Raw genomic sequence first — 69,084 nt, 5'->3', positions numbered from 1 at the left:
AAGGGTATCTTGTTGTTCAAGTACGCTCATTCACCAGTGGTAACGCACCACTCCCTTGATCCTTACGTGAGATCAAATTGAGCAAAGTGAACGAGCCGCATCACAAGAATACATGTGTGGAACATTTCTAAATTCGCTAAGGCAATACTGCAGAGATAACCTGATAAAAGAAATCACTACTCGTAGCATCACCAACAACAGGGTGCTGCCAAGTCAGAGGGGGGCGAACAGACCACTAGTCAACACAGTTTTTAAAAGGAAAGAAAGCCGCAGGAACGTGCACACGTTAAAAGCAGGAGCACTGAAAAGAAAACGAGCTCCGAAAACTATGACGGCATGAGAAAGGCTTGAGATGCAAAATCATACATCCAGCTACTAGTATACTTTAGAGCTGATGCCTGGGCATGTGCCCTGAGTGAAGAAACTTTAAAATGTTTCGAAGACCTGTACTCAAAGCATCCCCCAATTGGAGCCTAAACAAGAAATATGGCTTTCTCGATAGACACAGCAGTAGCGCAAGACAGATACTGGAAAAGCTCCCTACTAAAACGTTTTTTGGTCCGCATTGGACGGCAATGAGTCTTTTAAAGTTATATGCTGGATAGAGATTTCGTGATGTACGTTCAATTTTCATGTTCAGTATGCACCTGCAAGATAGGATCAAGTTTTCTCCATTGGCAGTTTGACGTACACGTATGAGGGAAGGAGACTGCCGAAAGGATTATGGTACGGGCAGCGCTAAATTGCTTGATTCGACAAGACTAGTTTGAGAATGTGCCCGGGAAGGGAGATGTTGTTTACATCCGTCCACTAAGCTGTGACTGTGGCGAGGTGCTGGACATCACCAGCCAAGTCAACATGGTAGCTGCACCGGCAACTGTCCCAGGAACTCACCGGGATGCCTTGGTGCCCCATATGCGGCTGAACACGCCGATGTACTGGCTCATCGTGTGCGCGCGCGTGTACAGGACGCCGTCGGTGTGCCCCTGGGGCGGGTCCCGGTGCATCTCGGCCACGTTGCTGTGGTCCATGATCTGCAGGAGCATCTGCTTGAGTAGTCCCCAGCACTGCGTGGCTACACAGGACGGCATGTATTCAACCTGGTACAGTACACACACAGCATAAGGTACAGTACACACACACAGCATAGGTAACATGCACGCGCACATGAAAGCACGCACACACCATAGGTTCTGCTGACGAGGCTCATGTTTACTGGACTTATAAAACACGATAACACCCTGCCCAGCAGCAGCAGCAGCAGCAGCAGCACAACCAATGGTTGCATGACGCCAAGTAGTAAGGCAAGAAGTGGTAACGAGCAAATATACACCAGTGCAGTGTACATGTAGTTGGGACACCGAATGCAGGCTAACAAGGAAAACAAAACAAGTACACGCCACTCTCCTTTGGCCTACACTATAGTACTCAAAATTCCGCCGGCACAGACGAGACTAAACTAAACCTACACACAGCTGCTGCTGCTGCAGTTCCAATAAAATTGCCGGAGGGCACTGTACGTGGTCATGGAACTGCACATCCGATGTGTACTGTAAGCGTTGGTCCATCAGCAATGTAGTCCTGTAGTGCCGAGACAATTAACAATACACACCGACAAAAACCCGGAGCAGGGGCATACCTCAAGGATATTGCTGTGTGCGCTAGGTCCCATCGACACCACGCCCGGTTTGATGAGGAAGTCGCCCAGCTGGTACCGCGGGCCTTTAGCCTGTAGCACAGCAGTGACACAAACAAGGCACGTCGTAAATATTGCATGAGTGCAATTCAACAATGAATAATATGTTCATAGGGTGCCGCTGTGTGTGTGTCTCCCACGACTGCAGAATATAAATTGTCTATAAAAAAATTAAATAAAAGTAAATTATCGTATCCGTTCCCGAAGGGAACTCACGACGGCCGCTAACACCCGATAAACCCTAGCGGCAAATAAATAAATAAATAAATAAATTGTCTATAGTCTTCTACGAAAACACAGAAACACACACCATTTGACCATTTGACGCTCATCGCCGGAGGCGATGATAGCGATGCTACAGCTTGTGCTGGGATTGCACCATTCAACAGCTTGCAAGAATTGAAACACACACATGCACACAAATACACTTTTTACTATTGGTACTTGTACTTGCTCACTGCCTAACCTGGCCACGCATGCATACACACACACACACACACACACACACACACCACACAGACACACACACACACACACACGCACACACACACACACACATACACACACACACACCACACACACACACCACACACACCACACACACACACACATACACACACACACACGCACACACACACACACACACACACACACAATTATATAATTATATACAGTAAAACCTGGTTTAAGCGACCACCCCACGGTGCAAGCAAAAGCGGTCGTTAAAGCCAGGTGGTCTTTAAAACCAGGTCCCACAGTGTCTGTGTAGAACTGCCGGTGCATGGAAAAACGGTCGCTAAACCCAGAGGTTGCTTACACCAGGTTCTACTGTATACACACACACACACACTCTCACGCACAATCTCTCTCTCTCCCACACACACACACACACACCAAGTGACAAGGGAAAGGCATCCATCTCCTGGTCGCTCCTACCTCTATCGTGATGGACAGCCGTTTCGTGTAGAACGTCTTGAGCTGTGCAATAATCAGGCTCAGGTCTCTGTCGCCAGACAGACACACGCCACTGCCCGTTATCGCGTACGAACTGCTCTCGTCCTCGCTACTCAGCAGTACATGCAGCGGGTAGTTCACATGTACGGTAGCTGCAGAAGCGGAAAGGCACAGCAAACAGCAGTGCACGTCACCCTGCAAGCAAGAGACTCAAAAACTTCTCATGATGATAAGTCAACAAAATTTAATATTCGGCACAGTCATAATTATTTATTTTCATGAAAAACCTTACACACACCATCTTCAAATCAAGTGGTCTCTTCGCTGCAATTATTTACAATAATTATCGCAATCAAATTTTTCGGCCAGGAGCAACCATCAGGTATATATTTTCGCCCATTTTTGGGCTGGGCATTTTGGTCGAAAACTTTGCTGCAGCCGTATTTTGTTTCGCAAGGTTCAGTGTGACAGTGTGTACAGGCAGCAGCAGTACAGGTTGAAATATACAAAAATGCGGCCAAAATGGGTTTTAGCCATGGGAAGCCGGAATTTAAACGCGCCAGAAATTGTAGACTTACAATACACGTTAGGTATATTGGTGCCGCACCAGCGTGTTGCATTGGTAGTGTCTTTGAATAGTATGCATATGATCAAGTGTTTGTTCACCTATATTTTTCCCTTTTTCGTTTTTGGTTTTGCTTTCTTTCTCTTTTTTCTCCCCTTCTCTTCTGGTATCATGTCTAACATTGGGTGTGGCCCAAGCGAAGGCTAGGCTAACGCCGATGCCAACGCGAAAGTGCTGATGATGATGATGATGATATAGGAAGAAATGGGAGCAACACAGAAACACTACGATCGTAATGCTGTGATCCTACTTCTGGCTTGAAGCTCCATGCTCTGATTCCGGACTGGTGTCTTCAATATGACAATCATATTGAAAATGCCACCCAGCGATCAGAGCACATAGCTTTGTATTATCAAGAGTACGTAACCCCCGTAGAGTGCAAATGTGCGTAAGGCTGTTACATTGAGATGTGTTTTGAGGGTTGCAGCCAAGTCCAATCGTGCAACAGCGATCTGGTATTGAAACATTGCAGGTTGGACGATTTCACAGGCAACTGCGATTGCCTTGCACCTCAGTCTACCGGGTACCCTGGCCTGTGGGTGGGGTTAAGTGGAGATAATAGAGAGGTTAAGATGCACGTTATTTCCGACGTGACGCGCAATTTCACGTCCAATTTGGCGTAAAACTCCAAATTTCGACGTGAGCTGCAAGTCACTCGCGTTGTTTTTTCAACGCGCGAGAAAATAACGTGAGCTGAACTTTCACGTCACGTCAGAAATAACGTGCATCTTAACCTCTCTATTATGGCTGTTTCGCCGTTTTTGGTGGAAATAGTGATGCGACGTGACGTGATGGGCATAGGGCAAACCAGCTTTCACTCACTGAGCAGAGAAGTAGAGTGGTAGGTTGTGCAGTGCACCGACCACAGGCCAACCTTCTTAGCGCCCAGCGTTATGATGCGCTGCTCCAGGTCAGCCAGCTGCTGGTGAGTGGTGCTGCGGCCGGGGCCAGTCGGTATCGGTAACAACCTGGATGCAGAGCAGACAACACGCAAACACACACACACACACAGTCATATATGGCATAAAGTCCTTGAGAGCAAACTGTGTACTGGTAGTTGTACATTTGTCAGGTTGTTGCCGGTGGTGGTGGTGGTGGTGATGTTGTTGTTGTTGCGCTGCTGGTTGTGTGTGTGTGTGTGCGTGTGTGTGTGTGTGCGTGTGTGTGTGTCTGTGTGTGTGTGTCTGTGCGCGGGTGTGTGCATATGTGTGTGAGTGTGTGTCTGTGAGTGTGTCTGTGCGTGTGTGCAGTGAACCATCTCCACAATGTATAGTGTATGTACATGTACCAGTACGGCCACCATCATGCGTATCTGTATTGACTACAGCCTCTGCTGCGTACTTCGGACAGTATTCCGACATGCCAGCAACAGTTGTCCTGACTGAAATGGTGGGCAGTCATTCTCAGAGGGTACAAGCACGAGATTGTGCATATCAGTGGCACCGCCAACATCATGGCTGACTGCGCATCCCAACCCCACCGAAGTTGTCCGAGCAGCACGTATCAGCAGTCATGAACGCCGCCGACTTTGAGCACACCTGTGATACCGTACCATACATCCATGTCCTGTAAGCTGTTATCTGTTGCTGTTACTGCTACTGCTGCTTTGCTCTGCATATCCTACTATTCTGTAGAACTTCTGTGCAAAACGATTGTGCAGAAATGCATACTGCATGCCAGCGACCGTTCACCCGTACCCTAGCTATGTTACCTATTGCTTCTAGCCGTTCTGGAGTAGAGCCGTAACAAACGCTCCACTTGCCCTGTAGTTCTCTTTGAAAAATATCTTCTCGGATGTAATAGCCGCCTTGTGCCCAACATTGTATGTACAGTCACGGCATGACGCACGGACGCACCACAAATGTTACACTTTCGAAACAGTCTTCAACCTTTCTCAGACATGAGAGACTATTAGAAGTTTGGCTTCGTGACGCATGTACTATTGCACCATAATATGATGTCCATGCGTAATGCTTTGTACTCTGCGTTCGTCTAAATAATATTGTTGTTTTATTAATGTATAGCTACAAAAAAATCTTTGTGCTAGCAAGCAGATATGCAACTCAAATGTTCAAGCACCACCAGCAATTCTCCAACACAAACCGATCTATGCGTGCGCCCATATTCGTACGCATCTCTCCCAAGTAAAAATGTAACTGAAAAATATACATGGACGCATTTCCTCAACCCTAATATGTATTCAGGCATTGTCAATGTTGTTGTCATTCCAAGCTTGAATAAGGAGGTTTGAAGGAAATGAATTCGGAAAGTGAACCAGAAAAGTACACATTCATTGCACTGAGGTTCATCTTTCGACTTACGTGCTAACACCCATCCTTCCTCACGGCTCACAGCTACCCCGAAGTCCTTGTAACACACTGGCACATATTTCGTTGCTGCAAAATCAAGTGAATCAACAAGGATCTACCCAGCTACATTGTAGGTCAGGATCCGAAGATATTCAAAACTGACCCTACTTCTTTTGAAGCAGCCACTTCCTGTACTGCTGTAGTTCCTACCTACAGATCATCCACTTGCACGAAGCTTGCACGAAGGGGTATTCCCTTCAAACAAAAGTCAAGATTTCAAACTCCAAACTCAAACAAGCCACGTGCACATCAGACATGCCGCCCTGCCTTGTACTTGTACTTGTACTCAGCCTGTTGTAGGTAGATAGCGCTATGCAGCGATGACCATCATGGCTTGTCATCGATATCGCGGCTGCAGCGCTGGTGGACGAGAACAACATTTTTTGTCACTCCACTGACACTTTTGTTACTTTTTCTGATGAATTGGAAGTATAACGTTAGTTGCACAACCAGCCGTCTTGAAAGTACTTACAGAAGTGCAGCTTCTCTCTTGCACTACAGTGTTGTAGCTTCAATTCGTTTGCCATGGCCTCAGCAAGAGTCGGTGGCCTGCCTTTGAAGGCCGTGGTCTCCGGCGCAACAGGTGCAACAGGACAATGTCTTGTCCCCCAGCTCCTCAAGTCATCTGACTTCAGCGAAGTTGTTGTGATCGGTCGCAGGCGTTTGCAGATTAACTCTGACTTTGGGGTGGACCAGGTGGAGGAAGAGTCGAAGGGGCGGCTTCAGCAGCATGTTGTCTCCTCATTTGACGACTTGACGGCTGAGAAAGGCAAAGAGTACTTCGAAGGAGCACACGTATACTTCTGTTGTTTGGGCACGACTAAGAGTAAGGCAGGATCCGCGGAAAATTTCAGGAAGATTGACTATCATCTGGTTGTTAAGCTGGCAGAGATTGCCAAGGCCACAGGTGTACGTCACACATCTATTGTGTCTTCCACCATGGCGTCGGCAAGTAGTATGTTCCTGTATCTACGGACAAAGGGCGAGGCGGACGATGCCGTCGTCAAGATGGACTTCACGCGCACGTCGATCTTCCGTCCTGGCGCGCTAGTGCGCTACGGGGCTGGCAGCTTGACGCGCATCGCTTCCCGCATGTTCATGGGGTTGCCGACGGAGACGCTCGCTCAGGCATTGGTCCAAGATGCTATTCTGCAGGCTGCGGGCGACGGTGAAGGTAAGGATAGCAAACAGCCAGCACTGTATCTAGTCAACGCTGACATTTACCGTCTGGCACGCGAATTGACCGGTGACACTTCAGAAGCAGCAGCAGCCGGTGATGCCACCGCATCTTCAAGCACAGAGACCCAACCCAATGATCAAGCGAACAGTGGAGAGGTCCAGGAGCAAGAAACAGCGGAACCTGCTAAGGAGGTCGTCACGGAGGCGGCGGCTGCACCATCCGAGCCATCAGCACAGCCGGAAGAGCCTGCTGCAGCCAGTGAGTCAGCAGAGGCAGCGGCTGAAGCCAGCCCAGCTGCCGCATCTCCACCAGAAGGGTCTACTAGTCAGCCAGCCGAGGAGGCCACACAGGAGGAAAAGGCAGAGGAACCTGCAGATGTTCCTGGTGCTGCTGAGGTGGAAGAACAGACGGAAACAGAGCCCGAACCCAAGGCCGAGGAATCCAGCGAAGCCCCACAGGCAGCAGAGGAGAGTCAGCCAGCAGAGACAACCAAATCAAGTGAGCCAGCTACCTAGGTGGAAAGCAGCGCAACTCACGAGGAGCAGTTGCACTACTGCTCATGCTGTGACAGCACGCCATAGCTTGTCCTTGTCTCTAGCATCGTTGTGAAGCAGGCACTAGCTTACATTTGCTCATCTGCTGGCCCTGCTGCACTCTTTATAACCCCACGATCAGCAGCGGCGGCAGTCAGCATTGGATCCATGCAATTCAGTAATGGTTTACAAAACCCAGTGCAGTGGTGGTTGAATGATTTCTAAACACCGAGCTGTTGTGCTCCATTCTCACTTGCAACAGCTGCTGCTGGTAATAACTACGCATTGTTTGGCATGCTGTTTATATCACACAGCTTATTACAACGGCCTTAATCCAGCGATGGACCGTCCTGCAACCCGCGTCGACATGTTCTATGTTCTAGACAGTCCATTCCAGTCCCCTCTCTCCATCAAGTCTCTCTCTCCCTCTCTCTCTATCTATCTATCTCTCTGTCTCTCCTGTTCTTTCTCGTGCTCGCTCTTTTCTTTCCATAACTCATACTTTCGCAATTCCGTTCTCCAGTGCGGTACATACAGCTGGCACCGGATCCATCCTCACTGTGATGGTGGGGACTGGCCACATCCACCTACAGATCAAGTATGCGTTCTCGCTACTGCTGCACCGCAGCTTATCTTTTGCTTAGGAATGCTTTAGTCAGTTACCGTTATATCTGCGCGCGCGCACACACACATAACTATAGATGACACACATACACACATAGGCGCCAACTAAGTTACTTTCCCAATCGCTTGGGACCTTACTTTCTAACAGTCTTCAATTCCAACTAGCCACGCTCACTATGCTGTGATTTGTAGAGAGTTGTGTTGCCGTTTCTTATAACCAGTGGTGTTTTCTTCCGCTTGCTGTTAGGAACTTGTTACCATTCATTTTCATGTTGAATACCCAGCGCCCTGCTCTTTGCTTGTTCTGGTTGCTTCCATGGCGTAGGGTGTAGGCTCTTTGCTTGTTCTGGTTGCTTCCATGGTGTAGGCTGTACAAGTAGGCTCTTTGTGTAGCTACTCGGTACGGGCTACTTATAGTATATGCCTGCTGGCGCAGCGCAGCACAGTTTTCAGTTGTCCGGATGTCCGTGTTCACCAAACCTGACCTTTCAAGCCCATTCACTATCCATTGGCTGCATGAGACATGGGGCTTGGTTCTCCTGGAGTTGTGCGGAGTTCCAATACAGCGGCAAGTGCCCACCTATGATAGGCGGGGTGTTAGCTGGTGTCCTAACGTACAGTGTGGTGTAGTTATAATTTATAAACTTATAATGGATGAAGTGCTTTTCACGACTACCTGCATCTGCTTTCGTTTCACTCACAACCAGGGAGTCGTAAAATTTTACGACTCCCTGCTCACAACAAGACCAGTCAAGAGCACTGTACTGTAGTCTGTAGTCTTGTACTTTGTAGTTGTAGACTAGTCTGTAGTCGAGTGTAGATCTACATAAAAAACATGACTACTCTTGCTCACAAGCACCCTGGTGTCCATGACAATGATAAGGCATGGTATCCATGGTCACTAACGTGGGCAAGTCACGAGCATCAAGTACAAAGACTCATTGTATCATCATCACTTCTTTACACAAAATGCAGGAGGTGGGCGGACAGGATCACATGTCATTCACAGAGCTAGAGACAGGCTGGGATACTACACTGTACAAGTAGCTGGGGAGGCTCGACTTGGCTTGCTGGAAGTCTCTTTCAGGTAATTATCAAAGATTTGGAGCCGTCCTCAGGAAGGAAGAAGCCAGGGCACAGAAGCTCTGTGCGGTGGCTAGGCATCTTGTTGTGGACTCCGAGCAACAGCAGTTTCCACTACCAGTTCCGCCGAGTTTGTATCGGGTACAGGCGATCATCGGTGTCGCGGGCGTCGGAGTCGTATCGGTAATAGTGAAGGTGCGCTGCTCGACAACTACTTCGCGGAGACTCGTTTGTGTGCTCCTGGTTAATTCAGTAGTTAGATACCGTGGCTATCGAAGGCTTGACCGACCTTTCTGACGGCTCAAGCCTGGAGCTACTCAGTGGTCACGACTCGCCTCACTGGTGAGCGCGATTGCTGATAGATTGGTCCATCTACGAGGTAGAAAGCCGGCTCGGTAGTGCCAGTGTACGGCAGCAGGGATCTCCAGCTGCACGGTCTCGCTAACCTCGATCCAGCTTGATAATGGACTTCACTAGGAAGGATGCAGGCTGGACGGTACCGAAACGCTACAACACTGATGTCCTCCTGGGCAACTGGTATGAGAACCGTATGGAGGTGAGTGCGCTGGCTGCATCATTACGCTATGCCTATGGTACATCATCCATGTGCATTGTGCGTGACATGTATACATTGTACTGGCGTACCTGGTGTACAGTGAACTGGATCACTCATTGCTACCGCACGCAAGCACACAGACGCGCGCGTGCGGGCGTGCACACACACACACACACACACACACACACACACCATCACCACCACCACGCCACACACAGTGACACACATGCGCGCTTGCACACACAGACATGCAAGCACACGTGCGCGCGTACACACACACACACACACATACAGTGGTGCTCAATGAAATCCAGTCGCGGCACTCAAGTGTGCGCCTTGCACCATTTCGCAGCCCAGTGTTCGCAGGTCTAGGTATGTGCAAGCGATGCCCAGCACGTACTTGAATGGCTCGACTGGATTTCATTGAGCAGCAATGTACTGTCATGGACATGGAAATCAAGTCGGATAACCGGGGCCGGCACCCTCACCGCGTACTAGGGTCCGGCGGATTCTGCCGGCAGAAAAATCAAAAAAGGGCAGAATTCGGTACTTTTTCTGGTGAGTCCCATGCATGTTTGGCATGTGGATAAAGAAATGGAGCAGAATCCGAGGAATTGACCGCCATAAGGTCTGTGTGGTTCTGCCAATCTCACTGCTTTTCGAGCAGAATCTGCCACCTTTTCGAGCAGAATCCGCCCATCCCTGGCGCGTACAGAATGTAACCATTGTTGTATGCAGTGCACATGTTGATCCGATGCGCATAAATGCCTGTACATGTGTGTACCGCTTACCCACAGCTGCATGGCCAGCGCCCTGGGGCCGCTAGACATGTGGCCGGATTTCCATGTCCACGACAGTACATACACACACGTGCACACACACACACACACACACACACATCACAATCATGACATCATCGGATAAGTGTTACCATGAGTATGTACACTTGTTATAATGTATGTATTTAACTTAACCCTCAAGAGTGTGCAACAGCATTTTTAATACTGGCATATGTAGTCTCCGGCAGAAGATCTTCCAATCTGGCAATGTGATAAATCCATCCAGCACTGCCTTTTGTTGAAGTCTATTTGAATTTGTTTGGCTGTATTGTGTTGCAGTTCACTCGGGGCGCCCACTCGGACGTCAACTCGTCCTATCGTACCGTCTTTCTCCCAAGTAGCAGTATGGGGGAGGATGTGCAAGCAGCCAGGGAGAAGCGTCTTGGGGGCCTCCTTCGCAATGATGTAAGGCTGCTGCGGCTATGTGTGTGTGTGTGTGTGTGTGTGTGTGTGTGTGTGTGTGTGTGTGTGTGTGTGTGTGTGTGTGTGTGTGTACATGTACGTGTACATGTGTGGGTGTGTATGTGTGTGGTGTGTGTGTGAGCGTCACATACCGCCACAGTACTTCAAATTAATGGATGATTAGAGAGGTTCCGGGGTACGATTTTCCGTGCCAAAATCCGTATGGGCGCTACGGATTTTTCGAGGCGTGCTTCATACGATTTTTCGTTGACTGGCTTTCATACGAACCAGGTTTCGTATGGAGATTTTGCGTCATTGAGTGCAGAAAGATTTTTCGCGTACAAATTTGGCACGAGAAACATCAATTTTCCGCAAAAGTTTTAATTTCGATTCAAAATAAAAAGGCATAGCACGGGGAAATGACGTGTTTGTGATCGTAACCTAGGCAATGACGGCAAACGCCTAAATTCCGTACTCCGCAACATTTCAGTGCTCAAAAACGATGTATAAAATATCCGTAACGCCTCTACGGATTTTGGCACGAAAAATCGTACTCCGGAACCTCTCTATTGATAGTTTGCCAAACTGATGTTTTAGGATACAGTCATATTGATTGTGCAGACATGTGCTTGTTGTGCAAACCGGAACACTACGAAGGCATGCATGGACCGTTTGCAGAAGGCCGCCTGTGGGGACAATGAAAAATTGAAATGTTGCAGGGGGGCAATGGTCAAGCAGGCCTGCCCCCCCCCCCCCCCCCCCCCCCGCCTCACTCCAGGACCCGGCCAAGCTGAGGATGTACTAAGTTACCCAGCATGTCGATGACCAACCGTTGCTGAGCTTGAGGTTAGTGCAGAAGCTTTTGCGATGGTCCCTAACGTTTCTTTCTCTCATTCTCCTATGAGGAACGGTGCCGGGATCATCCTTGTCTTTGGCATATACTTGATTGTCCCTACTGAGAATATACACCAGAGTATACACCAATGTCGGACTCGAATGCGGACCAACTGCATATGCTCTGCTTGATTTTTGATCATGCAGGGCATACCGGCGAAAAACTTGACACACCACCATGGTGAGAAGTTTGTGGACGGTCTCGCCGTGACCTCGTACGACCAGGACTTTGCGCGCAGTGCTGGCACAGCTCAGACCCGCTCCTGGGACAAGTGGCATTCTGAGTGGAGGCCGGAACGGTCAGATCTACTGAACGCAGGTGATTCCCTTGCCCCCCCCCCCCCCCGTCCATGACCCGTGTCAGTACTGAATGGATACAATTTTCGTGGATGGGGTAACTGTACACATACCGTAATGTCGCGTATTAAAGCCGGGCTTATTCCTGTAGAAGCCGATGTAAGGGCTAGGCTTCTATTCACATCAGGCTTCTATCATCAGTCAAACCAGGTATTTCTATGTGTGTCAACACTAAAACCAGGCTTATGTGCCGACAGTGTATCTTGGAAATCAGGCTTGTATTCAAATATTCACTGGTTTGAGGGAAAGACACCAACGGGAAAAGCCTGAAGAAAAAATTGACTGTCACTACCAGGACTCGAACCAGGGACCCTCGCTTGTAGCCAGCCATGCCCACTGAGCTATGGTGTAGTGGTGTAGTCGTCATCCCAGCAGAGACCGTTCAACATTTTCTTCAACATTTTCTTCAGACTTCTCAGCACATAGGCTACTTTTCGAGAAAGGCTTTGCTACAAGACACTACAGTACATGTACTTGGTGGCCAAGAATGCATCTCCACCAAATATGCCGGTCCATATCTGTCGCTTTTTCTGTGATGCATGCCCGCAATCTTCACACTCTCTCTCTCTCTCTTTCTCTCTCTCTCTTTCTCTCTCTCTCTTTCTCTATCTATCTATCTATCTATATATCTCTATCTATCTCTATCTATCTATATATCTCTCTCTATCTCTCTCTCTATCTATCTATCTATCTCTCTCTCTATCTCTCTCTCTCTCTCTCTATTTTCTCCACATGCCGTGCACTGCATGCATATGGTATTTCCCACCTAACCCTGACTCAGCATTCTATACCTTCACCCATTGAGTCATTGACATTGTACTTCATTTCCAAGAACAACCTGGAGTCAGCTTCTTTCTCTCATAAGGAGTGGTGGGTGCCAGGGGATCTTTGTTGTCTTTGACATACAAGTACGCCTGATTTTCCCCTCCTGCAGGCAATTAGCAGACTGGGAGTATGCATGTCAAGTTTTTGTGTGTTGCTACTGTGTCGTGTTGGTGTAGGGACGCCAACACAAACCGGTGCTTTCGACAAGATGAAGGTCAGTTACTATCTACAGCCGGGTGCATACAATGCAGCTTACTAATACTTTCTAACACAACAATACTACAGTAAAACCTGTGACTAACGACCACCCCTTGGGGCCAGAGAAAGCGGTCTTTAGAGTGACTGGTGGTCCTTAGTTAGAGGTTTGCACCGCACAACCATAATATATTAATGTGAGACCGTCCGTGCTTGGCGAAATGGTCTGTAGTACCAGGCTGGTAGTGAGTCACAGTGGTCTTTAGTTACAGGTTTTGCGGTAGTATCTGTAGACTAACATTGTGCTGGAATACCACACCAGTGATGCATGACAGTCGTTACAAGTCATGATGAGATAATGGCACGTATTCATCTAAAATGGCGGACGCCCACGCTGCATACATGGTATGGGCGCACGTGAGCCACGCTGTGGGGACACTTGTTCGATTCCGCATACAAATGTATACAAATGCGTGGAGAAGAAGTTTCTCTAATCGCTGGAACTTGTGAGTTTCTTTCGATATAGACTACTGGTCTTCAAGGTATACAATAGTAGTGACCCAACGAAGTGGAATTTGCGGAATACAACGTTCGAGACGGCTCAACAAGGCAAGAGTAAAGTGCGAATTTACTATGTACGCAAATGAGAAAACCTACTTGTTTCCCCGCAGCGCTAGTCACGTGCGCCTTCAGTGAATACGTGCCATTGCCTCGCCGAGTGATATGCAAGTATTACAGGGGCCGTCCGTAAATACATGTATTTACTTAGAGACGTCTGAGAGGCGTTTCTTTCTTGACCTACCCACCCAAAAAATGCAGATAATACCACTCATAATAAACACTACGACATCGGTGTTTATTCTATACATATACAGTACAGACGGCTCCACTTATAACGAACTCGCATATAGCGAATTTCATGATTCAGTCAGACCTCGCCTATCCGGTCCTTGTTTATTCGGATCCCTCGCCATCCGGAAGAAAATCGTTGGTTACCGATTTACAGCATATGCCATGCACACATACAGTATGTGTGTTCGATTATCCGGTTCCCTCGCCTATCCGTATTTTTTTCTGGAAAACGGATGTGTGCGGTTATGCGAGGTCTGACAGTATAGTAAACCCCTGTCCATGTCCCTGTTTGAATCCATACAACAATTGACCCTTTATGGCGAACAGTCTCCCTGTCTCCCTGGCCACTCTGCCGCGACTCGTGCAGTGCAGCGTAGTGCGTCTCAACGCCTACCTGTACTACTACTACTAGCTGTAGCAGTGCTACATCGTGTAGATCTACATACACCGTGCGGTATGGTATGCATGCACTCCAAAATGTATTTTTTAGAAACGCCTTGCAGGCGAACCCACCCACCAGAAACGCCTGTTAGACGTCTCTGAGAAGATACATGTAATTACGGACGGTCCCTAAGGCGTGCAAAGTTTGGGTGGGAGAAATTTTGGAGTACCGTGCAAAGTGGATCCCAATTCCGCTGGGGTAAATGCCATTATGAGCTTTTCACCATAACAGCTTTCCCATTCTGCCCGCTAAATTTCCCTTCAGTCTGAATTTGAATGCTTTCTTACAGCGGACTGGATTGCGAAAAGAAGATGCTTAGCTTGTCAGTCAGAGTATTGGGTGAAGTATGCTTGGGCGTCACTGACGAAAAGCAGTGAGATGGTGCATGGACATAAATCATTTTGGTATTATGGGGTGTGAGGATTGCTGCATGTGTGCAGGGATACCAGTATGCTGCTTGCACGGCCCATGCGTTGAGCATGTTCTCTGTCCGCATGGCTGTGTGCGACTGTCATTGGGTTTTGCCAGGCAAAGTGGAAGAAGCAGGCGCTGGAGGAAGGCAGGACCGACTACTGTACAACCAAGCAGCTCAGCTACACGTCCCCGGATGCAAGTGCGTTCACCAGCAAGCGCTACGCCACGCCGCGGATGTGGTCGACTCACCTGCACCCCCACGTCCAGAACAATGATCTCAATCTCCGAGGCCAGGCGAACGGCGTGATCGTAGAAAGGTTTCAACTGGCCGACTCCACTGGTGCAAACATCGCCGTAGCACCCGTGGATTAATGGCCACAACTCCTCTGGATGTAATTGTTACATGGTTGCTGCATGCGGACAGTATGGGAACAATCATGAATGACTGTGATGTTCCTATACTGCCGAGTGCTGGGTACCGGCTCAAGCGACTCTGTGCAAAATGGATGCGCACACGCTGCTTTGTCTATTGACTTTGAACTGACTTGCGAGAACTGAAATGCCCAAAGTTCGTCAGGACCCCATGAAGACAGATAACAGAGATATACAGTCATGTCTTGAAGAAAGATGGTCTGAGTACATAACAAGCATGTGTGCATGGACATAATGCAAGTATGTCTTGGCGATTTCAAGTACATGTAGGTACCTGTACTTGTGTACGTGTAACGGTGTTGTAGTCTCCCTTACAGATGTTCCTCTGTTTTCTGCTGAGTGGCGTTTGGTGCAAGGAATTGACCACAGTTTTAAGGACCTTTATTAAAATTCAAGTGGTCAAGTCTGACCCTTAGGGGCTGTCCGAGGTTACCAATAATATTTTCAAAACGAAATGTTTTCGTTTGTGGGTGGGTGGGTTTGATGGTGTTTCGTTTTGAAAATAATTATTGAATGCTGATTGAGAATGCCCAGTTACTTCTGGATGTCGAAAATTGACATCAATATTTTATTGGAATTCGTTTTACCTGCAGAAAAGGTGGGTGGGTGGGTGGGGGCTGAAAAATACTAAAACTTTTCGTTTTGTAAAAACAATCGATAACCCCGGACGGCCCCTTATACGCGACATCACGGTACATCACACATACTAGTGTATACCATGTCGTGTGTAAGGGCCGGGCTTATTTCTGTAAAAGCCAATGTCAGTGTTAGGGTTCTATTCACATCAGGTATTTCAATGTATGCCAATACTAAAACCAGGCACATGTGCTGACGGTGCATCTTGAAAATCAGGCTTGTACTTGTAGTACAAACAGGCTTCTATACGAGAGAGGCTTTATACAAGACAGTACGGTACAACTCCATGCTAGTGTGCTGTAGTCAAGAACAAACTGACTGCAGAGGCTCAACAGATTCCGAGATGTCACAATGTAAACATTGTGGAAATGCGCCCCTCTTTCTCTCCCATCCATGTGGCAGGGCAAGGCCAACAAGTGAACTCCAAACACAAATACATGTCCTAAGGGGCCGTCCATAATTATCGATCTTTTACACGAAAAGAAAAAGTTTCGTTTATGGGTGGGTGGGTCAAGGGGAGTTTCGTTTTGAAAAATATTGATATGGGAGACCTCAAGGCATTCTTGCTGTCAAGTCAATCTATTTTTCGTCCAGGGTTGGTGGGTGGGGGAGGGTACTAACTAAACTTTTTTCGTTTCGTGAAAATTATCGATAATGCCGGATAGCCCCTAAGGTAGTGTACCGTATTTTCTGGAGTATTAGCCGTACCTATTTTTTTTTTGTCACAAAATACAGACATCTACCGGTACTCTGAATGTGAGAGTTCAATTGGCCATCGTAGTAAAGTCATCCCTCTCTAATCCGGCACCTTTTGCAACGGCATTTTCTGCTGGATAAACAAGGGTGCTGGATTATCAATTCCTGCCCTTCAACCCGGCCCACCTGTTAACATACATGTTTGTGAACTTCGTGTCGTATGTCAAAACGTAGGGATTTTCTGTGTCAACCCAAGTACTTTGTGGCATGCATGTCTTTGACATACACATACTCACTGAAAATTGCCGCACATAATATTATTCACCGCATATTTACCGCAAATTATGCCATATTATGCCGCGTTTTTTTGCGATTTTTTCCGCAATTTTCCCCGGGGACAGAATATCCTATGCACTGGCATATTCCCAAGTGTATGTTACATGTGTTGTGTATGTTACAATGCTCCCTGACAGTATGCGATGTACAACTGCTGGATTAGAAAATCGAAGTATGTACAGTTTGAGTGATTTGTTGCGGAAAATCGCTGCTGGAGGCGGAATTCAAATGCCGGATTAAAGCGTAGAAAATGAACTGAAAAAATCCGTTTTGCCAGAATGTGTGCTGGTTTGCAAGGGTGCTGGATAAACAAGTGCCGGATTAGAGAGGGACGACTGTATAAGCCACACGGACATTTTGGTGTGAATTACGAGTGTCAAAAGTGCAGTTTATACTCCGAGAAATACGGTACATGTACCTGTATATTACGTCAAAGCATGTAAACACTGGTTCAACATACAACCCGACCCTGGTTCGCCGACCATTCTAAGGGAGCTGTTTTGAAGGTGTGTTCTGTGCTTTCCGGTAGCCAGATAAGGGTGGGTTGAGTGCATAAGAAGGAATGGAGAGGGCTATTCAACTTGCAGGACTGTGAGTACGTTGTGCTGCGGAAGTAGCCGCCACCGGATACAATGTACAGTGTTCGGTGGTTGGAACTGACATATCAGTCAGTTTCGGAACTCAGCCAAGCGTCCACTTGGTCGTCAACCGCCTTCTCTAACTGGTGGACAATCAATCAGTTGGGCAACAAACAAACCTGGTTACTGATTTCATTAGACACGCCGGGCACAGTGGGAAGCATGTGCTGCTCCCAACGCAAGGCGAAATCCCAAAAAATCTTGCCAGAGTATCGATCAAAACGATTCTTGCAATTTCCCCAGCCCAAACGGTAGAAATGCACGCGCCAACAGCATCAGCTGATATCCTAGTATAGTTGTCGCCAAAAAATCCAGCCAATGCTATGCTAGCTACCGGTAGCTGTACGGTGCATGGGCCGCATGCACTGCTACTGCTGGTACATGTACTAGCCACTGCACATGCCCTGCTGCCAGGCCTGCATGGGTGCATACACTCAGTGCAGTGCTCGACCCGACTGGAGCGCAAACTGTTCAGTGCAGTGCTGGTACTGATTGTAAATGCATGCATGCCACCACGCCACCATGAACGATGAAGTACAGCCGGTGAACGCGTACCATACCACTGCATCCATGGCGTTGGCCGGCTGTTTTAGCGACGACTGTACATGTACAGTCAACTCCTGATATAACGAACACGAACGCGCAGAATTAGTTCTATATAAAAAAAAAGTGCCCTCACAACACGCTGTGCCTGCCATGCGGCCAGCGACTGCATAACTGCACTCAGTTTACATGTTCCCCTGCAAGTTTATAGTTCGTTACAAACGAGACCAGCTCGCTACAAAGGAACAATTCTGTATGGATTCAAACTGGGACATAGACAATGGTCCTTACGCACATTGCACAGATGTACGAAGCTCTGTACTAGGGCCGTAGGTCTGTACATACCCGGTTGGGTGTTCCTTGTGTGACTGTTATACATGCGCATTTGACCAATTTAGCCTCATTAGGAATAACAAACAATCGCTTTCCCAGCTAGATAGATTGTCAGAAAAAAAGTTTTCGCATGAAATGCCTTCAGGGACCATTTCTTGGTGGAAATAGCAGTAAACACAATAGGGTCGTGCACATTCAACACCCAACCGGGTCTACGGGATTCTACGAGATGTTGTGCATCTGTACAACGTGCATAAGGCCTATGGTTTGCTACATCACGGATTTCGTTAGATGCGATTTCATTATAAGAGGAGAAGACTGTATGTCACCGCATTGACATCGGATCTTTGTTCAAAAGAACGTGTTTCAAGGAGAAACATATCAAGTTCAATGGATTGCATACACTTTGAACATAAAAAAAGTTTTTTCAAGGCCTGACGTAATGCAGTACTGTACATGATTGAGCATTTCATCAATGCACAAGGCTTACAGAAGTAAAGGTAGAAATATGCAATCAAAATGAAGCAGGTGGTGAGTGAATATTAGTTAGAATGGCAAGACAGGAGATGGCAGGAAGAAGAAAACCCCGGATGTTATGCTTGTGTTTCATGAAGCATTAGCAAAGTAGCAGCTCGTAAAGTCAGACGACAAATAATCTATGTACAAAACGAAAACACAATTCTAAAAATTTCATGGTAAATCATCAACTCACGTTCATCAGCAAAGTAATATTGTCACCCTTCAGTAGGATTTTTCCAATCTTTCTCCGCGTCTCTGCCTTAAGATGTACTTCCTCGGCGTTGTCCATGACCAGGTTCATGTACTCGTCAAATCCAATAATTTGTCCCTCAATTCTGAAGTACTTCTGATCATACAGCCAAACTTGAACGCGCGACCGATTCTGCAGGAAGCGGAAGATGAGGTTGATGGGCTGAACCATCACCTTCTGAACTTTGGGGGCTTTGGACGCCATGACTGTCCCGATCTAACTCACGAAAGCCGAAATACTATTCTGAGTAAGAATTCAGCAATTTTCAATGGTGTTGATTATTTTCTCAACGTCTTCAAACATCAACGACTTTCGCCTATCATTTTCCTCACTGAGTCCATAGTGATAATATATGGGCATGCGCAATACAGTCGAAGTGCGAGTGGCGCGCACCAGGGAGTCGTAAAATACCGGTATTTTACGACTCCCTGGCGCCCACTTACTTGAAGTAACTGAAGTCGTAGATCTACGACGATCGTCGATAGGATATCTCGGACTCGTCGAGCGACCAAGAACACGGCCCTAGGCCCTAGCCTAGGAAGTGCGCTAGCGCTACATCTCGATCCGTAGATCTACAGCAGGGAGTCGTAAAATACCGGTATTTTACGACTCCCTGATCTACAGTAATAATAATCGTACTACATGTACCAGGGAGTCGTCAAATACTTGACGACTCCCTGCGTAGATCTACTACAAAAAGTAGTACTACTACTACAAAGTCATTTTTATTTTTTTCTCTATAAAGTCTACAGTCTTTTCACCCTGAAGATGGGCCATGCCCGAAAATTTGGTGCATTCCATTTATATCTAATAATATATTTTTTGGAAGTGAAGTGAACCTATGCAGCGAAGAGACCGTTCTTGGAGAGTTTGAAGTTATTATTATTATTTTATTTATTTTACTTAAGTGAGGTACCCTGTAAAGTCTAGTAGTCTAAAATATAATAAGTATTTGCTATTCAATAGTTTGCGGGTCGTTTTGCCTCACACATTGGCGCATGCGCTTGAGTTGCTAGTGTGCCGGTACCATGCATAATTACGCACATAGCTATGTGAATATGGTGTTTTTGTGGTGTCTGTTTGTCGCGGAATGGACTGCATTTAGGTTCACTTACAAGTCCATGCGCTTATTTGTGAGGGTGCGCTTATGCCCGGGTATAGGCACATGCTCTTATATGCGCGTCACTACGGTAGTCGTGAAGTAACTTTTTCATCCTAGGCGGCCGGCCTACATGTATATATCCTGTTGCGGCGGTAAGAAAGATGATCTCGAACCAGGGAGTAGTACTCGTACAATACTCCCTGTCTCGAACCACGCAAACAGGTGACTGCCCATCGCATACCGTATGTCGCGTATAAAAGCAGGCGCCTGCGGCTGCCAGGGTTCAAAGTTCAAACCATGAGACAGAGAAGAGGTCCATGGATCTTGCGGCTGAAAAGGGTGCATCGTCGCCTGTTGACCACTCAAGCATCATGGGTTCTCGCTACACAAGGGCGCGTTTCGAGATGCTGTCTGCCTCCGCTACGGGTGGACTCCGCCCCACCTCCCCCAGAGCTGTGCCTGTGGAGCTGCCTTCACTGTCCCGCACGCCTCTCTTGCCCAGTAGGTGGCTATCCGTCTCTGCGGCACAACGAGCTGCGGGACTTGACCGCTACTATGCTCACATCAGCAGCTCATGATATCAGCATTGAGTGGCAGCCACGCCTCTAGCCGTTATCTGGCGAGAATTTCATCACCGGACGGCTATCCGTGAGGATGGTGCCAGGCTGGATGTTGCTGCCAGCAGGGTATGGGGTGGCCGGTTTGAGCGAGCTTTCTTTGATATTCGGGTGTTCAACCCTCATGCTGGCTCGAACTCGGTCCACTTCATCCCCGCCGCATACGCAAAACATGAGCGTGAGAAGCATCGGCATTATGAGGAGCGTGTTCGCGAGGTGGAGCATGCCACCTTCGTTCCCCTCGTATTCAGTGCCACCGGAGGCCAAGGCAAGGCGGCAACTGCCCTTTACAAGCGGCTCGGACTGATCATCAGCGAGAAGAAGAATGAGCCTTAGTCCATCACAATGGCATGGATCAGATGCAGCGGGTTGGGGTTCGCCCTTCTTCGCTCGGCCATCATGTCCCAATCCGTTTTGTGACCAAAATAGTTTCTTTGAGCTGCGATGCAATTTACTCACCGTGTGACGAAAACGACATCGACACGGACTCATTCCCAAGGCCATGACTTGGCAAAGCTATCCGTGTGACTTCGACGACATTTTGAGAAAAACAGACGCTTGTGAACGCTGATAGAAGACGGCGTTGACTGCTAAATTCAAATAAATTGGCGATCTTGAAATACTAAAAATAAATCTCAAAAAGCTACAGCGCGATGACTTCCATATTCACTCACACCATTGCAGTGTTGTGGGTGTGTTCACATGGCGTGAGCCAGTCAAGTGTCAGTCAGTTCGGCAGGAAGCGCGACCTCCAACAACAAGTCGTTTGGTGCAGCCATCTTCTTTGTCTTGTACCAGCTTGATCACCAAAACAATGAAAAAAAGTTTGACTTGAGGATAGGTTGGGATTTGAACTCACAACTAATTCATGGTCAGCAGACAGCATTCATAACCACAAGGCCAAAAAGGAAAGGATAAATCGTGGGTTTTGATAAAAAAATCGATACTGGCTTCCTGGGCAAATTGTAAACCATGGGAAAAGGCCGGAAACCTGGCCGAAATTCTAACTCCTTAACGGTTGGTCCAATTGTTCCGAAACCTTCACAGAACAATTATTTGCCGTGTCCTAACAAGCCATTCTATGTACTTTGTTGTCCAAATTTCCCTTATCTTCATACTTTTTAAGACCCAAACCTGATTGTAAATCTTTTTGAAACAGACTATAATTGTGTAGCCTGTATTGTAGGGCTCCCTGGTCAGTACTGCACAGAGTGGACAAATATTTTGACGACTCCCGGCCGGGGATCCCTGCACTGCACAGCTGAGCGGGTAGTTCAGCACATGCTGTGGTCTAGTGTGGACCTGGTCGGTCGTGTGGATATCCCTTGCGGTGCACTGAGTTATGATCTACTGTGAATAATCCTGTATGATGTCTACTGTACAACCAGATTTGAGTACGATCCAGTGATCGTCGACGTCCTCGACCTCTTGAAAAATCATCGAAGTAACGTTAGTTGCATTGTCTTTATGTACGAATGTATGCTCGCGCTCGTCCATGACGTGAGTTTCACTCTCACGTACGAGGCAACTCCAATTCTTGGCTTTGTGTCTTGCTGTAATGCCCTCTAAGTATTGCTATCTCGCTGCTTGTTTACGGCGAGGTCGCAGGTGGAGTCAAATCAGCGGAGTTGTTGAATGATATGGCAAGCCGTCATATACCAGATCCTCTTGGTTTTGGAACTGGTTCGAAACAAGAGCTTGGATCGCCTGTTCCTTCCAAAAATTCTTCTGTGAACGGTGTGCAGCTGAAGAGAACAAGGTTGGGCATGTATAGGGATAACGTCGATGAAATGCCTGAGGATGAGAGCAGCAATGGCCAGCAGTTTGGACTCAATTCGTCCTCCTTGCTTTTTGGCACCAGTGAGAAGGATTTCAATTCTATGTATACCCAAAGCCAGGCTGCAACATCAGGATACTATGGCCTTGGTGGTGCATATAATAGCAATGGATCCCTCAGTAGTGCATCAGCACACAATACAGTGTCGGCTACAAACACTGGCAGTATGGGTAGTCGTGGTGCCCAGTTCGCCGGCACGAGCAGCCGTAGTTCCACCCAGGCACACACATCCAATAGTGGTTCCATGCCCACCAATCCACTGAGCACACAGAGTTCTGTACCAAGTATGACAGGCAATGGCATGTCTAGCCGCAGCATCCTGTCTCCCTCTGCGAATGGGATGGGGCCACAAAGCCAGTTCACTTTCAACGCAACGGGAACTTCTGCGAGTTTGCCCATGAATAATCAGCCTAAGTTGTCGCGGAGTATGTCTGTAACAGCAACAAGCCAGTCAACCAGTAACGCAGGGTTTTCTGGCCAGATCCGTTTGCAGCAAAACGCCACGTCCACAGGGTTTGAGAACCGGCCGTTCGTCACGCAACAGTCACAGCCATCTAGTTTGGAATCTCAATCTCTGGACCCGTCGGAATTTCCTGTGGTGGGACGTTCGAATGGCCGCCGGCCCCAGAGCCAGGCATCGGCAACGTCCGGGTTAGCGTCGGGAACAGCACCCATACCACCCAGGAACTATGGCATCGCGTCTAAGCCGCGACAAGAACAGGAATTCACCATGGTCAGTGAGGATTTCCCGGCACTGCCCAGCTCCGGCAACTTCAAGCCAGGCATGTCAGAAACGGGAGACAATGGCAAGCTGTCGCAGAGCATGTTCCCGATGAATATGTCGTCTTCCTCTGCTTTTGGCGGCATGAATCTGAGCAGTAGTGTTGGCGGCGACAGTTTTCGGATCACGGGCAGTATACCGATTGATTCAAATCACCAGGACGCACACCCCAGATCGTCGAACGTAGGTGTAATAGGTCAGCGACCTGCGAAAGGAACGTATCACAGTTCTGAGCTGCCTGCTCAGCAGGCTCCGTCTGGATTGCAGTCACGTATGGGTCCGGGCATACAGACGACATCAGACGGCGTGATCACGAACGTGCCGCAGGGCATGGTAAAGGACCAGTTTGGCCTGATAGGGCTGCTCACGTTCATACGCGTAGCGGAAAACGAGCCGAACTTGGTGTCGCTGGCGCTGGGCAGCGACCTAACCACGCTGGGCTTGAATCTCACATCCCCCGACACCTTATGTAGCTCATTTACATCACCGTTCTCCGATGGCCCTACACGCCCGCAGGATATCGACTTTGGCGTGCCAGAGGAATACAACACCAACAACTTGATTCGGGATAAACTGGCGCCTATCAAGCTCCATCGTTACGGTGAAGATCTGCTATTCTACTTGTACTATCACAGGTGAGATTGCAGACGTGCCGTTGATTTTATGACTGTGTTGAGATCCGCTGGGGAGGATCTCTGATTGTGCATGTACCGTAAAGTACCGTTGACCCCCCCACGCCATGTCGCTTCCCAGCTGGATTTTCGGCAGGGGGCAGGAATTAGATCAAGGCTGTCAAGTGCAGTACGATGTACAACAACGTAGAGGATCAGACTGAATGTGCTGGATTGTGCATATTTTCATCCTGGATTGGCACATATTGTGTACAGCAGTGCAGGCGTCGGTTCAACATCGTATTTCGTTGTATACGCCGAAGTCGCCTCACAGGTAGAAAATCGACAGGGGGCGGGAATTAGAGAGGGGGTGGATCAACGGTACTTTACGGTATGTGTGTGTGTGTGGGGGGGGGGGGGTGCATGTGGGTGTACATGTTCACATGCTTGCGTGCTTGTATGCTGCCTCCCGGCTTGCATGCATACCCGGTATGTGCGTGCGGCGCTAGATACGCGTGTGTGTCTGTGAGGGGGGGGGGGGGGGGGTAGGTGATATCGGCATATACTGTAAATTTTCGGTGGTGTTTTATTTTCGGTAACTTCTGTGCCGACAATTTTACCTAAAATAAAACGCACTAAAAATGTCGGTACATCTACTACCAAGAGTGCATAACCCCTCAGAGTGTGCAACTCCACTATGCTGTCCCGACAGAATTTCAAGTTGACATCATTTTGATGATGCAATGCGCACTGACACGGATTATCAGACGAATCCGGAACCTGTGGTTGACCGAAGCCGATCGATCCTGTACAAATTATTGCAAAGAAAAACGTGGTAAATCACTGGAGCAAGGAGCATTGCGTCATAAATAATGACGTCAACTTGAAATTCTGTCGGGACAGCAGGGTATGTGGGAGTTGCATACTCTGGAGGGGGGGGGGGGGGGGGGGTATGTACTCTTGGTACTACTCAGCAGTACACTTACCTGGGAAACGGGCTTTCCCGAAAATTTCCCTCCACTGAACCTCGGATTTTGGAGAATACCGAAAATATTACACCCGACAATTTCTGCTTTTACAGTACCCTGATCCTTGCTGGGCTGTGGAGTTTAGTGCCAGACATTTTTAGCAGGTTCTTTTATGCGGTTTTTGGGCAGAACCGTATCCGTGTACTTCCCCCCCCCCCCCCCCCCAACCTGTCAATTTGGGTGAATCCTCAGCAGTATCTCTTTCATGGGTGTTTCATGGAGATTTGACGCTGTGCAAGTTTATGTTTGCCAGCACCAATGGCAGTGCAGTGGATGTACTTATTGCACCCGTGTTGCAAAGTGGCAGTGTAGCTTGCTAATGTCCCATTGCATACCTCTGAGATTTGTTCCTTTGTAGCACTGGGGCAATAGGGCTTGAGGGCAGCGCCCTCCTGTGGTCCAGTGTGGAAATGTGGCGCCCCCTACTCACTTCTCGATGTTGGCGTTTTTATGCTATTCATCGAAAATGCAGTCGATAGTCGGAAATAGAGGGGTCATAAAATAAAGGCGCTTGTCTGGGGTGAAGTTGGGGGTTCGACCCCTTACGTTGCATTTTTCATGGCAGGATATTTGTGGAAAAATGGAAAAATATGGGTTACAGGGCAGCTGTTTCCCTTGCCCTCCCCCCCTCCCCCCCCCCCCCCCCCCCACTATTTTGAGCTCGCTAGAACCCTGCATATAAATATTATTTATGTTGTGTATGCATACGGTGATACCAGAAAACAAATTCACGCTGTTCAAACATATCTGTTTCCACCGTGGTTGTTTGTGTTCAGCTCTGGAGACCTTCTTCAACTTGCGGCGGCTGCCGAGCTCTATCAGAGAGACTGGAGATATCACAAAGAGCAGAAAGTGTGGTTGACACGAGCGACGGGCATGGATACACCGCTGACAGTGAAGAACACGCTCTACGAGACTGGACGCTACTACGTGTTTGATGTGACGACGTGGCGCAAGGCGGTTCACGACATGCACATAGAGTACGACCAGCTGGAAGAGACTCCGCACCTGCCCAAGTCGTACCAGGGCGGTGGTGGTGGCTCACATCATTCGACCTCCCTGACGCAGCTGATGTAAGTGGGTGGGTGGTTGTGATGCACGTCGCTGGCGACATGCGGATGGCAAAACTGCATCTTTTTGCCTTTTTTCTGCACCCTGTACAGTACAGCACATAGTTCTCTGGTCTTTTGCCAGTGTGTGTACTTCGAAGTACACATCATATGCTATGCCATGTCTCCGGGCCGTGGCCTCCGAGGCTCTCCTCTTCCCTCCCCTGATCGGTCTTTTTGTTTTTAAGCGCCTCTCCTTCTTCTGTCCGCCTCTGTACATGCTTGTGTGCCGGTGCATGGGTGTTCCTATGTTTTAGTCAGTGTGTGCGTGCGTGTGTGTGTTTGCGTACATGGTGTATGTGTATGTATGAATATGTGTGGTTTGAATGGTGCATTGCTGGTCAATGTGCTGGGTCTTGTTTTGGGGACGCTGTGCTTGACATCAGTTCACTGTTGAGATCCTCGTATTCATCATCCTTACTGATCATGTCCTTACTACCTCGTATCGCTTTCTCTTTCCCCCTTCACTTGGCTGCTGCCCCCGCCACTTCGGCAAACTACAACACACCAATATGTACACTTTTAAAACTCTTCTCTCTGTCTCTGTAGCTTTTAAACCATGCAATGGCCTGCCACTTCACCCGCGTCCAGTGGCACTCCAGTCATCAAACCTCATCCTCATCATCCTCTTCATCTTTGCGTCGTCGTAGTTGTGTTGTAGCTGGCTACACCCCGTCCCTCCGTCTCTTTTCTGGTCGTGGGCCGTGTATATACTAATAGTGTCTTTGCCTGTGTATATCTGCTGTCGGTGTATTCAGCTTATAGGTGGTTTAGATACCTGCTCTTGGATGCAGTTCACATTTCCCAAGTTTTAGCTTTTTCTACTTTTTTGGTCAGTTTGATCCTTGCGTTCCCTTCACTAGTCTAGTTGGTTTTTCCCCATCGTTCTTGACCGCCTCTGAGCCATACGTCTAGTGACAACTTGACCTCAGCGTTCACAGCTGGCATTTTGAGTGCTTGCTGCTGATGTTTATGTCTTGCAAAGCCAATAGGCGTGAAGATGAACAGTGAACAAACTGCTCCTTTACCACGTGCCCGTGATTGTCATGTGTGCCGTTTTAGTGCGTGTGTGTGTTTGAGGGGGGGGGACTCAATGGGATGGTCGTCCAGTTCTGCTGACATGTGCTCCTTGTCAGTATGCATGTACTGTATACTGTAGTGTCGTGTTGATGTGTTCCGCGACAAAGTGCAGTGGATCCACCCTTTGAGTTCGAGGCGGGCTGGATCACTGGAGAGAAGCCACCCACCTTGCGAGAGCAGTAGCGAGTGCGTGTGCAGTTCCTCGTATGCATTGTAGAGTAGCGTTAGAGCATGCACACATGTGAGCTGCATGGCACCCTTCACCATGTTCACGCCTCCCTTCAGCTCCTTCTCCGCCATGATCAAGTAAGTAAGTTGCTACATACCTTGCAAGGATTCCATACACCACTGGCATAGGTTATACACGCCGGGATCCCCGCGCGCAGGATCGATCGGGGAGTACGCGTATAATTAAAGGGGAAGTATACCCTAAAATCAAATTTTCACCAGTTGTAGTCTTCGGGGTGCTGAGTCGAATGGTCTTGGTCCGAGGAAGCTGAGGCGCTCCCTTCCTACTTGAATCCCAATCGAACTCGCGCACTTCCACCGAAACTGGGTGACTGCGCCCTACTAGATGGGGATTTGTATGCAAAATGTCACTAAAAGCGCCATTTCGTTCTTATAAAAGCACGGATGACCGCGATTGGCCCATATGTTGTAGTCTTTTGGACGCTGAGTCGACTGGTTTTGGTCCGAAAAGGCTACGATGCAGCGCTCCTCCTTTATTCCCAATCGAACATGGTTGAAGAAGCGGTCACGTGCTCCTGCGTACACCAGTCACCTGGTCACCGTGCCTGCAGGGTACAACTTACTAGCCTGTTTGACCTTTTTTGGGTGCAGTCCTGTCACTCGAGTTGAACTCGAGTTGAACCTTGGTGTGAAAGTTGTCGCCTGCTGGCGCGGTGACCAGGTGATTTGGGCACCCAGGAGCACGTGACCGCTTCTTCAACCATGTTCGATTGGGAATAAAGGAGGAACGCTGCATCGCAGCCTTTTCGGACCAAAACCAGTCGACTCAGCGTCCAAAAGACTACAACATATGGGCCAATCGCGGTCATCCGTGCTTTTATAAGAACGAAATGGCGCTTTTAGTGACATTTTGCATACAAATCCCCATCTAGTAGGGCGCAGTCACCCAGTTTCGGTGGAAGTGCGCGAGTTCGATTGGGATTCAAGTAGGAAGGGAGCGTCGCAGCTTCCTCGGACCAAGACCATTCGACTCAGCACCCAGAAGACTACAACTGGTGAAAATTTGATTTTAGGGTATACTTCCCCTTTAAGTGGGTCGAAATGTGTTTTTTTGCCGGGAAAGTGCCCCTTCTTTCGCAAATAATTTACGAGCATATTAAATTATTATTATTATAATTTTTAAAAAAGATTTCGTTTCTCGCTGTATTCTGTTCTACAATACTCAATAGCAATGTTTTCCGTGTAGATACGAGGTTGGAAAATAACTATGGCACAGCCATGGAGATCATCATGGGCTGTAGGCTGCAGGTGCCTCCAACGAGCGCCGTTCTCCGGCCCGGTGAGGCAGCAAGTACGCTCAGCTTACATCAAGCCCAAGGAAAAGAAAAGTATGTCCAGGCAGGCAACGTTTGCTACCCTTGGATTGGCAACAGGGATGGGAATCGGTGGTATTATGTTTATGGGTGAGTAACAGCTATTGCGCAGTGATTTCCAGGCAGAGTAAATAACGTTGCTCCTGAAGAATGAAGAGGAATGCATCTGAGTATACCTTTGGCAGACCTTTGAATTGATTGCCGTTATATTGTTAGCCTGCAACACTGCCATTGGATGTACTGGTTCATCCCAAAGTCACACACACACACACATACACACACACACAAACACACACACACACGTGCACACGCAACACAATATCAAATATTTTCATATTTTTCACCTGCCACGCCACCGGGAAATGCAAGCGTCTAGGGAGACAACAGGGGCAGGGGTGGGTGGAACATACAATGACATGGGTTTCACTCCTGTGCCACTCTCGTTTCAGTCTCTCTTGGGCAGGGCTGATGCATGCACGCCAGGCAGGGTGAGCAGGTGTCAGCGTCAGTTGCGAGCGCGTGTTGACTGTAGACCACGAAGAACTAATATACTTCAGAGTCTGGGGTCAAAGATGCGACTCATTTTGGGCGCTATGGTTTCAGGTATCCCCAGATGCGAGCAGTATTTTTTATGGAATAGCATCACATGTACTGGTCTGTCACTCCATACGCATCATTAATTTTACGATGGTGTCATTCCATACAAGCCCGTACGATGATGTCATTCGCAAAACCCCTGGTCACCATGGTGACGTGAAATAAAATCGGGATGTTCCGGTGTAGAGTTCTGCGCTCAGTGCATTCAGCCTGAGGCTGAGGTGAGGACTGTAGATTTATTTTATGATGGGATTTCCCTGTCGAACATGCACACATGCTTCTGTTTTTTGTTTGTTGCCGTTTAAACATGTATTTTATTCATGAGCTCGTATTTCTCTGGCCAGCACTGTACTTTCGTGTACCCGTGCACCACTTTGGTAGCACTCGAGCCGAATCACCATTGTGTCATCCAGTCCTTAGGCCTCGTTTACACGACAACAATTGAAAAACGTTTTCAAAAGAATACGCTTCCACAGATTTTAATAAGAGCGTTTCCACGACGACGCTGAAAAACGTTTCAAACGAAAAACGGCCTTCAAATTGTTTTTCAATCGTTTTCGTTCCGCTTTGTTCTCCTGTAAACGGCACAAACGTTTTACTTGTACTACTACGTGCCTTGTACTCAAAACATGCCTGCACCAGCCGCCAGGCCAACTCATTGCACGTGATCATTGCGCGCCGAAAAACGCGTTGCAGTGTACACGCTTATCGTTTTCGTGTAAACAGCAAAAACGTTTCGAAAACGATTGAAAAACGTTTTTCAATCGTTGTCGTGTAAATGAAGCCTTAGTTGCCAGTTGCCGTCACGCTCTGCTTTCCCCAGTTGATTCAGGCATGGTCCTACCTTTAGTCCTTAACCCAGCAATATAGTCCCGTTGAATGTCATGCCTCCGTTGACAATAGGGAGGTTTCGCTCTACGTAATTACGTATGAAAATCCGTATGTCGTACGCGCCGGGGAGCGAGGGCAACTTTCATACGTAAATCTCTCTACGGATTTCCGTAGGAAAGCTCTTTCCTACGTTGGGTCCTCCGTAGGACTTTTTGAAGTATTTTTTCGCATTTTCCGCATTTGTCCATGGCAACATTCAAGCCGCGCGAAACACAAGGTGCACACACCGTACACCACGTGCATAATATAGAAAACGCGGTTTCGGTTCATGGTGCATACGGTGGGCGCATGCAGCCAACGCGTCTCCAAAGCAACAACGCATGTTTAGCAGTCGTGGAGAAATCACGTTGAGCGAAACCCAACAGCTCTGATTTTTACGTATGAAAATTCCGTGCAGTTCATACGTTATTTTCATACGTAATTCCGTAGAGCGAAACCTCCCTAATGACCAGTACGTACAGTGTACCCTTCAGGGTAGGGCAGCGTACTGTGTTTGGTCGAAGAGATAAAAAGAAATGGGATTGAGATGGCTGGATGGTATCATTTTTGGCTTAGCACCCTTGGCATGGAAACTGTACTCAGTATTTGGATGGTATGCTGACTCTGCTCTGCCCACCTATCATTGAGATCAAGTAGTTGCACCAACCACTCCACTACGCCCGCCACATTTCAGCCATTTTCGGTGTTCTGTACCATCAACGCGTGTCCTCTGATACTCGTATTGAGCCAGGGCTGTCCTCTTGACCAAGGCCAGCATGGATGGGCACAGTAATACCAGCCTTAAGCATTGTTGAAGCTTGTGAACCTTCGCTCCAAATTCACACCTCGCGCCCAGGTTACAAAAATGAGCGTGAATTTGATGATGCTTAACCTCCTTATTTTGTCTCTTTGTCGTTCTTGCTGAAGGCTGGCCACAGGAAAACACCATTGGAGACGAGGTAGGTCAAAATAAATTGATTGTTTAGCGTAATATTTTGTTAGAAAGTAGAAAGTGATTTTCCGTGCTTGGAATTCTATTTCTTTAGACTGTGAAAGGATAAGTGTTACTTCCTGCCTGCTTGGCCACTACTGTACTGTATGCACGTGCATTCTCCTGTAGTTAGGAACTGCTTCAAAGTAAATAGCTATTTTGGGATCCAAATGCGTCTGGGGCTAGCTGCCACAACTCTATTTGGGAAAAAATACTTGAAGTACAAATTTACAAAATTTAATCATGTTGTGGCGGCTAGCCCAAGCCACATGATTTTGTTCATAAAATGAAGCTGCAAGAAGCACCCGAACTGATCTTGAATTGACTTGGGGTGCTATTAGATTTATATTATATTTATATTTTTTGACTAGTTTGACTATTTATTACATCTTAAGACTCCAAGGAAACACCGGCCAATGTGAAGAGAGTGGGTGAACGCCAACTACGGCGATAGATATAAGTAAAGGTTAGGTATTTGTGAAATTCATGAAAGTAAGACCCTATAATCAGGGGTATCAGGGTGTTACTTCTATGATAAAGTATAAACCCTCTCCAGGCTTGTGTCACCGCCAAAGTGTGGAAACATGGTCACTAGAGCACATTGGCGAGGTATCACACTGCACCTGCCAGGAGTCACACAGAGACTGACCATGTGTATGTATCCACACGTACTTACCAGAATCACGAAATCAAAAAGAAGAAAGAATAGAAAAGTTGTACACTGTACGAGAGAGCTTGGAAGCTCAGGGCCCTACGCTATGCTTTTTTGCCTTGATGACCTAGACAAAAAAAAAGCATAGGGATGTTATAAATTCTTTAAAAAATTCCTTTTTTTAGACATAACCTGGGATTCGAACCCGCACTATCGCGCGCCCTGCATTCATCCCCGATGCACTTCGCATACATACTAATTCTTCCAAGTTGTTTCACATTGTGATCTTGCATTTGAAAGCCCTATTTGAGTTATATGCATTGTGGCCAGCCGTCTTTGATGGCACGGTACGGTAGGGGATGGGGACGGGACAGGTACGATCGAGGGTAATACGACACCGTCTCCAGTACCGTACCGGACCATCAAACACAGCTGGCCACATACAGCTTCCCGCAATATTCAAATAGGGCTTTCAAACGCAAGATAATAACGTAACGCAACTTGGAAGAATGGGTATGAATGCGAAGTGTATGGGGGAATGCATGTAGGGCGATAGTGCGGGTTCGAATCCCAGGATATACCTGAAAAAAAGGAGAATTGAAAAATTTATAACATCCTATGCTTTTTTGCCGTCAGATACGGATAGCGCCAGGCGTGACACAAACAAACACACAAACAAACACCAAATTAAAGCTGTGTGGACCCTGGCTAGCGCCAGACGTTACTGAAGTAACGTCTTCTGCATAGCTACGGGAATTAAAGTTAGTTCCGATCTCACTTCTCTTCATTTGCTGGCAAAATCCTTTATATCAAGAGTTGTTCTAGGGATGATGACTTACAATGATTCGCTTCCGCGCGGCAGAGGCCATGTGTACGTCGCTGTGGCCAGTTGTGATCATGTAAGCGGACTTCTGATCGTAGAAGCTGGTCACAACGTTGGCACCTCTAGACCCTGTCTTTATTTCTTAATTTTTGTTTACATCTCCTGGCTCGCCGTAAGGGCTGCCAATAGTGAGAATGAGATGAAGGGTGGCAACCAGCCACGGCTAACTAAAAACTACATGAGAGGGAAAGAGAGAAGAAGAAGAAGAAGAAGAAGAAGAAGAGAATGAGAGGTGACAAGACATAGCATTGCGGGTGGGTCTAGTGGGAACAAACCAGTTATACAAAACAAGGTGCCGAGGAATCTCGGCAAGTAATATCCTATGTACAAGTAAGCGGAGATGTTGTTGGTGTCGTTTTATAAGGGGAGATGAAGATGCAAGGTTGTAAAGACATTGAGATGAGAAGGTTTGGTCTTCATTGACCTGAGGAAGCCAAGACTTTTCCACCATTCCCTGTTTGATGAGGCTGTGGCCAAAGAGCCGCTCCACAAGGGCCACAGCTGAGTAAAAACATTACTTCAAAGTATCAGTGAATACGTGATGGCACTTACCAGGAAGTCTCTCCGTGGGGAGACCTACTGCGTTGTACCCTTTTCTTCATCTCGGGTTAAGCAGTGCGAGGCTGTTGTCAAAGGAGAAGTGGAATGAGAACAGGAAGTCCTCGGAAGAATCGCTTATAGCATAGACGACAAAGCCATCACCCGCTCGCTTGTACGTGATCCTTGACTTGTATGGACTGCGTCCCTTGAAGGAGATGTCCATTTCATCAACGGCCACCTCTCTCCTCGGGTGGTACACACGTCTGCCGTTCTGCTCCTGTTTGTCCTGTTTGAGAGAAGTTTCGGACAGGCGTAAGCAACCTCGTTGCTTCTTATTAGCTGAATCCGCCGCACAGGGTTGGATCCATTGCCACGGGCCAGTGCCATACCGAGCCATGCATACAGTTTGATGTCCGTAGCGGGGGTACCTAGATTGGCTGCCAACTGCTGAGCCCAGAACAAATTGGTGTGGGCCGCAATATGCTGGATCATCTTCCGAGGGATGATTCCGAATAAACGAGATGAACATGCCAGGCTTGTATCTGACCAACAAACTTCGGAACAGTGCGCTCTGGCACTTGCATAGCCCGTGTTTGCTTAGGCTCCAGGGCTGTTTCATCTACATCATACTGATCTTGCAAGTCCAAGGATTTAATACTACTACTTCCACCGCCACTAGCCTACTCATCTAAACCCATCTCACAAACACACCCCACTATATCAGTACATCACAGAAGACGATGGAAACACATGGCTCATACTATTGAAGTTGCTAGCATGCTGTTGTCCATTACTGATGAAAAGATGCGAACACACACACACATCCCACAAGCCTAGTGCGATACACCAAGTCCATACGTCTCAAGTTCTATAATTATAGGATTCCGAAAATAAGGCACAGACCTTCCGAAAATTGCATGGAGAGGTGATCCTGAGATGTTAGTACTTGGAAGAATCATGCAGTATACTCTAATTTCAGACATTTTCGGTGCTCAATATTTTCGGTATGAGGGCAAAAGGCCAGCTTAGGTGAACAGAAATTTTCGGTACAGAGCAGCAGTTCCCTATTGGATTATGTGTGTTAGTGTTTGTTCGGTGTATTGAAATTTTAGGTGTGAAACAGATGCACCGAAAGTACCGAAAATAAAAGTACACCGAAAATTTGTGAAATTACAGTAACCCTACACATCTACTCCACCCCGTGTGAATGTCCATCGCCAGCTAAGCATCATGTTGTTTGTGTCTTTCCTTTGCACTTTGGCTTGCATTTTGTGTGTTTGCAGATTAGAGCGAAGGGCTTACTGAGAGGTAGGTGTATGTGGAGGCTGATGTCTCTTCTGCATTTCTGCTTTTCTATCTCCGGACACTGTGTTTCATGGTGTACTTTGCCGTGTGTGTGTGTGTGTGTGTGTGTGTGCGTGCGTGCGTGTGTGTGTGTGTGTGTGTGTGGCGTGTGTGTGGCGTGTGTGTGTGAGGGTATGGGGGGTCATGTGTGTGTGTGTGTGTGTGTGTGTACGTGCATGTGCGTGTGTGTGTGTGCATGCGTGAGTGTGCGTGTGTGGATGATGTACAAGCATGTGTATCAGCTCAGTACACAGAACATGCATGCTGAATGTTCTGCTTTTGCTATACCTGACCAGCCAGGAATGTGTGAGATGAAACAAACTCTGCTGTCCAGTATGACATTCCCTTGAAGGGTTTGCCAGTTGCTTTCAGTTTGCTCCCTGTTTGGTGGTTGTATTGGTCCTGTACTAAATACGCTCTCGTGGCCATTTCCATGCTGTTGTGTGCAGCGTTCACCGGACTGTTCTCTCGGGCCAAAGAGGATGTCACCAATCTGTATGAGGCAAGTGGTGTACTGTGTCTGCTTCATATGCCATCAGTACGGTATAAAGCATCCGGTGATGTCAAATACAGCCTGAATGAATGAGTGAATGATAGACAACCCTTATGATCAAGAAACACTCGTCTCAGAGACGAGCTCTGTGAGGCCACGGGTTTTGCTCCAACATGCGCATATTCATACCTGTATTGAGAGGCAGTCAGTATTGTTCAGTTGCATACTTTTGGGTATTGGTATGGTACAGTGCATAGTCGCATAACACTGCTGCATTGAGTTACGTACACATACTGGCAATGTGGCAAGAAGTGGAGGACAAAGTCTCCCGCTGCCACAAGACCTCCGAAGACATGGTGGAGATACGGACACCGCTACATCTCTGCTGTTCTCAAGTGCCTTGGTCTCACGTTTCTTGATGTGCGTAGTACAGGCGCGTTCCACCAGGTGGAGACTCAACCCGGTAAAGGAGGAATCCTCCCCCTATGTCCTGCATGCTGTGGACAAAGCCTTTGTGTCATGATGCCTGTGCTGTAGACTGGTTACTTTACAATATGCGCCAGAGTCAGGTACCCTGTACGCCCACGCCCTGTCTCCAGTATGGTACACTGCCCAAATCTCAACTGGATCTACGAGACACAGCACAAATATACACATACACGCGCACACACGTATGTGTGTATGCGCGCACGCACACACACATTAACGTGTGCTGAAAGTGGACTTCTTCAAGCTCTCTTCCTTTGTCTGCGCTGCATGTAATAGCTTCACCTCCAATCTTTAACATTTGTTTGCATTCCTCTGGTGGTGAGAGTTGTTGCTGCTGCTGCTGCTGTTGCTGTTGTTGCTGTTGTTGCCGTTCCTGCTGTCATTGGTTCTGCCTGTAGAGCTTTGCTGCACCAATTGATGAGAACCTGTTGCCCGACGTGCTACCAGACCACTATCAGCCGCCTTTCACACTCGTGATTGAGTCGCAGAAACTTCTCGTTAATCCCGAATATTCCGTAAGTTCTCTTCAGATGATCACACCACTTGTGCATTGCTCAACTCCGTGTCTCTGGGCTGCAAGGTGTGCGCTGCTTAGACGTTGATTGGGAATTTTCAAGCCTGACCCATGTCCAGAAATCCATGGAGACCACCGGTGTGGAGCAGAGGGGAATGTCCATGCTTGTGTGCTCTGGAAATCTTTAGTCCTATCACCAAGAGTACATAACCCCCCAGAGTGTGCAACGCCTGATCCAGCTCTGCATAGGGTCTTGGTCGAGCGGAATCGGATCTTTGCGTCATAATACCGTACACATCTGAGGGGAACCCGGGAGATCGCGGGTACTCTTGGATCAAAAACAATGGTGCCCTGCCTCGAGACCGGCCTTGCGGTGGTGTGAAGTGTACGCATGACATCAGAAGATCCGATTCCGCTCGACCAAGACCCTACAGAGAGCTGGATCGGCGTTGCACACTCTGGGGGGTTATGTACTCTTGCTATCACTCATCAGCTGCTTAGACCGTGATTGGGAATTTTCAAGCCTGACCCATGTCCAGAAATCGATGGAGACGGCCGGTGTGGAGCAGAGGGGAATGTCCATGCTTGTGTGCTCTGGAAATCTTTAGTCCTATCCCGGCTGGATGGACACTGGTCTTTGTTGACGTCTAGTTCACTACTAACAGCCTATGCTGGATACTGTCTATTGTTGTTGTGGAGTTTGAATGTATGAACTGTGAGCAGTTTAGAGTGTGAGTACCTGTCTTGTCTCGGCAACTGGAGCGTGTGTGACATTGCAACAACCTGTCCAGTGTGTATGTTCACGTCAGTGACGGTCTTCACCGCTATCGCATGTACATATTGATGCCGTGCTGCGCAGGTTTCCACTGGCTGGCGGTATCGGCGGCGGCCTGGCCTGAAGGTCTTCCTCCGGCAGGTGCACCAATACTACGAGATTGTAATATTCACCACAGAGCCACAGATGGTGAGTAGTGGATAGCGGTAGTGTTGGCGATGCGTGTGAATGTACATTTAGGGTGCGGTTTACGTTGGCCCTGGTCTTTAGTACTGTTTGTGCTGCCACCACCATCCCTATCCCCGTCCCCCATCCCACTGCAGTGTAATGTATGTATACTCAGATAGTGACATGGACAACAGCTGCAACTTACTGGTACAACATTCTACTCTTTCTAGGGTTTTTGTGTAGGCATTATGGGATATGCCTGTGGCCATGTGTACCCATGCATGCTAACGTGTGTGTGTGTGTGTGTGTGTGTGTGCGTGCGTGTGTGTGTGTGTGTGTGTGCGCGCGCGTGTGTGTGCATGTGCGTGTGTGTGTGTTTGTGTATTTGTTGTGTATATGCTTCTATTCTGTGTGTGTGTGTGTGTGTGTGTGTGTGCATGCAGTCCTATCAACATGTAGTGGACAGTCTAGACACAGAGCAGCGTGTCATCTACAAGCTGTTTCGTGAGGGCACCGACTACAAGAACTTGATGCATCATAAGGTGAGGAGAAACATCCGTCATATTCGGTGCTGCCCAGTGGCCAGTGAAATTTGCCACCATGACTAAAGTAGCACTGCGTTCACAGCCGAGATCATCTTTCCGAAACCCTCCGTATCTACCAATCCATCATGACTCAACACAATGTTATTGTGTTGAATCACATGATTCACATCATTAAACGTTAGACACTTTCACATTTAAATTTTCTCGTTGAAAGTACAGTGGAATTCACTTAGTACATTCTCTCAAAGTTATAACAGTGATAAGATATCGTAAATTCGTAATGTCGCGTAGTGAAGCCGGGTTTAATACGCTTGCTTCATACTGACCTAGTCCCGGGTGTATCGACCCATTCTAAAGTATGTTTGGATAAGAAGTACCTTGGAATTGCGGATCAAAAACCCACTTTAAATCTCAAAAATCTGGGTTTGGGATCTGCTACTCCATACATTTTCCCATGGCATACCTGTCCTAATTTTGTAAAACCTGGCTGAATTTCTAGTGCGGACATTGTCTGGAGCATGGGTGTATCGACCCATTCTAAAGTATGTTTGGATAAGAGGTACCTTGGCTACTAAGTACACAGCTTCCTGCTGACCCCAGGGGTACTTCTTATCAGAGTTCTAGTGTACATGTATAATGTATTGTTAGATTGACAACAATATGCGTGAACTATAACAAGGTTTATCTAATACTGTACAAGCAGAAATATTTGTCTGGAATTTAATTTCGTCTTTTTCGTCCAAGGAGCTTTGGGATTAAATTAAATGCCGAACGAATGTCGATTTGTCCAGCGTTTCAATACACTGTTATAGTCCATGGACTAAATTTTCAACCGGACGAAATCCCTTTCCTTGGAGTTGGACGAAATTATTGACCGACGAAATTTTCTGCCTGTACAGTACTAGTTTTGAACTAGTACTGGGTTTTATAACATGTACAATACAGTACAGTAAAACCTGTCGAGGCGACCACTCGGATAAGGCGACCACCTGTCCAAGGGGACCGCTACGACCAGGACCAAGGCTTGTCAATTTCAGTCAAATGACCCTGGATGAGGAGACCACCTATACACAGCGACCGCATTTCGAAAGTCCCTTGAGCGGTCGCCTTAGACAGGTTTCCCTGTAAGTTAGTTTGTTGTCACATGACTGGATGTTGTCACATGACTGGATGTTGTCACATGACTGGATGTTGTCCTTGTGAATGCCATTTTCTCCTTCACGCTTGAATGTGCAGGATTTGAAGAACTTAAACCGTGACCTTCGGCGCGTGATTCATGTCGACAACGAGCCGAAGACGTGCGACCGCAACCCTGAAAATGTCGTGTTCGTCAGCAAGTGGACTGGCGAAGAGGACGACATGTACTTGTACGACCTGGGAGAGTTCTTGCGCAGTAAGTACCGGCTCTCCGCAGCGTTAGCTGAACTGGCGGCTATCAATGGGGAATGTCTGGATATTGTGTGTGCGTGTGTGCTCGCGTTGGTCTCAGCATCAGTAACGGTATAGCCTAAGATCAACGAATATCGAGGTCTTATCGAGTACAGGTGGAATCCTGATAATTCGAGCCTCAAAATGCCTGGAAAAAACTTCTAATTATCCGGACATTCTAATTATCCAAACATGAACCCACAACACAATATGTATGTCAAAATGCTCTCATGGTCACGCAGAGTTGCGCTATGGACCTTAGACACAGATTTAACGGATACTGAACTGACCGGGACAGCCTGCTCATGCAAACTGAACTGACCAGTACAATGTACAGTGAACTTCGAATTACACTTTGCTAACTTCGAATTATCAGCACAAATCCCACACATTTTCTATGTAAGTGGAATCTGTGGGACTTCTACTTTACCGGACATATCCAGTTCGAGGTTCTAATTACCGTATTTTACCGGTTGTAAGTCGACCCCGGTTATAAGTCGACCCCCCTATCTGGAGGTCTCAATTCTGCGTTTTAAAGTTTTCACCCAAAGAAGCACTACTAACCACCTCCTGCTACTAACACATCAACAAATCATGTAAACATTCCTTATTGGAGGATATAACGTCCCAATCCTTGAAAAAGCCCAATAAACTGGCAAAAATGTATAAACATGGTGCACTCGTGCATGCAGTGCAGGTCATTTTGTAAGATACTGATAGTTCCCGGTTATAAGTCGAATCCCGGTTGTAAGTCGACCCCCACCCTTTCTCCTTCTATTTTAAGTCGTAAAAGGTCGACTTACAACCGGAAAAATACGGTATCAGATTTTTTTATGTGGGAATCGTATTGATAGAAATCGGTCCTGGAAAAACTTCGAATTAAGCGGTATGTTCGAATTAAGCCATATTCGAATTATCAGGATTCCACCTGTAGCAGCGGGGCGTCTTCCTCACCTGCACGACGTTATCAGTCTTCATTGCGACGGCTACTGTGCTGATTGGCACGTGAGCATGTGAACATTGTTCAGGTGTCATGAGCACACATGCACAGGATGTGACTGCATAACCATAGCGTGGCAGGCTGAAAACTAAGACGTCGGAACACTAGCGTTTTCGCAATAAAACTGCACACACTGGGTATATGTGAAGCAGGGAATAAAGGATACAAAAAAAGGCTTGGTATTGAAGCTGCAAGAAGCGTCCAAACTCATCTTGGAAAAGGCTTGAATTTCGAAAATACTTTCCCTAGCTTAAAGCGGAAACCCCGCTCTTTGGCGCCCAATGTCACTGCATGCTGTGTTGTGTAGTGCGATTGCCCCAATGTCACTGCATGCTGTGTTCTGTGTTGTGTAGTGCGATTGCCCCAATGTCACTGCATGCTGTGTTGTGTAGTGCGATTGCCCCACTGTCACTGCATGCTGTGTTGTGTAGTGCGATTGCCCCAATGTCACTGCATGCTGTGTTGTGTAGTGCGATTGCCCCACTGTCACTGCATGCTGTGTTGTGTAGTGCGATTGCCCCAATGTCACTGCATTCTGTGCTGTGCTGTGTTGTGTAATGTGATTGCTCTGCAGCTATCGCCCAGTCGGCCATGCAGTCGAAAACCAATGACATTCGACCTCTGCTGAAGGCTTACCAGCCCGAGGATGGCGTGATGAAGGACTGTGTGGACGTGTTCCGAGATCGCAGGCGGCGCCTCGACGCCAGCGCCAAGACAGCACAGGCCCAGCCGACGCGGCAGCCCGTGCAACAGAAGAGCCGGTTCTTGAAGTCGTTCTGAGATGCTACCGCTTGATTACTATCGCTCTCTCTCTCTCACTCTCACTCTCTCTGATCGTGTTTGCAGTTGCGTCAGCAGGTTTATGTACTCTTGGTTCCGTGCACACCATGTACATACTTGTGTTATGTTTGTCGGTCCTGTCCCCCTGTAACTCTAGATGGTGACTTTTCTCCGGTCACAGGAGTCCGCTGTTAAGTTTTTGTTTTTTTACTATCTGCTTTTGATCTGCGCTAATTCGCGCGTGCTGTCTGCTGAAACATTCATGTATTGGCTGCAAGCTGCAGGGACATGGTCATGCAACTACTGATGCTTCACCAACCAGCTGCAAGAGTAAAAAAAAGAGAGTAAACTATCGTGTCCGTTCTCAAAGAGAACTCACGACGGCCACATCCACACCTGGTAAACCGCTGCAAGAGTCCTGTAGAAGATGTGCTTCCAGGACGGCGCAACACGTTTGAGTTGACCCCTCGTACTGAGATTGAACATTGCGTTGGTCTTCACTTCATGGATACCTACATGTAAACACATTGTGTTGTCTGTCTGTGTGTGTGTGTAGGCGGGGGATACATTATGATCAAGAGTCCATAGCCATAGTAAAGATTGCTGTCTGATGATCGCCACAGGCGTGAAACTCTGAGTCACAGCCAACCCAAGCTCCGTATCCCATTCTATTCTTTTTGTATGAAGCTCTGCACCCCGGTACATTGAGCACTCTTTCGAGGACCACACCCAACTTTCCGTGTGTAGCCATAGTAATTATAATGGTTATGTACTCTCTGGTCTCATCCCCTACCACATTGTGCCAGCTACTGTTGATGATTTCAAACCTGACAAGTCGTCTTGAATGATAATAGGATCATCCTGTTCGTGTTCATGTATTCCGTGTAACCGAGGACTGTATTTAAAAAATACTGATGAATTTAATCAGTCCCGGGCATGACTGGGAGCTCAGCAATTCCGCCGATTCTGAAATGATCCTGCCATCACAGTGTTTTACTGTTTTGGCAGGATGTGCATCAGGGAGTACTAAAAAAACCTTTGTTTTAGTACTCCCTGATGTGCATAGTCTAGCTGCAGAGCTGGCAGGCATAGAAACGAACACCACATTACGATCCTGGCATGCAGCACTGCCGTGCCTGATCGCCAGATCACTGCACAACCCCGCACAAGATACTATCACTGGCACGTTCGTGTTCTGTGTTGGCATCATCTATTCTTGCCTTCATCAAGACATAATTATATGATCACTACACAGCCACATGCACAAGATACTGGCATGTACATGCACATGATTGTATAAGTGTTGGTGTCATCTTGCCTTCATCAAGACATTATGGATATGATCACTACACAGGCACACAAGATACTGGCATGCACATGTAGTACATGATTGTATAAGTGTTGCTGTCATCTTGCCTTCATCAAGACACACTGACACTGTAAAGCAGGACCATTGTGTGATGTTTTCTGCTTGCGATCTCAAATGGCAGGCTTGTTTGTGCCAAACAAGTTAGGCAAATGTGATGATTGTGGCGTGAGGCATATCATGTGATGTCATCGCATCTGGTCGAAAATTCTTGTTCCCGATCATTGAGCTCGTGAAATTAAAGCTTGCGTGAAAACGTGCCCGCTTTACGGTAACACGTAAATCAGCCGCATCACAAGCAATACTCAGCCTAACATACTTCAGCGCGCACAAATTTAGCGATAGCATGAGCAAATAATTTACTAGGTCTGGCCTGGACCACTAGGGTTCCAGCTCTCAACGAGGTTCAATAGCAGCAAGAGTACATAATTCCTCTGGTCAGCGCTGGTATTCGTCTGTTTGATCCTGTCAACACAGAGACACACATCCACATACTAACAGTTCACGGTCAAGACCTGAACTATAACAGGAAGAGAACGAAGGGGCGGAAAAGTGAATCTTGGAATGAGTTAGTACGAGTCAAGCTCCTGTCAACCCGCATTCTCCAACCGGGATACAAAGCTTGTGGCAAGCAATGTACATGTATGTTACATGCAGATAAGCATGCTCTTATAACACGTGCACACACATACACACACACACACACACACACACACACACACATACATGTACACACACACGCGCACACACACATAAACACACGCGCACACACACGCACACACACACGCGCGCACACACAAACACATACACAGAACCATGTTGCGAAGAACACTGACGAGAAATCCATCAACGCATCAGTCCCTGGGTGTTTATCCCGGAGCTGTGACTACACAGAAGTCTTTTGCTCACCAAAAACGATCCACGGTAAAACTCTGATAAGACATACCCACATGGACAGCAGGAAGCTGTGCACTTAGTATCCAAGGTACCTCTTATCCAAACATACTTTAGAATGGGTCGATACACCCATGCTCCAGACAATGTCCGCACTAGAAATTCAGCCAGGTTTTACAAAATTAGGACAGGTATGCCATGGGAAAATGTATGGAGAAGCAGATTCCAAACCCAGATTTTTGAGATTTAAAGTGGGTTTTTGATCCTCAATTCGGCCCAAATCAGACTTTCAAAAGCCAGCGGGACAGTTTCCGATGAATGGACTGTATAAAGCAAGAGTATCTTATCAGAGTACGTACTAACTGAGTTCCACAATACACTCAAACGTCTCTTATCCGGACGCCTCAGATACGGGCACGTCTCTCTACCGGGCACCTTCAGCTTGAGTTCCTATAGCACAAATGCTTCGAATTTGGGGGTTTTGAACTTTTTTCCGTATGTGGAAATGCTTATTTTTCACTGCCAACCTATGCAATCCACACATTTTTATCAATGGGTTCCCTTTGTATCCTCAACATGTGCAATACGTGCCAAATTAACTTCTTCAAAAAATGATATGATACATGGTAGGTGAGTTATCGTGAGATACGGGCAAATCTGAGATACGGGCAGTGCCCGGTCCCAAGGTGCCTGGATAAGAGACGTCCGAGTGTATGTTCAAAATTAATAGTAAATCAATAAATGTTGCGGACAATGAAATCCGCTGAGAAGTCAAGCAGCCACGGGGCGCTGGCCGTGCAGCGGTGAGCACTACTGGCACGTTTTTACAGTGCGTGTACACGCTAAGCAAGTAAGGACGCCGGCCCCGGTCATTCCAGCCGATTTCTATGTCCACAACAGCAGTGTTTGCTTTATTCAAAGTAGTGCTGAGTCGGGTAGCATTTTCTTCGGGTGTCGGGTTCGGGTAGTTTTCCACGGGTACCAGATCGGGTAATGTTTCCATGGTAACACCACAATGCACCCCTTCCCGTATACACTGGGTAGACATATGTGGAGTATTACATGAATTATTTGTACACGTGCACTGTACATGATGTCATCTGCGACTTGGGGTACTAGTAGTCGGTTACTGTTCTGTACCCGACTACCCGTGCACACTCCTAATTCAAAGTGCATTGCAGTACACAGTACAGTGATTCGGTCGTGGAGAGCTTACCAGTCGTGGCAGCGCCTCCCCACTCTCGGCCATCAGCTCCTCGACGATTTTCTGCGAGTCCACGGCCGTCAGAGCCTGCTCCTCCATCACCTGCATCTGCAGCTTGACATAGCGGTCACACAGCTGCATTGGCTTGGTCTTCTCCTCATTGCCGAATAGCGTTAGGGGTTGAGTGCGGAAATCATAGGTCGTGTAAAAGAGCCTGCAAAAAAATCAATACGCACACTGGCTTAGGCAAGGTAAGACCTTTCAAAGAACTTGAAAGAAGATACTTATATCTCCACTACAAGATACCCTGGAAATTGATTGTTTATACAGATACAATTGATCACGCAGTACACGTGTACAAGTACACAAACAATACGCCATCCGTAGACACCGAGATTTTTCTCTAGGCAAACGCGATTAGCCCTCCCCCTCAACAAGCTGTTAATTTTGTCTTTATATACATAAAGAGTCAAAGTTTCTCTTTTTTTTACCTTTTCAATGCATAGCACGGCTGTTAGCTGCACTTGGATCGCGGCAACTTAGTTTTCTGCACGTGAACCATGCAAAATCAATGCATGCTCATGCATAACCAGTCAGCTGGCCTGCTCGCCCACGCATTCGACAGGTAACAATTCCATCAAAGTTGAGATATCGCTTCGTTCTAAGTCTCAAAACAGTTCTAAAGTCACCAAACCACGCTGGTAATCGATGGCTATTCAATGTTAACATCTTCAGGAAGACTTGAGCCGTTTCCTGAGAGTTTGGGCATCGTTGCCGTTATTTTCCACGGTGTTCTTCTTCCTCCTGTCTGGAGTTGCAATTGCATCCTGGAATTATTTGAAAGGTATTTCGTGCGGGCTGTGGGGTTCCAACAGGCATAAACTGACATCGCTATAGGATAACTGGTAACTTTCACCCTTCAAGGAGGTAGAGCAATGATTTTTTTGTGGCGGTCGTCCTATTTTTGTGGCGATCGTGGCTGTATTTGTGGACTTCCAAGGCTTTCATTCTGCCTGATACTAGTCTCTACTGTATTGGAATCGTGCTTTAGGCACCTGTAGCTGTCTTATTTGGTAGATCTGCTGTTTTCAGTCACTTGGGACACTTCGTCTAGCCTATTTGTCTTTCGTTCGTGCCATCTATCAGTTTTGTGGGGTGCCTAGGCCTGTATTTGTGAAGTTCTCGAGTAAGACCCTAATTCTTGACTGGAGTCACGTCTTGAGTTGTATTTGCTCGGCGAGTACTCGTTCACGCAGTTGTCCTTATCGTAATGGTCAATATCTGCTTGCTGGGCGGACTAGCGGCTAGAATAGGGATGGCCGAATGGTCCAAGTGTGTACACGATTATTGTTTCCATCATCGTGAAATGAGCGTTGTGGAATTGCAGTCGTCTGCCTTTGGCACTGAGGACCTGAGAAGAGTTGATTGTTACTTCTACTCAGCAATGAAGCGATAATCAGCTCTCTTTGTTCTAATTATTGAGAGGAAATATATACCGGCATCGCAATCAAGCAAAGATTAGGCAAACCTCGCCAACCTCCAACAAGAGTCGAAGATATTTTCTCCAAATGCAAAGACGATCTTTGTGAGTTTGTGACTTGGATTTGCGTGCATACATGAGCAAGTCACGGACCACGGCACCGTGCGCGGTTACCATGCCATCTCGAACCGACGCCATCTTTCTAAGTTGCCGCTTCTTGACAGCCGTGATAGGTCAACCTTGTACTCACGAGTAGAGAAGCTCTACAAGTACAGTCATGTTTATCCAGGCTGTGCCGTTTCACACCAAACGTGAGTTTGGAAGGCTGAAGAAAATGCCGAACGGTGTCGGCTTGGATGACGACTACAGCATAGCTTAGTGGTAGAGTAGCGCTGGACTACACCAGGTGAAGGCCCACCCGGTTCGAATCCTGGTGGTGACAGTCAATTTTGCGCCTGACTCTTTTGCCTTTTCATTTCCTCAAACAGGAAATTATTTGTAGATAAACAGAAGGGACGCAGGGATACGAGTAATGAGCAATACTGAATATTAGAGAGGTTCTGGAGTACGATTTTTCGTGCCAAAATCCGTAGAGGCGCTACGGATTTTTATACGTCGATTTCGAGCAGTGAAATGTTCCGGAGTACGGAACTTATGTGTTTGCCGTCATTGCCTAGGTTACGATTGCAGACACGTCACATTCCCGCGTTATGCCTTTTTATTTTGAAAAATTGTACTTGTACCGAAATCAAAACTTCCCGCGGAAAATCGATGTTTCTCGTACCAAATTTGTACGCAAAAATCTTTCTGCAAACGAAGACGCAAAATCTCCACACGAAACATGGTTCATATGAAAGCCAGTCCACACAGATTCTCCGTGTCGAAAAATCGTATGGAGCACGCCTGGAAAAAATCCGTAGCGCCCATACGGATTTCGGCACGGAAAATCGTATCCCGGAACCTCTCTATTGGCTCAGTACCCGAGGAAATTATTTCCTTGTCTTTACATCAGAGTTTCGTGTGATTTCTGTGTGCTGGACATGCCACTTTGAAATCATGCTGCATCACAGGGAGCGACTTACTTTCGCAGCTCGTCTTCGGGGTAGATCAGCAGGCCAAGCTGCGGCTGAAACCTGTAGTTGTAGCGCTCGGGCAGCCGATGCGGCGGGAACCGCATGGCGACGGCCAGCCACTTGGGCTGCGTCCCCTGCACATAGATGCCACCTTTCACCAAATTGCGTGTTCTTGATGGGGACGCAAAAAACGCAGAAGGCACACACAGCGCAGAACGATACAGTTAGCAGAACTGCACTGCAGCACACACTACGTGTTAAGTGTTCTCCATCATGACAGGCAAACGTGCGTGCACACGCTACACGCACATCCATGCATACCTCCAGCAGCACGCAATGTCATACATGTGCTACATGTGCACGTATCCACAGGTTATCAACCGTAACGCATGTAAAAAATATTGAATTGAAAACATGGAGAACACGAGATTCAGTAGAAACATTACTACTACTCTTTTGCCACTTATGCCATATCACTGATCTTTCCCCATCAAACCGTATGTCATTCAGAGTTTGGGGCAGTGCCCGGTCCCGGATTGCCCGAATAAACGAGGTACGAGCGTAATCAAATAACCCCTATCGCCTAGCCATGGGCATTACCACTGCGGCGGCGGCTAGACTCAGCCTATTCACGGCGCTCTTTCCGGACATAGAAAAGAGCCATTTGCCAGTATTTGATCTGTCAATAAACCCGATCTTCGAAACTGACTTGCTATCAGACTTGGACAACATACATTTGTCGATACTAAACTCAATCTGTGTCAGCGTTTATGTGCCAACGCTACCTGATGTACCAGCCAGCTAAGTCAGATACCACTGGCCATGCATCGACTAAGCGCCATGCGCGAACTGATGGCGGTGGCGAGAAGGAGAGCTTTGTGCCAGATTGTAAACTCAGTCTGCTGCTACATTAATTATATTTTTCTTCAAAGTAGTTGCAGCATGCAAGGGGGTTACATTCAATCTCCACTGTACTCGGTGTGAGAACTAGTATACCAAGAACATGGATGCACTCGATCTCCATAACATGGATGTACTCAATCTCCATAACATGGATGCAGAGATTTTTGCAATCTTCAAGGTCATCTGGTCTTTCGGAGAATTCCCCGGCGCCACTGGGTTCATCTTCATGGCGCAATTCTTTTCACGCACTTTGTTTCCAGAAGAAGATGAATTAATATTTTTGACAGGTTTTAGGGTCCTGAGAGCTGTTGGTGTCTTTGAGATAATGAACTGCGGTATTTGCGGATTTAGGTGCGTAATGATGTCGCATTGGGAGATTTCTGTTGAAGTTTAGTTTGTACATTCAGCTCCTGCTTTTCGGGAGGATATTAGAAATCTGTATGGAACTCATGAAGGGCCAAGCGTCTAGGTGTGTTTAAAATTAATGCACTATACATAATTCTAGTCCATTCAAAAAAGATGAGCGTTGCCTCTGGAGAGCTCCCGTATTTGGTGATTTTTCATGATTTTGTGGTTCACTGTGCAGTGCCGCGAGATTCGAAACTTGAAAAAGAGTCCAAAAAAGGAACCTCAACTGGGGTTCGAACTGCAAATGTACATGTGACTGTTGTGCAAGTGGAGTGAACGGCCTGGATTTTCATGGGTTTTCCCCAATTCAGTGCTTTGGGGGCAAAACCTGGCCGAAATGCTATTCTTGTTATGGCTTACTCTTCGGAGAACTAGAAATAGACTTCAAAAACGCAATTGGAAGAGCATTCCATGGGGATTGGCAAAAAATTGTGACAAAAATTTAACCAGTTGCCAAAAGCTAGGATATAATCTTTTTCTGAATGGACTGTAGAGTGCAATGGGCCTTTGCTTCATAGTTATCATATGGCAGCTATGCGATCTCCACAATACCCCAGCATTCAACAGCTAGCTCAGGATAATTTGCCTGACCAACTGTCAAATGTTTACTAATCCTTTCCTCTATGCGTGCGTGTGTGTATGTGTATGCGTGTGTGTACATGTGCACGTGTGTGTGTACTATAGCCCAGATCAGCAGAAGCTATGGTATGGTACAGTGCAAGAAAAACGTTCAAATAAAATTAGAAATAATTATCGCATGTAGCATGTTGAAGGCCTCATCAAATATTGCAAGACTTGCAGACAAATTAGAGACACCGGGTCTTTGATTTGATTACAGTACTTTATGCGGGGCACATGCACAGTGATACATCAGAGTACGAGTATAAAGCTAGCATATTTATGAGCAAAGTAGAGTGTGTAAATGCATCCACTAATAATAATGGCAAGGCAGACCCAAAATTCGCACCTGGTTATCACGTCCTTGTACTTGTACAGCCGCGAAAACGGCATTGCTGCCACTCGTATCGTAGTAGGTTGGCGTTAGTACTAGAAAGCCTATCACTGTTCACAACAATAATTCTTCTTTGTGGGTTTTCAAAACACGTACACACTGATGATATCCGCGATCGATCCTCGCTCTATCATGCAAAAAATAGACGCATATAAATAATTAATTGATTTTCTGTCTGGGGACTTCCCCACAACGTTACTTGCTCTGTGCGTAGATCTACGCGCGCGCGCGTATGTACTACTACTAGGTTACTTGTACACATGGCACATCTACATGCGTTCTGCTGGTTCACGCCACGTGGTTCATTGTCGAGTGTGTAGATCTACTGTATAATCACCGCTCGTGGAGGCAGTGCAGGGCAGAATACACTGCATGCCACTGGCCGTGAAAGTGATGCTAGCTGCTTCCCAGCAGAGTCAGCGCTGAACAAAATAATACAGCTTGTTGAGTTTGTTGTGTGTGAGTCTGAAAATAGAAGAAAGCTAAAGAACGCCAGGTGAGATTTCCACTTCGCAGTTCATTTCCCAACCTGACAGTGACAGCTTGCTTGACGTGCGTGCCGCGTAGTGTATAAGTAGTCGATCTTTTGGGGAACTGTTGTTTTCGTGCTCAGTCTTTTCGTGGGTGTTCGTGTGTGTATGTGTGGTGGCGTATCGTTCACAATAAATTTTGTTCGAATACTTTCTTTGCGGCAGGCGGCGTTGGTGGACTTCAACCAAACTGGCAGAGGTAACGGAATTTGTGCTGCTGCCATTTTGAACGCTTCGTTGCAATGGCGTCGTCGTTGCTTGCTTTGGTTTTCTCAAGAGATAATTATTCATTATTCTTAGGTATTTCTTCTTCCTCTTTTTTGCCTGCTTTTGTCTTTGAACCAGTCAGGTGGTGCAAGGAGAGAAACCAACGAACAAGATCACAATGACGAACATCAAGCTATTTTCTGGTAATTCCCACCCAGAACTCTCCAAGCGCATTGCGGAGAGACTGGGAATTGAGCTTGGCAAAGTAACGCTGAAGAAGTTCTCCAATCAAGAAACCAGGTAGAATACATGTCTCTGACGAATTATATTATGTAGTCACCCACAATATTCTATGAGTGCTGATATCAAGAGTTCATAACCCCCAAGACGGCAAGAGTGTGCAACTGGTATTCACCCAGCGCTCGGCGAAATTCCTACATTACGTCATGCGCAACTTGTCGTCCGAGGTAAATTTCGGTTCCTTGCGATATCTGGAAACTATACCCGGAACCGCTCCTAACTCAAGGCTGTCGCCTCGACATTTCGAAGCTTTGCTTGAAGACATTTCGGACGTAAAAGTCGTACTTTCCAGGTTTGACTGCAAATTTTGGAAGAATTCATCGGCATGACTCATCGCACAGCACCAAAAATGACGCAATGAAGGAATTCGGCCGATCGGGCCGGCCTCCATACAGGGACTGATCAGGAGTTGCACACTCTTGGGGGTTATGAACTCTTGCTGATATGCATTGCTTTCATCTAGACTAGATATAACTGGTCAGACTAAGACGTCTAAAGACTGGCGGACCAGACTTAGCGTCCTGTATCGGTGTCCTGTATCGGTGTCCTGTATCGGTGTCCTTGTTGCGGAATGCATTTGAGCTTCCTTTTGTAGTTTGAAGTACATGTACATGTACTTGAATCTCGATCGACCAGCTGTTGGCGCTGAGCATACTAGTACATTGTATATGACCTGAACGTGGAGATGTACTGGGTTGAGGCGTATCTGCGTAAGGGAGGTTCAACTGTATTTCAGTGTATGTATACTAGTAGTTGGAACATCTTCAACTCTTTGTTGTTGCCGTGTGCAGTGTTTGAATTTGGTGGATCGTATCCTCTGTCCCCTTGTTTGTGTGTTTCTTCGTGTATGTATGTATTGCCATTGCGCCGCAGTGTTGAAATTGGCGAATCGGTCCGCGGAGAAGATGTGTACATTATCCAGAGTGGCTGCGGAGAGGTGAATGACAATCTGATGGAGCTGTTGATCATGATCAATGCCTGCAAGACTGCATCGGCTAGCCGTGTCACCGCGGTCATCCCTTGTTATCCGTACGCCAGGCAAGACAAGAAGGACAAGGTAATCGGTGTTGCTTTTTCTTTTAACCCTTATCCAACCGGCCAGTGAAAACTCAAACGACTATCCGTCGATGACTTTTAAAGCTGTAACTCGCTTGTTTTGATCGAATCTGCACCATTTTGGTTTCAAAAGAAGAAGGAAAGACCCACCATTCATTTGCAAAAACCGGAGCGTAACTTTGCCTGTAGGCTTCCCTGATGATATATTCAAAAAAATGGTAGCATGAAAGTACAAATTTAAGACTACAAATAGTCCACATGTCGATGAGCCGTATTTCTCTTCAGAAAATGGAATTAGAGATAAATTGTTGTTCCTCTTACACGGCTAGAAACTGTTTCTAGAGAACTCGTCATGGCTCAAGCTTTCCAAAAAACCCAAGATTGCCATTATCACCCAAGGGAAACTAAAGTTACCATTATAGTGGGTCGCGTCGTCTCGCTGCGACTGAACATTTGTCCACTTTGACGGTCGGATAACTTTTGTTTTTAATACAATATCTATGACAACGTTTTACAGAGGTAGCAAAGGACGGAGGAAGTACACTTACTGAGGCGCCGGTGTCGATCAGGAAATTGATTCCGTTGACACGGTCACGCATATACAGGAGGCGACCTTCAGAAGTGGAGGTGGAGCCAGCCGGGCTAGTGGTCGCGATTAGCGGCTGGCGGTCCCGTTTCCCGACAGACGGCATGGAGCTCGGCAACGTCGAGCTTTGTCACCAAACTTGGCGTGGAACCAGCAGACGTCGTCGCTATCGGTGTCCTCAATGCGTACGGCGCGGCTGGGAGAGCGGGAAGCGCTGCGTCCAGTGCGCCGATCCCGTGTTGGAAATCCCGCCGTTTTGATGGGGCAATCGTCACGTCCACGGGAGCGCACCTTGGTTAGCGCTTGTACAGTCAGACACAGCTTGTCCAAGTCCGAACGGAGTAGCGACAGCTGAGTCGTCGAGTCAGAGCTGGGGCTGAAACAAGTGGTAGCACTTGAGGCAGTTGAGCCGACTGCAGCAGTTTTTGAAGTGGCCTTTTCCGAAACTGCGTGTACTTGAGTGTTCGCTGATGGGACTGTAGACTCGGCCACTTTGTCAGCGAGGGCCGCTAACTCCTCCAGAGACAGAGTCGTAGGGGTAGCTGCTAGAATCTGACGGACAGCTGGGGGTAGACGTTGCACGAAGAGTTCCCGCAAGATAGAAGGGTCAAGCGATTTTCCTCCCAGTAGCTGCTGCATTCTGCGTAGGACCTTGCTGGGTTTGCTGTCACCGACGTCGGCGGTTGACAACAGCTCTCGAAGACGGATTTGCTCCGACTTTTGCGTCCGTGTTGTGAGTGCAGCCCTCAGTTTGGCGTAGGGTTCGTCTTCCGGTGGAGCGATCAACAGGTCACGGATCTCTGTTGCAAACTCCGGAGCTAGCGATGACACGATCACATTGTACCGTGCTCGGGAGGTGTTAATCCGGTGGTTGGAGAAGTGAGCTTCAGCCTGCGCAAACCATAACTGCGGGTCACCTGGCCAGAACGGCGGCAGTTTGAAGTTGACTGGCGCGATGGTCCTTGCGGCAGGGCCGTCTTGGGCCGGAGCGTCTGGTGGACCAGCGTTTCCAGCGGGGTTTGCAGCTTGGTCTGGAGCGGCATTAGCCTCGAGAGCGGGTTGATCGTTGTCAGACATTTCTAAAAATTGCACAGAACGTTGAATCAGGTCGGAAATCGATCACGTCGGGGTCACCAATTTAGTGCTTCGCTAGATTCAACTCAGCCGTGCAACGGGTCGTGGAACACAACGTTTTATTACAACTAAGAAAGCACTAATTCAAGTTGAGTCGGAATGGAAAAGATTACGATTGATCTGAATAATATGCAAGCGAATGCAGCTTATATAGGGTAGAGAGAGAAGCGTTAGCAATTGTGCGTTGCGGTAGAAAGTGCAAGAAGGAAACGGATGTGGTCATGAGAATTGCAATTGCTGATGTAAGTACAAAGCAGTATTGCATCATGTAGGTGCAATCAGTATTGCATCATGACATGCAAGAGAGAAAGAACATGGAAAAACGTCATACGCTCGATGTGGCAAATGGGTAATGTGTAAGTGATGTAATCACTACGTAATCAAAAGGGAAGTAACTAGAATTTGCCTATGCAATCATTGCGCAATGTCACGTGTGCATGGACTGTAGAATGTTCGTGAATATGCACTACAGAGTGACATGTACAGCTGATATCCAGCCCACTGGTTATGGTGCAGAGCCACTCCGTTTTATGTATATCAGCACTGCTTGTTGTACTGTTGTGCATTATCATACTACTACTGCATTGGGTCTAGTCTGCATGCATGGCCGTACCGTCCGTGCACTTGTAAAGTGCAGCAGGGCATCGATTATCTGTGACACTCTCAGTATCCGAAGCTCTTCTGAACGGCGTTTGCCCCGAAGGCAGATAATCGACTACTCTAATTTCAGAAATTTTCGGTGCTCAATATTTTTGGTATGAGGGCAACAGGCCAGGTTAGGTGTGAACAGAAATTTTAGGTACAGAGCAGCAGTTCCCTATTGGATTATGTGTGTTCGTGTTTGTTTGGTGTTTTGAAATTTTAGGTATGAAACAGATGCACCGAAAGTACCGAAAATAAAAGTACACCGAAAATTTGTGAAATTACAGTATCTACTGTATACATGTAGGTATGTACCTTTATTAAGATGTCGCTGTACAAAACCGCTGGTCCATTTGGTGCAGCTTGATGCTGGCACTGGTGTTCCATTGTCTGTCTTTTGACTTCAGTTGCCTGCATTGGTTGGTCAGTGATCCTTATTTTTTGTATTTCGTTTGTTCTGCTGCCCATCCGTCAACAATGTCCGGTGCGCAGAAAACCAGTCTTTACTGCATGCTATAAAAGGCGGTGTTATTATAAACTTCGAATTTTCATACCAACGGCTGCCTTTCACACAAAGGCTTGTAAATAGCTCAGCGTTTCGTTCATCATGACCATGATCCGGAATGAAGTGGGCATGGGAGAGGAGAGGCTATAGCAGGGAGTGTTGTGGCCGTATGATGGTCCGCCCCGTCAGGACCCGTCTCTACAGTCCATTTCAAAACTATAGACGCGTACCTAGGCAAAACCCGTTATGCCAGCATCTATACCACATAAAATCTGTGATCACTTTGTGCATAGATATTTCCAAATTGGGCGTCTGTTATCCAATCGTTTAGAAACTATATGAGAGTAATTGTGGAACGGACCTGAGCAATATTCCGGAAACTATTCTCAAAAGGTTCCAGCCAAATTTGAAATATTTCAAAAACACTGCGCGTCTATAGTTTTGAAATGGACTGTAGTATCTACTCTAGGATTTCAAACCAACCGGGTACACGTGTACCTGGCACAATTCGTCCAACCGGCTCGGAGCCGGGTCCGTTCAAATGCGGCTACTGTATGTACATGTACATCAGGGAGCCGTAAATATTTTTGGATTCCCTGATGTTACATCATGTAGCATATGTATTCCCAACCGAGTCGCAATTGACTCCCGATATTCCCTCCAGAACAGGCATGTTCTCATAATTTGTCTTGTGGAGAGTATAATGGACAATCGTTAAATCATGTAAGCGACCGATATGGAGCTCGGTCAACTGCCGAAACCTGTCATCATTCGCCCTTGCCTTTAAGTTTAAATCCAGGATTAACCGTTTATTGTACTGGTACTTTCTTCTTATTCCTGCATATGTTGTGTTTAGAGCCGTGCACCGATCTCGGCCAAACTTGTCGCTAACATGCTGTCGGTGGCTGGGGCTGAGCACATTATCACCATGGACCTACATGCCTCTCAGATACAGGTGAGCACCGTCACACACACACACACACACACACCTGGTCCTGGTCCTGGTATACACTGCCATGTAGGTCACGTGTTTCTCGTTGAGCGAGACGGGGACGAGAGGAGACATGAGCGTTGGTGACGGGATAAGTCGTTTCGCCTTTTGAAACGCCTCTGGCAATTCTGACATTGCAATTGGAACGTATCCCTTTCATCAGCAGTTGGGCGCCTGGTGGATCGGTTGCAGTTGTGGATAGCAAAGCCCCGGATTGGCTACAGCAGCGTTCACAAATGGGACGGTGAGTGGTACAGCACGGTTTCCGAATACATAGGCGTACAGGTGAAGAGCTTGTGGCATTGGCAACATTCGGGGCAGAACTGGACTGGACACAGCGATGGACTGCAATGCCACCCGCACTCCGAAACCATCGGTGACACTGGGAGCACTGGCGGCTGTTGGCTTGCTGCTGGACTGGTTTACGCCGTTCCATGATGCACTTGTGGCGGGCGATATCTTGCTGCCGAGCAAATGCACGCCGGCACACCTCGCAGACTATCTCCCGGGCCAGTTTCTGAGCTGGTTGTTTTGCTCGATAAGCTTGCCGCCACTCAGATCGTTCCTGCGCTGTGTCAAACCATGACTCGTCGGCGATGTTTATTCGTCGCAGGTCGACCCTAATTGCGTCTCGCCATCGTTTCCGCGGGCCACACGCTGGGCGTGGCGGCAGCAATGTGCCAAACAACTACATCCGCGGCATCCGCTCCTCAGGCATGCGTACTACGTGCCCAAGCCATTCCAGTCTTCTCTGCATGAGGCGGTCGGGGATATCCTGTGGGTTTGCTGCATTCCATGTTTTCAGAATGGTGTCCTTGGCTATCTTCAAGTCCCACACATCCCGCTGTGCAACACTCATGATGGAAAGAAGCGACCGGTAGTAGAAGGTCGTGATCCGTTGCACATCACTTTGCAGCGGTACCCACGTCTCCGCACAATAGAGCAGTAAGGACAGAACACAGGCCTCGACACACACACACACACACACACACACACACACACACACACACACACACACACACCTACCTGCCTAGATATGTGGGGGGGCTTTTTATTTTTAATTTTGCTTCAAAATAGTTGGAATGATCAGCACACCTATTGTACATGTACATGATTGCACATTAATCTTCATACATGTACATGAACATGTCCCTGTAGATGGCTCCAAAAGGTTAATTTTTCAATTTATTCCCCTTGGATATTGACTTTATAGTTCCTTTCAATTGCAATACGAAAATAAAGTACAAATTGACGTAGAGCATGAAACGAGCTTCATTTCGATATGCATGTCATACTATACAAAATGTGGGTTCACATACATTCAAATGGGACTTCGGATATAAGGACACTTCGCGAATAAGGACACTTTTCTGATGCCCCGCCGAATGTCGTTATTCGCAAAGTTGACTGTATTCCCGTTGTACATACCCAGCCTGTTTTTAGCGACCAGTGGAGTAGTAAAACTAGCACTCCCTGACGGAAACCCACTCGGCTTATGCCAGTCATCAGCATGATCCTGGCAGATATTCGGACTGCGCGCATGCTGGCCGTCGTTGCACATACATTGTAGTATGAAATGTATTTGAAACATGTGATGTGAGTTTTCGCCACACTCTTCGGAGCTTACTTATTCTTAGCAATGTGCTTCTGGTTTTTAATTTTAATTTTTTTACTTGTTATTTGCAGGGTTTCTTTGATATCCCAGTTGACAACCTATATGCCGAGCCAGCTGTGATTCGTTGGATCAAGTCGCACATTGCCGAGTGGGATAACTCTGTTATCGTTTCACCAGATGCAGGCGGTGCTAAGCGGTACGATATTTTTAGTCGTTATTTTGTGTTTGGGCGTTTGCTGTCGTCGCCTTCGAGCGTGTGTGTTTGTCCTGTGATTTCAGCTAGGGTAACTGTGTTAGGATTGCGAGTAATGTACGCACTGTGAATGGTTCACGCATACGATTTCAACATGTTCTTGTTGTCTTGTCTATGCTTTTAGTGTAACCTCCATTGCTGACCAGCTCAAAGTCAATTTTGCTCTGATTCATAAGGAGGTAGGTGGTTCAATTTTGTTGTGTGTTTCGTAGGTCTATGTGTCGCCTTGTGTTTTTGTGTTGAGTTAGCCCTGTGGTTAAACAGGGTCCATCTGCATGGTGCGAGCCCGTGGGTAATATGCTGACTGGAGCATGCCGTTTACAACTGGTCATGCAGTGAATGACTATGTGGAGATGTCCAGACTTATCTTGTGTTTATCGTGCCAAACTGCTGTCTTTTTTTGTTCAGAGGAAACAAGCAAACGAAGTCGCCAGCATGGTACTGGTCGGTGATGTCAGTGGCAAGGTGGCCATCCTAGTCGACGACATGGCCGATACCTGCGGTACCATGGGCCTTGCAGCAAAGAAGTGAGTAATTACTTAGCTGTCTGTCTGTTTTTGTTTTGTCTGTTTACCAGGCTTGTTGCGTCTTTGATTAATATTTTTACTAGTGCACAGTATTCACTTACATACTCTTTCTCTCTCTTTACACGCAGGACACAGTGCACCACTCATCTTCGTTGTAGCTACTATAAATATAGTTTCTTGCCCTTAGGGACCGTCTGGGGTTACCGATTGTTTTTACAAAACAAAAAGTTTTAGTATTTCTCAGCTCCCCCGCCCACCCACCTTTTCTGCAGGTAAAACGAATTCCAGTAAAATATTGATGTCAATTTTCGACACTCGAAAGTAACTGGACATTCTCCATCTGCATTCAATAATTATTTTCAGAACGAAACTCCATCAAATCCACCCACCCCCAAACGAAATCTTTTCGTTTTGAAAATATTATTAGTAACTTTGGACGGCCCCTTAGACAATCATCAGACAACTGAATCTCTCTTTTCTCTCTATCTCTCTCTATCTCTCTGCTACAGGCTGGAGGAGGCTGGTGCAAAGGCCATCTATGCTATCATGACCCACGGTGTTCTCTCGGGGCCATCCATTCGCCGCATCCTGGACTCTCCCCTGGAGGCGATAGCCGTCACGAATACCATTCCTCAGGATGAACGGAAGGAAGCATGTGATAAGCTGCGGGTAAGTCCTAGCTAGTAGGGTGGTGGTGGGAGCTTATTTTCCAATTGAGATGCATTGTTCAGTGGCTGTAAAGCGGGATTCACAGAAGCATTCTTCCGATGCGAAGCACGGTGACGGCCACGAAACTGGGAAATCCCCAAATCGCATCCATCTCGCAGCCCACGCAACTGTCGTAACTGCCACTAACTGGGCCATTGCAGAAGTTGAACTTGGCAACTTTCGTACGGCTTTTACCTTTTCTGCAGCAAAGTTGTACAAAGGTTCAGAGTTGCTTGTAGATTTTGTAAAAGTTAGTTGTACCAAGTCACATGAATAGGTAATACCATGGTGACGTACTCAGTACTCACTTGAATTGAACTAGGCACCAAATCAGCAAGGCGTCGTCGCATCGCTGACTTCTTCTGTGAATGGTATTTCGTCAGTTCACATTTGCACTCCGCTGTCGCAGCGCAAGAATCCCGCTGAACCTTTTGAGCACAACGCTACCTGAATGCCACCCCACGTCAACACCTGCAAAAATCGCGTTTTTCCTATGAAAGTAGTAGCTGTTGAAGGATCGATAACTTTACCTTCCCTTGGACGAATTCCACGATCTTGAGCTTCCTGCAAAGGTCTTGAGGCGAGGAACAAAATAGTTCCAAGCCCAGCTCGGAGCGACACCAAAAGCCCATGCTACAGTCTGGCAAACTTCACGCACGCGCTCGACAGACTTGAGCACGGCCAGGAGATCAAATCCTCAGCTGCCATTTCACTCTCCTTGCTCGTATGAGCTCAAATTTTATTTAGGACTCCCCAGATCCGCGCGCTGCCATCATTTGAATCTAGTTTCCATGGCAGCAGATAGCTCGAAAATGGAAAATACGCGTTCTGCAGAGTACGCAAAAATCGATTTGAATTTGCCGTGTCGAGTCGCATATCTCAACAACCTGGGGTCGTATCGCTTCGGCGATTGTTTCTATCGCAAGCTGAGAGTTTCTCTTGCAGATACATGTTTCGATCGTGAGAATCGGCCAAGAATTGACCGAGCTACGATAGTTTGAACTCACGCGGTTCATGCAAATCGCGTTTGTACGCTATGTACACTCACGACGTAATAATACGTCACGCGTGGGAGCAGTGACACTGTACGTGACGTAATAATACGTCATGTGTGCTCAAAGGGTTAACAGTTACTAGCATGCACTGTAGAATTTTTCGATCCTGGTACTGTCTACCATGCCAGCCATCAAAGGCCCGGACAACACCATGCCTTCTAGGCCCCTTATAGTTGGGTCACGCTCAGGTTTTGCGCCAGGCGCAACGCCAATTAGCGCTGGTGTGGAGTCCTGCTGTGTTTGGTTACGCAAGTCTGGCACACACACACACACACGCACGTACACACATCTACATGCTACATGCATTTACAAGCCCTAGACTGTGAAGATTGAGTGAGTAGAACTGAAGTTTTGATCCAAAGAAAGCGGATAAATCAGACTCATGACATTTTCGGGCCTACCAGGTCTATACAGCTCTCTGATCGTGAGCCATGTACTTCGTTGATTCAAGGATTGCGAGCCCGCAAGCAGCCATCTCTTAGCACCAAGTTTTGTTCCCGTAGCTAAGCAGAACAGAAGGCGCCTGGTACTGGTACGTCTAGCCTCCTAACAACACACATGTGCAATTTGCTTTCTTCTGTTGCTGTTACTTGGTTGTAGATCATTGACGTCTCCTCAATCCTGGCCGAGGCAATTCGCCGCACCCATAATGGCGAGTCTGTTTCCTACCTCTTCTCCAATGATCCATTGTAAGCAGGATTGCGTTGTGCTCGGTGGCAATGAAAACCTAATAACTGGTGCTGTCTGCTTGTAGCTTGCAGTACGTACTGTTGGCAGTAATCTACTGCAACATGCCACTGAGACCCCCTCCCCCGTCCACATTGTTCTCTAACAGCTTTGTACATACTTTGCTACACACATGCTGCTTGCTGGAAACCTGTTACTGCATATTGTCGCTGAACTGAGCCCCCCGCCCATTGTTGGTACAGTGCCCTGCTTGTTTCTGTTGATCTGTACTTTTTGTTGTCGAATAGTGTTTTGTCTGTGTGGAAACCTGTTACCGAATGCTGTCGCTAAAATGGATCCCCGCTGCTGTCACGGTGCCCTGCTTGTTTCTATTGATCTGTGCTTTTCGTCGAATGGTGTTTTGTCAGTGTCTTGATGATTGTTTTGTCATTGTCTGGGCATCATGCCTGCTCCTGAGTCGTGTTCTTCAGCATCTTGAGACCACTTGCCCCCTCGCTCTCTCTCATCCCACCGCTTTCTTTCCTTTCCTTCATGCTTTTTCCTGGGCGTTAGGCCACACGTTTTTATTTCTATATTTCTCGTCACCTGAAAATCTAAACGTCTGCGAGAGGTGGAAAAAATAAAAAATTACCAAAAAAAATACTAGACCTTTGTTCACACTAAAATCCACCAATACACCATGCAAAATAGCATCCATAGTTTGCAACTAGTATGTGGTAGGAGCTTCTAACACAATCTATGCATGTGCAGCTAGATTGCGCACAAAAAATGCCGACCTCGCATCATGTGTCGCGCAGTCCAGGCCACATTATGTGCATGAGTGTGCTGGTCCCCACATGCACAGTCAGTGCAGCACAGTTGTTTTCTTCTTTTTTTCTTCCAGACTCCTGAATCGTATGCGTGCGGGTGACGAGAAACATAGAAATAAAAACGTGTGGCCTTACAGGTGTGTGCAGTAGAACTAGGCCATGCACATACCTGGAGGACTACGGTACTATCTCATCTCGTCTCGTAGTTCCCAACCCTGTACATTTCCCTAAGATAGGAAAGGTTGTCTAATTTCCCCTGCTGTTCAGTTTTTGATTGTCCGCCACACATTCTATAGTGGAAATTTCGTTTGACTGCCACCGCAACAATCAAACTTTTTCCTGTGCTATGTTTGGCGGACATGCACAGAACACCATTGGAGTGCAGCTGACACTGGGAGTCCTTACCTTACATTGGCAAATTTTAGTTTTATGACCTGGGTAGTAACCACTGGTAACCCGGGGTGAGGGAGTAGTATTTTACTACTCCCTGGTAGACTCTACAGTAGAGTCGCATGTCCAAGAACGTTGTTCCCAAGGGGTTATAGCCTGAGGCGTTCTTATTTTTCAGCAATCTGGCTGCATTCTTCTAGCACGTTCTTAGAAACAATTCGTGCTGGATCTCATGTATCTTAAGAGCTGCTGGAAAACCAAAACATGTACCGCCATTCTTAACTTTAGGCTGTTGCGTTCTTAGCATTTCAGGTTGTGCGTTCTTCGGCGTGCTACTCTCTACTGTAGTAACAAGCACCAGGCAGCAGTGTCACAGTGTACAACTGCTTCATGTACCGTTCTTGTTCCGCTTATCCACTGCGTCTTACTGTATACCCGATGGTCATCTGCGCTTGCTGCTGGCTGAGCAGTGGCAGGGTGGGTTGGGTTATCATGAATGCACATGATGTCCGGGGAGATATGTGCCTACACTACAAAAGTAACAGGAATTTTTCATTGCCCCTCCTCCCCCCAGATATCAGTCCACTGTCGACAAGAGTACATAACCCCGGGCTTATGTACTCTTGCTGTCGCTGACATGATCAACACGTCATACTTCTCATAGGAGGTAGAGGCTCATGAATCGCTGGATGTTTAGTTGTTTATAAATTATTATTATTATTGCAAGAAGTGGCTACGTTGATTGTTCATATTCCCCCGCCCCCCTCCCGTTATGCTACCCATTCAATATCGCACAAGTGGAGAATCCCTGGATATGGATAGGTTACTCAGGAGTCAGTATGCTATGCATGGCCAGCATGTAAAAAAATACCACAATATTTATACGGTAAAAAAATTAATACGGTATGCGCAAAATAAAGAGAAGGAAAAATAACCGGACCACAATAATTTTGAAAAAAATGTTTTTTGTGTAAGCATTTGGCGGGTAATTTGGTGGCCCCATGAGCTGCCATGCGCCAGTGTTCGACCTCGCAGCTGCCACAAAAATTATTTGAACCAGAGAGTAGAAGAAAAATAGTGAAAGAGCAGCAGCTACAGCATTACTCTTGATGCTGCTGATATGGGAAGTTTCTGGTGACAACAAGCAACTGCTTTAGTACTGTTCGAAGAGGAATCTCTCACGTCAGGGAGACAACCAACTTAGCCTATATGCTGCAGATCCAATGCTGACTGACAATACTGGGTGCATAGCAGGAGGGTGTCCAAACAAACCAGGCCTATCACCCTGATGCTTGCGGCAGCCACAGCGTAGCCGCGACACCATCGCGTTCTGCCTGTGGGCATTATGCTACGAGAGTTGCTGCTAGCCTTGGGTGGCCACCCCGGTGCTGTGTTTGTTCAGGTCAATGGAGTTGAGCTGGAGGTTAGTATAAGCAGCGCATCAGACTGTGAATGTTTTGATCATTCGAACTCAACATTCCTCATCAACAAATGGCAGATCAAATCGGTACCGGTACCTATGAAGGCACTGCCGGTGTCTAAGAACTAGGGGTGAACGACTGGGCCAAATTCCTTATCGAGTAGATTCAGTGCTATAGACTGACTATCCACTGACATTGCTCTCACACACATGAACATAAGCAATTACTAAAGCACAGCATATTTACTCATACATAGATGCACATGTATGTTCGCCCACCCATGCACAAGCGAACAGAAGCACAATACAGTATGAGCACAATGTAGGTTTCAAAGAAGCACAATATGAGCACATTGTAAGTTTCAAGTACAGCGGAATGTGTTTTGCAGCGTTCCTGTACTCGGCTGTGTGTTAACGCGATGTGAATTAATTCCTATGTCAAGTGTACTTCACAGTATGTGGCAGGACAAGTGCATGAACTATTTCGAGTGTACGACATCATACTTCTGGGCAGTCATGTATATTTTTAACATACACAGGGGCGTAGCACCCGCTACGACTGGTACGACCATGGCCGTACCACTTTTCGAAAAGGGTGGTCCGTCCGAAACGTGCAAAACCGTATTAAATAAAAAAATCAGGATCCATCGATGCATATGCGCATCAGACTATGACCTTTTTCTAGACTCGTACTCGTAGATCTGCCATGCATCTGCAGTCGTACTGAGTACTGTACTCGACTCGACTGCACACTGCGCCAGAAGTGTGCCAGAAGTTCCCAGAACGCAGGATTTTGTGTCTATTTTACAAAATTCTCCTGGGGGAGGTCCCCCGGACCACCCTTCAACACGGCCTTCGGCCGCGCCGACCTTCGGTCGTACCACTTCCAAAACCCCTCCTACGTCTCTGATACATGTATGTGCAAGCAGATCAGGGTTCCTTCTGTCGACTCAACCTTATCGACTGGCCAGTCGACTTTCCGACTCAGTTGTTTCACCCCTACTCACAACTGAAATGCAAGTTGTTTGAGACTTGAGAGGCACGACTGAAGTTCTAGTGAAATTTAGAAATATCCTAGGTCCTGCACTCCGAACTAATAACATGTAGAAGCTTCCCGCTAGTACAATGATCGGCTACTTCACGTGCAGCAGCACAGAGGCGAAGTTTGTGTTGTTTTTTTCTCATGTGTTTTAAGTGCGGCTAACACTCCGTAATAGATATGGATGTTAGGGAACTTCGTCACACAAGCATACAACTCGACCAACGGGCAGTCTGAAAGTTGTTATTCAAAGACGAACATTTCAGAGAGATATCAACAAGTAGAGAGCCAAACGACAAAACAGAAAACGAAAGTTTAAACTCTTGCTAGGAGAATCATGACTGAAGGCAACTATGTCCAGCCGACTCAGGTGCATGCGGATTACTTTTTTCTTCCGTTTTTGTTTGTTTTAAAGTACATGTAATGCGAGGCCAGTGAACATCATGTGCGTCTTATACTACGATGCCCGATGGTCAAATTAACGGTGATAAATGGGGTCGATGTCTGTATGTAGGGCGCTGTGCAGCCCTAGACCTGCGAGCACTGGGGTGTGAAGTGGCGCTGGGGTGCCAACTGGATTCACGCGATCGGATTTCATCAAGAAGCACGGTACATTTCCCACCATCTTGTTTGAGCCGTAGCCATGGTAGCAGACCGCTCTATTGCTGCAATTACTACACTGTAGAGTGTTGCACCTATACTGCCATTCAGTGATTCACCACCTGGACAATAGTCCACACCATCACACCCGTTGCCAACCACTGACTGCCCTGGCAATACATGTACATATACGAGCTTGTTTCCTCGCTCGGTGTTACCATGGTTACTGCGTCGCCTGACGATCGCTTGGCGTGACACTCGTTCTGACTTCTGCGTTACCCCAGTGCGTATCGCGCTGATTACATTTCTTCACACCTCCACCACTGGTGCAGACTACATGTACAGGGTTTGCAATGTTCCGATGTGTGCAAGAATCAACACATTATTCCTCTTTCTAGGTTTGTTCTCGCCTGCTGCTGTTTGTATCACCAAGAGGGGGTTATGGACACTTGGTATCACCTATATGCTGTATAAATGTCATTGTCCTACAAGCAGTTGGTTTCTTTTCTGCCCGTATCCTACTGACAGGAAGGCAATACAATTACTTGTGGAAGGTTCTGAAGCTTCTGAATGTTGCTTGTGAAGAGTCTGAAGTTTTGTTTTTTGCTTAGTTTGATTGTTTTTTTTTGTATCCTAGAAACCTATATGCAACAATTGAAGTTTTAAATTTTTAATGCGTCACAGTTGCATGTTCAGTTTTACTTTTAGTTCAGTTTTTGTCATGGATGCAGTGAATGGGATTTTCGGTCTTTGACCACGTGACATGCTGGTCAGCTGATCTACTCACCTCCCACCGCTTTAGGAGCTGCATCTGCGCCTTGATCCGTGAAGGGTGGTGGCGTTCCTACGGATGCGGAAAACTCAGCCTCTGTATAGAGAAACCGAGTCTCACGCGAACCGTGAATTTTTTTTTTGTCAGATGTGGGCATGCACCGCGTGCGATTCCGGCGTATGCCGATCGGGTTTGTTGAAGCCTGATCAAGCAGACTAGTTGTGAATCCCCTTGGCATGCAACATCGTGCGCGCGCGTGTGTGTGTGTGTGTGTGTGTGTGTGTGTGTGTGTGTGTGCGTTCAGGTAGCGCAAGACCTGTCCTGGATCACTAGCAGCGAGAGGGACTTCTTGAACCGCCTCTGCAGACTGGGCACGCTGTACATGCGGTTTTATCGCATCGTCGAGGAGCAGGATGACATACCGACCGCAAGTATGGCAGCCGTATAGTAGTTATTGTGTTGGCCTCGTGTGATCCTTTCCTATGCCATTGTTCCTGGTGTATGTTGTGCCTAGCAGCATTTCAGATTAATATGCTGCCGATGGTTCCCACTGAGGTCATGGAAGCTCAGTGCTTGAGCAATGCAATGTTGTTGCAAAGCTATGCATGCGTTTTGATTCTTCTCCTTTGCCAGGGTGTATCTGGGTACGGGTGTATGTGGGGTGGGGTGGGGTTGCACGTAGGTTTCTACACTGTATATACGTGTAGGAATGAGGAGTACACCATGGTGTGCAGCACACGTTCCTGCCCCCTTCAGCAGTGACATCTTGGGGTTGGATCTAGCCGGCTCCCCCGTCAGTCAATTCACTTGATATGTGTACCGGAATGCCTATTTCTTACATGAAGATTCACCATAATATTATTCTTGTTTGTATTTTCGTATTGTCTGCCTCACTGATATTATTCATCGCATTAAAGGGGAAGTCCGGTGAAAAATTTAAATTTCACAGTCCGTAGAGTTCGGGTCGCTGAGTCGAATGGTCTTTGTCCGAGGAGGCTGCGGCCTATGGTTCGTCAGATACGCCCAATCGAACATGTGCGAATTTGAGCGCGCATCACCCAGATCCAGGTGATGACGTCACAGCGTGCAGCCAGGTAGCCACACCATCTAGTCGTGTACAAAATGGCCATATTCGGAGCGCGTTCGATTGGGGAACCGTTTGTCGCAGCTTCTTCGGAGCAAGACCATTCGATTCAGTGTTACAAACACTACGTACCCTGTGATTTTCAGCTCGCTAAACCTCGAGGTTATACCGTATTTTAGCCGTTTCCGGAGTTGGACTTTTTCCGTCAGCATGCAATGGCCTCTACGGCTCTAGCAATGCGCTGCGTGCATGCTAGCTGTAGTCAGGTAGTGCAGTCAACAAACTCATCACACACGGAACTACTCCCGCACTGCCGTGCTGGGCTAGTATCTACAACAAGACTCGAGACACAAGACTCAGAAAACTAGTCAACACACGGACTTGTCATGTACTACACTCGCATCAGTCGTCCAGTCATGTAGTCAGAGAACGTGCGTTTCTCCTTGCCGGTGCCGGTGGTTGTGCTTTGAGAAAGAAAATTTTAGTTTTCCGCTCCAGTCCCGCCTCATTATTTTATGCTACAGCGATGAGTGCACAACCGTGACAAGTGACAAAACAGCGAACAGCTCCAGGACCTAGAACTTTCAGATTCCATAGCGTTGCGAGCGAAGAGTCGTGCCCGTGGTTCAAAGAGCCTGCAGTGTTCTCCAATTGAGTAGTCCGAAATATGCCAAGTTCGCACCAAAACATCACCATGTGGCAGGCTACTGGAGTCTAAGTGAATCGGTATGGAACAACATTTAGAGCACTCGCATCACTCTTCTCCATTTTGGCGACCCTGCTCTCCAGCGATCTGATAATTATATCAGCCTCGTCTGCAATAGCTGCTGCTTCTTCATCAGTCGGAAACTCAGTAGCGCTCACTCTTGACCGGCCCGCGCGGCCATTTCTTCAGCTGAATACCGAGGTTCTCAGCCCCAGACCAAACTCATGAAGGTCAGCCATGGCTGCATCCTCACTCTCACAAGGAGTTAGGTCTTCGGGGTCGCTTGCACCACCTAATATCAGTCGCCAAATCATTTGAAATAGCACTGACACTATTGCTTTCACGCAGACACGCACTCCTTTTGACCTAGCTGCACGCTATGACGTTGCGGAGGGTGTGGCGCGGCCGCATGACGTCATGGCGCAGCCCCCGAAACTCAGTTTTTCAAACGGAAATATCTCGAGAACGCTTTGTCAAAGACACGTGGGACCAACACCATTCGACTCAGCGCCCGAAACTCTACCGACCCTGAAATTTAAATTTTTCACCGGACTTCCCCTTTAATAAAACCTATTTCATTAGTTTGATGTGTTTGTAGTGACTTCTGTGTTTGGCACTCTTCTTGTTACTGTAGGCAATGGCCACTATTGGCGTGCTCTGTGCGATGGCCTGCGGCAGATTCTCACGGACTATTTGAAGGACCTGGTTGCCTTGGAAGATGAGGTATGATCGGTTTGCGCATTGTACGTGTGCAGCATCAAGCTCTCTGTCTCTTTCAGCCTGCGATTGTTCTTGTTTTGATGTTATACCGTGTGTGTGTGTGTGTGTGTGTGTGTGTGTGTGTGTGTGTGTGTGTGTGTGTGTGTGTGTGTGTGTGTGTGTGTTCTGCTTCATTCAGGGGTTTGTTCATGGGTTTGTACACTTTGGTGTTTTGGTGCCGTTCTTCCTCCTCCTCCTCCTCCTCCTCCTCCTCCTCCTCCTCCTCCTCCTCCTCCTCCTCCTCCTCCTCCTCCTCCTCCTCCTCCTCCTCCTCCTCCTCCTCCTCCTCCTCCTCCTCCTCCTCCTCCTCCTTCTCTTCCTCCTCCTGTGTGTATAGTTGGGTATGTGGTGTGTGACTGTGAGTGTTTGCAAGCCTTCTCGCAAGCCATTGACATTGTATGTTGTATACTCTTTCGTATGCGACTATCACGATGCAGATTGTGGAGAACGGACAGGTTGCGCTGACGCACATTGTGCGCACTGTTGAGCCGGTAAGATTCAATATCAGAGTGCTTCTCTTACATCTGTTTTTGTCAGAGTTAGTTTTTGCCTGTGTGCCTTTCTCTGGTGTATGGCTTGTCGGGGACGATGTAACTTCGTGCACTTCTCTTTTTCGTTTTTCTGTTGTCCGTATGTGTGTGTTACCACGTTTGAAGATTGCCCAGAGCGTGAAGCTCTGATTTGTAACGTTAAACTTCCTCTCTTCCTACTGTGTGTGTATATGTGTGTGCGTGTGTGTGTGTGTGTTTGTGTGTGTGTGCGTGCGCGTATGTGTGTGTGTGTGTGCGCAGTATCAGACATTATTCACGACACTCGGTCTGCTCTTCGATGACCTAAAGAACAAGAAGGTATGGTGTGCCAGTCCAGGTACTCATTTCCTTTGTTTGTATGATGATGCAGACGCGAGTGCCAACTTTTCCTTTGCTTTTCTTTACTGCTATGTTCTGCCTGTTGTGTTACCCTTGGCACACGATTGTTTGCTTTTCGGGATGGTTGTCCTCATCTCGTGTTTGAAATAAGAAGGCTGTCACTCGGCAACAGAGTAGTACTAGTAGCCTTGAAGTGTGCACCGCCATGTCAGACCTGTTTACCTTCATCTGGGTGTTTGTACCGGAAACGGTCAGGTGCACTTGATCCAAGTATATTGCTGTTTCACCCAGTGCTGATTCTGGTGTGTGTGTGTGTGTGTGTGTGTGTGTGTGTGTGTGTGTGTGTGTGTGTGTGTGTGTGTGTGTGTGTATGCGTGTGCGTGTGTGTGCGTGCAGATGCATGGCTGTCAGATATTGGACGTGCTTCATCAGCATAGCAACCACGGTCACCCGTCCAGTCAGGCTGCAGTCAGAAGGTACA

General features: G+C 47.3%; 8 protein-coding genes across 9 annotated transcripts in view; 6 read left to right on the top strand and 2 right to left on the bottom strand.

Annotated features, from left to right (window-relative positions):
- Window positions 1–5,873, bottom strand: part of LOC135816729 (mediator of RNA polymerase II transcription subunit 20-like) — a 5,885-nt gene extending 12 nt beyond the window's left edge. Inside the window, exons 1-5 of the mRNA XM_065329853.1 lie at window positions 5,597–5,873; window positions 4,098–4,243; window positions 2,633–2,802; window positions 1,640–1,729; window positions 1–1,100 (exon numbers count right to left, since the gene is read on the bottom strand). The exon at window positions 1–1,100 is cut by the window's left edge and continues 12 nt beyond it. Of these exons, the coding sequence (XP_065185925.1) occupies window positions 891–1,100; window positions 1,640–1,729; window positions 2,633–2,802; window positions 4,098–4,243; window positions 5,597–5,610 (630 nt within the window). The 5' untranslated portion in view covers window positions 5,611–5,873 and the 3' untranslated portion in view covers window positions 1–890. The remainder of the gene's footprint in view (window positions 1,101–1,639; window positions 1,730–2,632; window positions 2,803–4,097; window positions 4,244–5,596) is intronic.
- A 162-nt stretch (window positions 5,874–6,035) lies between these two features.
- LOC135816673 (E3 ubiquitin-protein ligase BRE1A-like) lies at window positions 6,036–8,279 on the top strand. Its single transcript, XM_065329813.1, has one exon. The coding sequence runs from the start codon at window positions 6,170–6,172 to the stop codon at window positions 7,337–7,339; it is 1,170 nt and encodes a 389-aa protein (XP_065185885.1). The 5' UTR covers window positions 6,036–6,169; the 3' UTR covers window positions 7,340–8,279.
- A 740-nt stretch (window positions 8,280–9,019) lies between these two features.
- Window positions 9,020–15,586, top strand: LOC135816717 (cilia- and flagella-associated protein 107-like). The gene is made up of 5 exons (XM_065329845.1): window positions 9,020–9,620; window positions 10,739–10,864; window positions 11,903–12,074; window positions 13,114–13,151; window positions 14,955–15,586. The coding sequence occupies exons 1-5, from the start codon at window positions 9,528–9,530 to the stop codon at window positions 15,210–15,212; spliced, it is 687 nt and encodes a 228-aa protein (XP_065185917.1). The 5' UTR covers window positions 9,020–9,527; the 3' UTR covers window positions 15,213–15,586.
- Window positions 15,587–22,317: 6,731 nt separating this feature from the next.
- LOC135816647 (CCR4-NOT transcription complex subunit 2-like) lies at window positions 22,318–27,335 on the top strand. Its single transcript, XM_065329808.1, has 3 exons — window positions 22,318–24,195; window positions 25,976–26,272; window positions 26,858–27,335. Exons 1-3 carry the CDS (start codon window positions 22,583–22,585, stop codon window positions 26,862–26,864), a joined length of 1,917 nt encoding a protein of 638 aa, XP_065185880.1. The 5' UTR covers window positions 22,318–22,582; the 3' UTR covers window positions 26,865–27,335.
- A 1,453-nt stretch (window positions 27,336–28,788) lies between these two features.
- LOC135816686 (mitochondrial import inner membrane translocase subunit TIM50-like) lies at window positions 28,789–41,542 on the top strand. The gene is made up of 9 exons (XM_065329821.1): window positions 28,789–29,040; window positions 31,345–31,376; window positions 34,767–34,791; window positions 35,277–35,329; window positions 36,208–36,324; window positions 37,183–37,287; window positions 37,710–37,808; window positions 39,048–39,204; window positions 40,814–41,542. The coding sequence occupies exons 1-9, from the start codon at window positions 28,845–28,847 to the stop codon at window positions 41,017–41,019; spliced, it is 990 nt and encodes a 329-aa protein (XP_065185893.1). The 5' UTR covers window positions 28,789–28,844; the 3' UTR covers window positions 41,020–41,542.
- A 670-nt stretch (window positions 41,543–42,212) lies between these two features.
- Window positions 42,213–49,476, bottom strand: LOC135816741 (small ribosomal subunit protein mS23-like). Its single transcript, XM_065329857.1, has 4 exons — window positions 49,315–49,476; window positions 47,046–47,207; window positions 44,496–44,697; window positions 42,213–42,850 (listed from the first exon to the last, which is right to left on the bottom strand). Exons 1-4 carry the CDS (start codon window positions 49,356–49,358, stop codon window positions 42,824–42,826), a joined length of 435 nt encoding a protein of 144 aa, XP_065185929.1. The 5' UTR covers window positions 49,359–49,476; the 3' UTR covers window positions 42,213–42,823.
- Window positions 49,477–49,791: 315 nt separating this feature from the next.
- On the top strand, window positions 49,792–60,797 carry LOC135816698 (ribose-phosphate pyrophosphokinase 2-like). 2 transcript variants are annotated; one of them, XM_065329828.1, is made up of 10 exons: window positions 49,792–49,855; window positions 50,055–50,088; window positions 50,235–50,396; window positions 51,270–51,453; window positions 55,176–55,274; window positions 56,997–57,121; window positions 57,303–57,357; window positions 57,587–57,705; window positions 58,215–58,374; window positions 60,069–60,797. In XM_065329828.1, the coding sequence occupies exons 3-10, from the start codon at window positions 50,275–50,277 to the stop codon at window positions 60,159–60,161; spliced, it is 957 nt and encodes a 318-aa protein (XP_065185900.1). In that variant the 5' UTR covers window positions 49,792–49,855; window positions 50,055–50,088; window positions 50,235–50,274; the 3' UTR covers window positions 60,162–60,797. The 2 variants fall into 2 exon arrangements, with proteins under 2 accessions (XP_065185900.1, XP_065185906.1); XM_065329834.1 differs by having other exon boundaries at window positions 49,838–49,855; window positions 50,239–50,396.
- A 1,624-nt stretch (window positions 60,798–62,421) lies between these two features.
- The window catches only part of LOC135816638 (gamma-tubulin complex component 4-like), a 28,071-nt gene continuing 21,408 nt past the window's right edge, over window positions 62,422–69,084 (top strand). Inside the window, exons 1-6 of the mRNA XM_065329800.1 lie at window positions 62,422–62,777; window positions 65,490–65,616; window positions 67,610–67,698; window positions 68,172–68,225; window positions 68,526–68,582; window positions 69,000–69,079. Coding sequence (XP_065185872.1) covers window positions 62,700–62,777; window positions 65,490–65,616; window positions 67,610–67,698; window positions 68,172–68,225; window positions 68,526–68,582; window positions 69,000–69,079 — 485 coding nt within the window. The 5' untranslated portion in view covers window positions 62,422–62,699. The remainder of the gene's footprint in view (window positions 62,778–65,489; window positions 65,617–67,609; window positions 67,699–68,171; window positions 68,226–68,525; window positions 68,583–68,999; window positions 69,080–69,084) is intronic.

This window comes from Sycon ciliatum, chromosome 1 (genome assembly GCF_964019385.1).
Source record: "Sycon ciliatum chromosome 1, ocSycCili1.1, whole genome shotgun sequence".
Classification (NCBI taxonomy): domain Eukaryota; kingdom Metazoa; phylum Porifera; class Calcarea; order Leucosolenida; family Sycettidae; genus Sycon; species Sycon ciliatum.
The sequence above is the reverse complement of the archived record's forward strand: the minus strand, read 5'-3'. Positions and strand labels throughout refer to the sequence as shown.

What these genes read in the sequence shown, in the direction of transcription:
- LOC135816647 (XM_065329808.1), top strand. Translation starts at nt 22,583, where the DNA reads ATGGCAAGCCGTCATATACCAGATCCTCTTGGTTTTGGAACTGGTTCG. An exon ending in TTCTACTTGTACTATCACAG is followed by an intron (nt 24,196 to 25,975) that starts GTGAGATTGCAG and finishes GTTTGTGTTCAG; the next exon opens with CTCTGGAGACCTTCTTCAAC.
- LOC135816686 (XM_065329821.1), top strand. Translation starts at nt 28,845, where the DNA reads ATGGCACAGCCATGGAGATCATCATGGGCTGTAGGCTGCAGGTGCCTC. An exon ending in AAAACACCATTGGAGACGAG is followed by an intron (nt 31,377 to 34,766) that starts GTAGGTCAAAAT and finishes GTGTGTTTGCAG; the next exon opens with ATTAGAGCGAAGGGCTTACT. An exon ending in AGCGAAGGGCTTACTGAGAG is followed by an intron (nt 34,792 to 35,276) that starts GTAGGTGTATGT and finishes TGTTGTGTGCAG; the next exon opens with CGTTCACCGGACTGTTCTCT.
- LOC135816673 (XM_065329813.1), top strand. Translation starts at nt 6,170, where the DNA reads ATGGCCTCAGCAAGAGTCGGTGGCCTGCCTTTGAAGGCCGTGGTCTCC.
- LOC135816741 (XM_065329857.1), bottom strand. Translation starts at nt 49,358, where the DNA reads ATGCCGTTTTCGCGGCTGTACAAGTACAAGGACGTGATAACCAG. An exon ending in TACAAGGACGTGATAACCAG is followed by an intron (nt 47,208 to 49,314) that starts GTGCGAATTTTG and finishes GTCCCCATCAAG; the next exon opens with AACACGCAATTTGGTGAAAG. An exon ending in CCCGAAGACGAGCTGCGAAA is followed by an intron (nt 44,698 to 47,045) that starts GTAAGTCGCTCC and finishes ATTTTTTTGCAG; the next exon opens with GCTCTTTTACACGACCTATG.
- LOC135816717 (XM_065329845.1), top strand. Translation starts at nt 9,528, where the DNA reads ATGGACTTCACTAGGAAGGATGCAGGCTGGACGGTACCGAAACGCTAC. An exon ending in GGGGCCTCCTTCGCAATGAT is followed by an intron (nt 10,865 to 11,902) that starts GTAAGGCTGCTG and finishes TTGATCATGCAG; the next exon opens with GGCATACCGGCGAAAAACTT. An exon ending in GTGCTTTCGACAAGATGAAG is followed by an intron (nt 13,152 to 14,954) that starts GTCAGTTACTAT and finishes GGGTTTTGCCAG; the next exon opens with GCAAAGTGGAAGAAGCAGGC.
- LOC135816698 (XM_065329828.1), top strand. Translation starts at nt 50,275, where the DNA reads ATGACGAACATCAAGCTATTTTCTGGTAATTCCCACCCAGAACTCTCC. An exon ending in TTCTCCAATCAAGAAACCAG is followed by an intron (nt 50,397 to 51,269) that starts GTAGAATACATG and finishes ATTGCGCCGCAG; the next exon opens with TGTTGAAATTGGCGAATCGG. An exon ending in TTGCTCTGATTCATAAGGAG is followed by an intron (nt 57,358 to 57,586) that starts GTAGGTGGTTCA and finishes TTTTTTGTTCAG; the next exon opens with AGGAAACAAGCAAACGAAGT.